At 45.6% G+C, this 71,722-nt stretch overlaps 1 protein-coding gene across 1 annotated transcript; it reads right to left on the reverse strand.

The window, feature by feature from the left end:
- Nucleotides 1–9,996: 9,996 nt before the first annotated feature.
- On the reverse strand, nt 9,997–44,498 carry GRIK5 (glutamate ionotropic receptor kainate type subunit 5). Its single transcript, XM_070950084.1, has 19 exons — nt 44,414–44,498; nt 41,527–41,691; nt 39,314–39,411; nt 37,611–37,776; nt 35,648–35,826; nt 34,617–34,670; nt 30,898–31,059; nt 29,290–29,442; nt 27,933–28,037; nt 27,241–27,348; nt 24,004–24,207; nt 20,237–20,350; nt 18,916–19,025; nt 18,416–18,589; nt 16,284–16,449; nt 13,851–14,076; nt 13,155–13,283; nt 12,128–12,249; nt 9,997–10,353 (listed from the first exon to the last, which is right to left on the reverse strand). The coding sequence occupies exons 1-19, from the start codon at nt 44,496–44,498 to the stop codon at nt 9,997–9,999; spliced, it is 2,877 nt and encodes a 958-aa protein (XP_070806185.1).
- Nucleotides 44,499–71,722: the final 27,224 nt, after the last annotated feature.

Genomic DNA, 71,722 nt, shown 5'->3' on the forward strand with positions numbered 1-71,722 from the left:
AGAGAGAGAGAGAGAGGCAGGCAGACAGACATGGCGGTGAGGGTGGCAGGGGAGAAAATCAGCTGAAAGGAGAGAAAGGAAACCTGGAGGCAGGCGAGAGTAAGCTAGCGATAGACTTGGAAAGATGCCTAATTCTGGGCTGGGAAAAAGGAATTTAGGATTGCTAAATGACCAGAAAAACATACAGCTTAAGCAAATACCAAAGGATGCTTCTTCTCTGCAGTGAAGGAAAGAGAGAGAGAGAGAGAGAGAGAGAGAGAGAGAGAGAGAGAGAGAGAGAGAGAGAGAGAGAGAGAGAGAGAGAGAGAGAGAGAGAGAGGGAGGGAGAAAGAGAGAGAAAATCTCCTTGGATTTTACCCTTATAATTTCCTTGGCAGTAACATGAAAGCGACGTCATTGCTTTCTCCCCCAATGAAATGCCTTGTCAACCTTTTGACGTTTCCATCCCGCCCCTTGCCCTCCTCCCCCCCACTATCTTGGGGGATTCCTTGTGGTCTCCCACCCGTGGTTTATCGAGATCCTGATTCAGATTAGCTTTGTTTTGAGCCCAGTCAAGGTCAGCTCCTTTGACGTTCGCGCCAGTGTGGAAAGCACAGCTGCCATGGCTGGTTGACACACCAGCTTTTCTCTTCTTTGCCAGGAATGGTGGCAAGGGGAACAACCACACCAGCTGCCCCAGGGGGGGGGAGGGTTTTCAAGATTACACCAAAGTGCCTTGTCAGCTGGGATAGGTGGAATCCGGAACCCACCTGTAAGAAGGGCAGGAACCAGGGTCCTTGGTACTTTCTGAGACATTTTATTACCCAACTGGGTAACATCATCAGCACTAGAAGGGAGAGGAGGATAGGGGGACCGTGGGTCCTTGGTACTTTCTGAGCTTGGTGGTTTTCTTGCAGACGTTTTATTATCCAACTAGACAACATCATCAGCACTAGAAAGGAGAGGAACAGGAGGAGGAAGAGGAGGATTGTGGGGTCCTTGATACTCTCTGAACTTGGCTGTTTTCTTTCTTTTACAAACTAAGTAACATCAGCGCTAGTGACTCTGATGATGTTACCTAATTGGGTCATGAAACGTCTGCAAGAAAACAACCATGCTTGGAGATTACCGAGGACCTCACAATCCTCCTCCTCCTCCTTCTAGTGCTGATGATATTGCCTAGTTGGGTCATGAAACGTCTGCAAGAAAACAACCAAGCTCAGAGAGCACCAAGGACCCCAGAGTCCTCCTCCTCCTCCCCTCTTCTTCTTCCTCCTCCTCCTCCCTCTTCCTCCTCCTCTTCCTTCTTCCCACTCCCTTCTAGCACTGATGAAGTTCCCTAGTTGGGTCATGAAACGTCTGCAAGAAAACAACCAAGCTCAGAGAGCACCAAGGACCCCACAGTCCTCCTCCTCCTCCCCTCTTCTTCTTCCTCCTCCTCCTCCCTCTTCCTCCTCCTCTTCCTTCTTCCCACTCCCTTCTAGCACTGATGAAGTTCCCTAGTTGGGTCATGAAACGTCTGCAAGAAAACAACCAAGCTCAGAGAGCACCAAGGACTTCCCCATTCTTGCCCTGAGCTACAAATATTCTCCTTTGTTGAAGGGCAGGAACACAAGTGGTCAGAGTGATTAGATGATTTTTAAACTCAGATTTCTATTTCCTCTGTGTCCCTTCCATCAGCCTCTCTCCCTCACTCCCTCCCCCACTCCCGGCATGCCTCTTCCACTGCCTTGCCCAGGCAGGCTGGCAGAGAGCTCTCCAGTTACCAAACCGTTGTCTGCGAGATCTGCCTGGCATCTCCCATGTCTCAAGCACATGGGTGAAGAGGGGGGAGAGATGGGTGCAGACAGACAGCTGACCTCCAGAGGGAGACAGTGACTTTCAACCCCCCCCACCAACACTCCCTTTCAGCTGCATATCTCTGCGCTGACATATGCCCTGTTTGCAACTGTCAATCATGCATCAAAAGTGGTGGAAGGGGCCAGAGGGCGGGAGCAGCTGTAATGCTTCTCTTGCAGAGATTCCACAGGGATGCAGGAAGGAACTCCCAGCTGTCTCTTCACCACCACTGTCCCCATAAAGGTAAAAGAATGCTCTTTCCGTTCTTGCTTAGATTCTCCCTCTCTTTCCTTTTCAGCTCTGCAGTGAGAAACCTCCTGTGATCTGGCTAATCCAAATGGTTATCTGTGCCAATTAACAGGGGAGGGGGGGAGAGAGAGAGAGAGAGGGAGGGAGGGAGGGAGGGAGGAGGGAGAGAGGAAGGAAGGAAGGAACAGGGAGAGGAAGAGAGAGGAAGAGAGAGGAAGAAAAGGAAGAAGGAAAAAAGAGGAGAGAAAGAGAGAAAGAGGGAGGGAGGGAGGGAAGAGAAACAGGGAAAGAAAGAGAGGAAGAGAAAGAGAGAGGAAGAAAAGGAAAAAGAAGAAGGAAAAAAGAGAAGGGAGAGAGAGAGAGAAAGAGAAAGAGTGAAAGAGGGAGGGAGGGAGGAGAAACAGGGAAAAAAGAGAAAGGAGGAAAAGGAAAAGGAAGAAGGAAAAAAGAGGAGAGAGAGAGAGAAAGAGGGAAGGAGGGAGGAGAAACAGGGAAAGAAAGAGAGGAAGAGAAAGAGAGAGGAAGAAAAGGAAGAAGAAGAAGGAAAAAAGAGAAGGGAGAGAGAGAGAGAAAGAGAAAGAGTGAAAGAAGGAGGGAGGGAGAAAGGAGAAACAGGGAAAGAAAGAGAAAGGAAGAAAAGGAAAAGGAAGAAGGAAAAAAGAGGAGAGAGAGAGAGAGAGTGAAAGAGGGAGGGAGGAAGGAAGGAAGGAGAAAGGGAAAGACAGGGAGAGAAAGGGGAAGAAAAGGAAAGAGAAAGAAAAAGAAAAAGGAAGAAAGAAAGAAGAAATAAATAGGAGGAAAAGAAGAGAAAGAGAAAAGAAAGAAAAGAGAGAAGAGTAGAGAAAAAGAGAGGAAGAGAGAAAAGGAAGGGAGAGGAGGAGAGGAGACGAAAATAGGCAAGGCCTCTTCTCCCCTCTCCCTCTGCCTGTCCCCCCCCCCAATATTCCCAGTGGACCTTGACCATGTTCTTCCATCTCCAACTGTCAGGATGCAAACACATGTACGATGTACGCGGCCCCCACCCCCACCCTCAAAAGAACCTTCTTGGGGGACTGATCTTCCAGGAAAACATCTATGTAGTCTCTACATGTCCCACAGAAACTTGATGGCATATGATCTTTCCATGTTACGCCCTCGGTTGATGATGGCCCATTTCCCAAAACATGCCAAGGCAACGGATGGGTTCCCACGACATGCTAGAGAGCACAAACTCCCCGTTGTCATCTAATCAAGCACCTTCTAAGCAAACGGCCCAGCAGAGCAGAAACTCTCCCTGTCCAGCTACTGCCTCTCCCGCCCTCATTAAATATAGAGTAGCATATTTAGGACAAAGCTCTGAAAAAAAAATATATATTTTTTTACCTGCATTTTCGGTTAGATTCGGCACCACAACCTTCAGAGATAACTTAAGCTTACCAGAAACAGCTTGAAAGACGGAGGAAATAGCATTTTATGGGAAGTGGGTCACTACCACCTTAAGCGACAAGTATGATTTATTGGTTCAGACATGGCATGTTCTGTAAGCATAACTGTTAACCCAGATTTAGGATGCTGAACCTAGCTGTTTATTTGCAGGAAACTTGCAGGATTTGTTCGTTTTTTTAAAAACTTGTTTTAAACTCTCTTTTTTAATCGGTGCTTTCATTCGGGTGTTCATAGGTCTTTATGATGTTGTTGTAAGCTGGCCCGAGTAGAGTAGAGTAGAGTAGAGTAGAGTAGAGTAGAGTAGAGTAGAGTAGAGTAGAGTAGAGTAGAGTAGAATAGAATAGAATAGAATAGAATAGAATAGAATAGAATAGAATAGAATAACAGAGTTGCAAGTCGCCTTGGAGGTCTTCTAGTCCAGCGATCACCAACTGGTGGTCCATGGACCACTGGTGGTCCATGAGAAAATTTTGGTGGTCCACAGAAAAATTATTTGCATTTTTTATATTGCACTAAATCAGGGGTCCTCAAACTTTGGCCCATGGGCCAGATACATGCAATGAACGTTTGTGTTACTGCAGAGAGTCTCTCCCTTCGAGGTCTTTTTGTGAGGGTCAGAGTTGGGGGCAGAAATTCCGACTTGGGGTCTGTTTCAGTCTCCTGGTGTGGGGCTTTGGGCGAAGGCTGGAGGGAAGGGCCGCTGGTGGCAAAGAGCCGGAGGGCCTCGTTCCAGTGGGACTGCATCATGGCCTGGAACTGGCTGACCATCTCAACCCGCTGAGCCTCCAGGTGCCGGTACCTGGCCTTGCACTCCCGCAAGTCTTCCCTCTGCCTGGAAAGCCTATGCTCCTAGTCCTCAGTGAGGTGCTTCTGCTGAGCCTCCTTCTCGGTCAGATCCAATTTGAACTGAGCTGTTTTGCCAACTCTTTCTCGTGGTGGCTGCTTAGCTCCAACAACTGCTTCCCTTTGGGGCCCTAAGGAGCTCGGGCGGGGAGGCGAGGAGTGGCTGGGAGGGGAGGGTGAGTGACATGAGTGACATTGAGTTGGCCACGCCCACCCAGTCACATGACCATCTAGCCATGCCCACCCAGCCAGTCATTAGGCAGATCATATTAGTGGTCCGTGGGATTTAAAATTATGGGATTTAATGGTCCCTGAGGTCCGAAAGGTTGGGGATCCCTGTTCTAGTCCAACCCCCTGCTTAGGCAGGAAACCCTACACCACTTCAGACAAATGGTTATCCAACATCTTCTTAAAAACTTCCAGTGTTGGAGCATTCACAACTTCTAAAAGGCAAGTTGTTCCACTGGTTAATTTTTCTCACTGTCCAGAAATTTCTCCTTAGTTTTAAATTGCTTCTCTCCTTCATTAGTTTCCACCCGTTGCTTCTTGTCCTGCCCTCTGGTGCTTTGGAGAATAGCTTGACTCCCTCTTCCTTGGGGCAGCCCCTGAGATATTGGAAGACTGCTATCATGTCTCCTCTAGTTCTTCTTTTCATTAAACTTTGGGAAGCCAAAGATAAATTTATAAATTTAATTTTGTTTTAATGTATTTTAATATTTGTATTGTGTGTTTTTAATTTTGGCTGTTCACCGCCCCGAGTCCTTCAGGAGAGGGGGTGGTATAAAAATTTAAAAAATAAATAAAATAAATAAATAAATAAAAACTAGACATACCCAGTTCCTGCAACCGTTCTTCATATGTTTTAGCCTCCAGTCCCCTAATCACCTTTGTTGCTCTTCTCTGCACTCTTTCCAGAGTCTCCACATCTGTTTTACATCATGGTGACCAAAACTGAATGCAGTATTGCAAGGGTGGCCTTACCAAGGCCTTATAAAGTAAGATGGGTGGTGTAGCACTCTAATAAATAAGTAAAGGTGGAATATAAATATAGAAAGTAAAATGTGTCAGCAAATTCTACTTACTTGTACCAGCTGGAGCTGTTTCTGCTGCTCTGTTGTGAAAGGCATGGAACCATTTTGCTCCTTTACAGTATTGAATAGATCCATGTTTATCAACACCAATAAAAACACTGAGAGGGATCATTTTTTTCCCCCATGGGAGTAAACAAGACCCACCATTTTCATTTCCCAAAATTCTTTTCAGGCAATGTTGCTCAGAGGCATTGTGGGAAATTAAAACAGCAGCATCTGTTTTAGGGAGGTTAGTAATAATAACCATTATACTTTTTTTTCCCCACCTGCCTCTGCCTGGAGCCTTTAAAATATAGCTGATGGGGAGTAAGTGAAAAGCTTTTGAATTTAGAAGCATCTGTAAAACCTTGAACTGACCTGAATATTGTTTTGTTTCGTTTTTTTCCCCCTCCAGATCTGATCAATTTATTCTGAGGAAATCAAACATTGATTTGGCTTCCTTCTTCTAGCCGTCTTTGCAATCCTCGCTCGGCACTCTTTCAGACTGTGGCCTACTTCTTCTACACAACCTATTTTAAGCTAGATCCTGGGCTTCGCAGAAGACCAGGGTTTCATTCATAGGATGTGGGTTTGTTTTTTGTTTTTGTTTTTTGCCCAAATTAAATAACCGTATTTTAGAAGGAGCAAATGGTGCCCTGATTCATGCACTCTCCAATCCCCTATTAGCCTGATCTAGTGTGTCCTCTGAACCTCAGATTAGTATAATTTGATTTGCAAAGGGCTGCTGGTACAGTGGATAATCTGTCCTCACACTATCGGAGGCTTCTGTGATGCAAATTGGGGCCAAGCTCTTGCCAAATGAGGTCAGTTAGTTAGTTTGTTTTTTTTAAAGATATAATGTTAAAAAAAAAAAAGATACACTTGAACCAGGAAAATGAAAGAGAAGGTATATTCTGTACTGAAACCTGGAAAAACCTAAATTACCGGTTTAGCAATTGAACTAAATATGTAGATATGATTCACAAGAGGTTTTTTTTTTTTTCAGAAGGGAGAAAAAATGCTGTTTTCTCTTTAGGAGAATCCATTCCATTTCAGGAAGACTCTGCCACCTGGTGTCAGGATGTTAGTATTGCAAGGAGGCTTTGGAAATCAAAGCTGTACTTCACACATTATTTGAATCAGAATAGCTGCGGAAGGGACCTTGGAGGTCTTCCAGTCCAGCCCCCTGCTGAACCAGGAGATCCTGTACCATTTCAGACAAGGGACTGTCCTGTCTCTTCTTAAAATCCTCCAGTGATGAAGCACCCACAATGTCTGAAGGCATTAAAGTAGTTTGAGGTGCTATGGATGGGTAGCCATAATAAACTTAAGCATTACAACTATTTGTTTAGTGACCGTTTGAAGTTACAACAGGACTGAAGAAAAGTGACTGATGACCGGTTTTCACACGACCACTGCAGCAACCCCATGGTCGTAAGATCAAAATTCAGATGCTTGGCAATCGACTCATATTTATGATGATGGCAGTGTCCCGGAGTCACGTGATGAGAAAGGGAGCAAAAATCACGTAAGAAATGTCTCATTCAGCAACAGAAATTTTGGGGTCGTAAGCCGAGGACTTCCTGCAGACGCCGATAAATGAAGCCGAATTGAGATTTGAACCGACGAACCTAAAATAAACGCAGAATCCACAAGGTTTTATTTGAAAATGAACATTTTAAAAAGTGGGGTCAAGGGTTACCTTTTTTGCTACCAAAGAAATGGAAGGCAGGAAAAATGATGAAAAATAAGCCATTAGAAAACCCCTACTGAATTCATGTCTTTATATGGGACCAAATAATAAATTTAGCCACAGCGTGCCCTCCAAAGACAGTGGGGGTGGGGAAAAATGTACTCTTATCTTTTACAGAAGTATTCTTTAATTGCAAATAATAGCTGTGCCAAATCAATAGTGTCAATCCATAAAAATGTCCCTGTTGCTAAGTAAAGAACATAAATGAGAACCCGGCGAGCTGACTAAAATCAATGGCTTAAAAAATGAAGGGTTTTTTTTTTTCTCTTGATGGATATCCCAGACAGAACGTCATGTCTGAAAACAGCAATTTTCCCCTCATAATCTTAATTTTGGACAACCCGCTAGGACCATGATGGCAAACCTATGGCACGCGTGTCAGAAGTGGCACGCAGAGCTATCTCTCTGGGCACGCCAGCCATCGCCCGTTGCTCTTCCGGATTCCAACGTGCACATGTGCACCTGCAAGCTGGTCTTTGCGCAGGCAGGAGTGGTGGAAACCGGAAAAACAGCTCCCTGGCGTACTGGGAAGTTGAGCTTCCGGTTTCCGGCATACGCATGGGCACCGACCAGCTGTTCTTCACAGGCACATGTGTGGCAATAACCCGAACACTACCAGGTGACCTGCTTTTCCCGTTTCTTGCGCTCCCGTGTGTGGACACCAGAGGTAGGTTTCAGTAGATTCTGTGACGGACAAAAACTGCATATTGTGAGCTTCGGATGGGATATTTTTCGGAATTAAGGCTTGGAGTTTGTGAATGACTTCTGACTACTCTTTTGTGCCTTGTGAACTCTTGGTTGCCCCAGCAACGGACTACAGATACGCCAACTCCTGTTTCTAGAGGTGATAAGAAACTTGGCAGGCATTCGGAAAGCAGCTGCCAGAACTTTTATCTGCCAAAGGATTCAGGTCAGCTTGTAAAAATAAATTACTGGTAGACGTCTTTTGCTCATGTGTCTGCCTATGTGAGGTGGGGGGACAGAACAGTATGCTTCCCCTGCCATACCCACCAAGCCACGCCACATGCAAAGAACCGGTAGTAAACATTTTTTAAACCCACCACTGATCTGGCCGGCGCGCGCATGCACGCACATTCCGGTTTGGGCACTCGACGCCAAAAAGGTTCGCCATCACTGCCCTAGACCATTTCAGACAAATAGTTCTCCAATCTCTTCTTTAAAACCTCCAGTGATGGAGCATTCACAATTTCTGGAAGCAAGTCGTTCCACTAGTTAATTGTTCTCTCAGGAAATTTCTCCTTAATTCCAGGTTGCTTCTCTCCTTTATCAGTTTCCACCCGTTGCTTCTTGACCTGCCTAGGACATAAAAATATCCCAACACATTGGGATATTTTTTAAAAATAGATCCATCCACCCCCATAAAGCTTTCTCAATTTTAGTTCATTCTTTCCACCCGTCTTTTCATGAATTCCTGTATACTTAAGAGGGGGAAAAAGCGAATTATGCAGTGAACACTCTCCTGCCCCATGTATGTGTGTGTGGGTGTGTATATATACACACCTGTGACTGCACCACAAGCGTAGGGAACTCTCACAAACACCATAAAAAAAAACCCTCCTCTCCCATTCACTCACTTAAAAGAACCAAGTATTTTCACATTTATTTTGTCTTTTGGGGTTGTCACTAAAGTCTCCAGATATTTTGTTTTGTTTTGTTTTGTTTTTTTGTTTTTGTTTTGGCTTCTATAGAAATTTATCCCAAAAGGAAAAAAAAAAAAGAAGAAGAATGAAACAAAAATTAAAAAAAGACAGACAATTGTGAGGACGCAGTTCCACAGACCCACTTATCTTCCCCCCCCCCTTTTGGGGGAAGGAAACATCCCGTGTTGTTAATTTTCCCCCCTTCCAAAGTTGGTTTGTCACCTCTGCTCTTTTCTTTCAACTGCTCCTTCACGTTCTTGGTTCTGGGATCTCCGTGTGTGGAACCCACTGGGTCCCCTGACTTCTCCAAAGACAATCTGAGCGGATTCCAAGCTTAACCTTAGTGTCCGGATGCTTATTTTGTCCACACAACCCAACAAACCGTACCCAGCTGAGCTTGGGAGTGACTTGGAGCTACGTGTGCTTTCTGGTGGGGTGGGTGGGTGGGTGATTTCAGGAGTGGGAACCCTACCTCCCCCTCTCCCCCCCTCCCCATAACTGGAGGGTCATACCCCACAGCGTTCCTGAGCCACAGGTTCTTTTGACCTCCAGTACAGCTGTTGAGCACATCCTCCAGAGGTTGATGGAACAGGGTGGGGTGGGGGCGTCCAGCACAAAGCTGTCTTGAGAGAAGGTGGAGGGGCCGGGATGAGCTGGAGGGAGGCCAGAGTTTCCAGAAAACATGGAGGACGGTCTAGAGGAGAAAATTCTTCTTGAAAAGTAGATAAGTTTCGGGATCTCTTCTCCTTCCCACAACACGGCTTTGCTATTTTCTTGTCGTGGCCCAGACAGGGACTATGGAACCATCCACCCACCCAAGGGTGAAATTTGGGGGGGGGGGGGTCGGAGAGCGAGGGGGAGGAGGAGGAACAGACCAGGCATGAGTACCTCGTTCTCATAGAAGGAGGGTGACACAAAAAAAAGGGGAAACCCCCCTCCCTTGTATTTTGGAACGAGTAGGTGGGTTTCTTTCTCCAGGCCACTTGGAAGGAGAGCTGCAAACCTCCGCAGCCCCCAAGGGCAAGGGTCCCTGTGTGGGGCTGGGTGGATCCTCCCAGTTTTGGGTCCCTCATTCAGGGCATACGCATAGCGTACATCTCTTAACTGGAGGCACCTCCGCCGGCGAGCGAAGGGAAGGTCAACAAGGAGGGGCCCCAAAAGCTAGGGCAGGGAGCGGTCACTCCTGCTCGTTGAGTTCGCGGGGGGCTCCCCTCCGTGGAGTGCCTTCTTCAGGCGGCGGGGGCCCCCGGGGCGGTGGGGGAGCTCCCCGAAGAGTCTGAATGCGCCGGCACTCGTGGCAAATGCGGACGTGGGTACAAGGCCTGGGGGGGTCTTCCAGCAGGCGCTGAGGGCCTGGTTCTGTCACTAAAGTCCCCGAATAGAGTTTGCCGTTGCTGAGGCGCATCTCCCGGACAGATCGCAGCGAAAGGCCCCCGCGGATGGGGTAGTGACGCCGTCGCCGTCGGGAGCGAGTCGGCTTGCGGCAAGAAACCGCGTGACGTAGCTCCCTCAGCATCTCTTGACAAACCGAGATCTGCAGGAGGTTGAAAAGGAGAACAGTCAGAATAGCAGAGTTCAAAGGGACCTTTTTGTCACAGATACGCCTCATCTCCTTTCACACTTCTAATTGTGGCTCGGCAAGATCTTTGTGGTTCAGCTCCTTCTCTGCTTAAGCCTGGTTGCGAAGAAGTAGGAAGTTGTGGGAGCTTCATCACTTTTTTTTTTTTTTAAATTTGATTTATATGCCGCCCTTCTCCGGAGACTCAGGGCGGCTTACAGTGCGTTAAGCAATAGCCTTCATACTTTTGTATATTTATACAAAGTCAGCTTATTGCCCCCACAATCTGGGTCCTCAATTTACCTACCTTAGAAAGGATGGAAGGTTGAGTCAACCTTGAGCCTGGCGAGATTCGAATCTGCAGTAATTGCAGGCATCAGGTCTTAATAACCAGCTTAATAACAGGGTGCCTTAGACCACTGTACTACCAAGGCTCTTTTTCAAGAAGAGATTGGACTGCCATGTGTCAGGAAGGGGGCAGGGCAGGGGTCTCAAACCCACGGCCCGCGGGCCCAATGCGTCATGTGCTGGCCCTGCCCCCGCCTGATTTAGCGAAGGGGGGGGAAAGTCCCGATATGTCACGTGATGATGCCATGAGGACGCGAGTTTGACACCTCTGGTGTAAGGTCTCCTGCTTGGGTGGGGGGGCTGGACTAGATGACCTACAAATTCCCTTTCAACTCTGTTAATTTGTAAGAGATCTGTAAGCTGTCATGGGTGCACCTAGGTACACCCACATTACACCAATTCTCCATGAGCTGCACTGGCTCCCTATTGGTCTCCGGTCACAATTCAAGGTGTTGTTTATTACCTTTAAAGCCCTACATGGCTCAGGACCAGGTTATCTTCGAGGCCGCTTTCTACCGCATAGCTCCCAGCGACCGGTAAGATCCCACAGAGTTGGTCTCCTCCGGGTCCCGTCAGCTAAACAGTGCCGGCTCGCGGGCCCGCGGGGGAAGGGCCTTCTCTGTGGCTGCCCCAGCTCTCTGGAACCAATTACCTCCTGAGGTCCGGACTACCCCCACCCTATTTGCCTTCCGAAAAGCGGTGAAGACCTGGCTTTTCCAGCAGGCCTGGGGCCGTTGATCTCGCTCTTGTGTCTTGGCGAGATCCGGCCATGAATGGGTTTTAATTGTTTTTAATGTTTTAATTTTTAATGTTTTTATATATGGTTTTTAATGCATTGTAAGCCGCCTTGAGTCTTCGGAGAAAGGCGGCATACAAGATAGATAGATAGATAGATAGATAGATAGATAGATAGATAGATAGATAGAAAGATATTGATAGATAGATAGATAGATAGATAGATATAGATAGATAGATAGATAAATAGATAGATAGTTAGATAGATAGATGATAGATAGAAAGAAAGATAGATAGATAGATAGATAGATAGATAGATAGATAGATAGAAAGATAGATGATAGATAGATAGATAGATAGATAGATAGATAGATAGATAGAAAGATAGATAGAAAGATAGATAGAAAGATAGATGATAGATAGATAGAAAGATAGATGATAGATAGATAGATAGATAGAAAGATAGATAGAAAGATAGATAGATAGATAGATATAGATAGAAAGATAGATAGAAAGATAGATGATAGATAGATAGATAGATAGATAGATAGATAGATAGATAGATAGATAGATAGATAATAAGCACGTAAGGCTTCATTCATTTTCCTAGCCTTGGCTTCCCTCCATTCTCTCCCCTCTCGCTGCCACCGTCCCCAGTTTCACTCACCTCTTCGTGCTCCGCCGAGCGCCGCGTGGCCCACACAAATTCCATGACAGCCACAAAGACGGCAATGATGAGTCCACAGATCAACACCACAAATATTCCTCCAATGTTCTCCATACCCAACCCTGGAGTAAAGGAACACGTGTGAAATGATACAAGTTGTTAGGCAAGGAGCCTGGATAGCTCTGCAGACTAAGCACTGTAATTTAACACCAGCTGTCTGCAATTAAAGTAAGTTCGAATCTCGCCAGGCTCAAGGTTGACTCAGCCTTCCATCCTTTCTAAGGTAGGTAAATTGAGGACCCAGTTTGTGGGGGCAATAAGCTGACTTTGTATAAATATACAAAAGGATGAAGGCTATTGCTTAACGCATTGTAAGCCGCCCTGAGTCTCTGGAGAAGGGTGGCATATAAATCAAATTTAAAAAAAAAAAAAAAAGGATAGGAGACCCCTGAGCATAGATGCTTATGCCCCTCCGGGAAGGGAGCACAGGTGGTCCTCAATTTATAACCGTTTGTTTAGTGACTGTTCAAAGCTGCAATGGCAACTTTGGTACGATAAGGCACCTCTTGGCAGTTCGAGCTTTTCCTGCCTGCAATCTACTGTACGGCCACAAGAGGCCGCTTTTGCAAAATTACATCTGGGATTGCAAAACAAACCCTACCATGAAATAGAGGTAGTCCTCGGTTTACAAGCAGTTCATTTAGTGACTGCTCAAAGTTACAACAGCACTGACAAAAAAGTGACTTATGACCGTTTTTTTACACTTACAACCGTTGCAGCATTCCCAGAGTCACATGATTAAAATTCAGACAGTTGGCAACGGGATCATATCACGTGATCCGCTTTTGCGACCTTCTGACGAGCAAAGTCAACGGGGGATCCAAATTCACTTAACACCCCCCCCATATTCCCAACTCAACAAACGCCAATGATTCACTTAACAACTGTGGCAAAAAAAAAAAGTCGTCAAATGGGACAGACTCACTTAACGAATGTTAATGTTTTCTACTATTGGTTAACCTCTGACCTTTGGCCCTGTGATCTTCCTCTTTGGGGCATTTGCTTCCTTCCCACCATTTGCGTTTCAGGATTTCCAATCGGTTGTTTTCCTGCAGCTGCAGAATGGCCAGAGTGATCTCATCCCGGAATGGAGAACCTGCGGGAGGATGAGGAGGGCAAATCACCAATCAGCTTTCTTCTATCATCTCCTCCTGCTCCTCCTCTTCTCCTTCTTGTCCTTGTCCTTGTCCTCCTCTTCCCTCTCTTCCTCATCCTCTTCCCCCTACCCCTACCCTCTTTCTCCTCCTCCTCTTCCCTCTCTTCCTCCTTCTCCCCTTCCTCTTCTTCCTGCTTTCTCCTCCTCCTCCTCTTCCCTCTTTCTCCTCTTCCTCCTCTTCCCCTCTTCCTCCTCATCCCCTTCCTCCTCCTTTTCCTTCTCTTCCTCCTCTCTTCCTCCTCCTCTTCCCTCTTTCTTCTCCTCCTTGTTCTCCTCCTCTTCCCCTCTTCTTCCTCCTCCTCCTCCCCTTCCTCCTCTTCCTCTTCCTCCTCCTCGTCCTCCTCTTCCCTCTTTCTCCTTCTCCCCTTCCTCCTCTTCTTTCTTCTCTTCCTCCTCCTCTTCCTCCTCCTCCTCATCCTCCTCCTCTCTCTCTTTCTCCTCCTCTTTGTCGTCTTCCTCCTCCCGCTCCTCCTCTTCCTCCAAGCCAAGCCAGTTACTGCTGCTCACCCAAGGGCATTCCGATGCCATAGCCCTTGGTATCTAGTAGCCCCCCGATCTGGGTAAGGTTGCAGTTGAGCCTCCGGTGATATTCATTCATCGTGCTCTCCAAAAGAAAGGCATATTTCGAATTCAGCACCCGAGCAATTCCTTCTTCCGTGCTCTTCACGAAGACACTCGGTTGCTTTGAATGCATGTAATTCCACATGCGCTGGTAAGTTTGATAGCGAGAATTCTGATTGGGAAGAGAGAGGGACAAAACATCAGGAGCCTCAACGGGACAGAAGGACCGTTTTCAGGCACAGAGTAGTAGAATCACTCTGTGCCTTTATTGTTTGTTGACTAATTGCTCCATGCAAACTTTTTCCAATTTATAACAGAGACATAGATTTCTTCTCCTGTGTTAGGATATGGTTTGAGCCTAACTATGTTGTCCAGGCAATATAAGTGTACTGTTACTTTATCTGTATATGTATTATATGGCTTTAATGCTGAGTCATGCTGTAATCACATAATTACTGGTTGTGAGAATATTTAAGCCAGGTACTGCAACGTGTTCAGTTGCTGCTATGATATGCTGTTGAGAGGTTGCTGCTATGATGCTGCTGTTGATGATAAGCTATCATTGAGAGGAGGTGCTATCTGTAGTTATCATTGGATGGATCTGCAACCATCGTGGTTTGTGAACCAGAGTGAGTTTGTTATTCTAACCAACTACTGTTTGTTGAGTAAGAAGATTCTGTAACTACTGGACTGATTTACTGGCAAAGACTTGGAATTTGTTTAAAGACTATGAGACTGTTTTTCTACTATAAAGTAAGCTTTTGATAAACCAGTTTGCTTATCTCTTATTCATTGCTCTCAGCAACGTTTCACTGTGCCATCTACTCTGCTGGTTGGTAACACAACAACAATAACCTTAACATCCTGCCTATCTAGTTTATCTTCCCAACAAATAGGGATCCCTCAAAATTGGGAGGGGGGGGGGGAAATTGGTCTCGGTTTGCTTCGGCTTATCATTAAAATCAGGAGCCCTTTTTGCTGTGGCAGAACCAGAGAAGAAAGGCAGCTTTTAAGAAACTTGTTTTTTTTTAAAAAAAAAACAAAAAAAACAAAAAAAAACAAATTATACAAGCCAAGCTTTTTAAACATGGCAAGGCCAAGCCAGCCTCCTTGTTAAAAATAACTATGGCCTTGCAGACTTGCAGCAAGCTAGGCTTTTTGGATCAGGATTAAAAAAAAAAAAAACAATTTTCAGAGATCTGAGCAAAGCAGGTGTAGGTTTTCCTTTTCTGTCATCGAGGCCTGCCACCTTGTCTGATGATTGATTTCCCTTCGTTAAGGTCTCTCGGAGTAGAGACAGCTGCTGTTACTATGGATACAGGTTGCCGGAAGGAAGGAAGGAAGGAAGGAAGGAAGGAAGGAAGGAAGGAAAGAAAGAAAGAAAGAAGGAAGGGAGGGAAGAAGGAAGGAAAAGAAGGCGGGAAGAAGGAAGGGAGGGAGGGAAGGAGGAAGAAGGAAGGAAGGAAGGAAGGAAGGAAGGAAGGAAGGAAGGGAGGGAGGGAGGAAGGAAGGAAGGAAGGAAGGAAGGAAGGAAGGAAAGGAAGGCGGGAAGAAGGGAGGGAGGGAGGGAGGAGGAAGGAAGGAAGGAAGGAAAGGAAGGAAAGGAAGGAGAGGAAGGGAGTGGAAGGTGGGGTGGGGTGGGGTGGAGTTAGGTGGGAGGGAAGGGAAGGGAAGGGAAGGGAAGGGAAGGGAAGGGAAGGGAAGGGAAGAGAAGAGAAGAGAAGAGAAGAGAAGAGAAGAGAAGAGAAGAGAAGAGAAGAGAAGAGAAGAGAAGAGAAGAGAAGAGAAGAGAAGAGAAGAGAAGAGAAGAGAAGAGAAGACTGGTCAACAGACAGACTCAACCATTATTTCAACTGGGAAAGTGTGAGCTTCCTAGACCAAGCAAAAATCCCAAAACCATTAGGAAATTCCTGGAAACTTGTCATTCAGGCAAATCAGCCATTAACAGACACATAGAGATACACCACATTTGCACACCATTCGAAAGAGACCATAAACAACCAAAGAAAGAAACAAACAAACAAAAAAAGTCCAGAACGCACCCACTCTGGCAGCCTACACCCAGATAAGAAGGAATGAATACCAGACAAACAATCAAGCAGAAAGCAATGCCCTCATCAAAACACCACAGAGGTGTACAAGGATGGCCTTCAGAACTGACACAGGCAGGCAGTGGAGAGCTATTACAGTAGTCAACATCAGTTTTTATTTTATTTATTTTATTTTATTGCAATTTTTCACTTCTTCGGGGGGGGGAACTACAAAAACTCTGCCATGCCCAACCACCCGGTAGCCTCCGTCACCTACGATGGGAGGGGTTTAGAGGAGACAGCTCTCAGCAGCCCCAGCTGTGCAAGGAAAAGAGAAAACGACACTCACCTGGAAAAAGGTCATGGTAGAACCGGCATGGATAGTGCCGTATTCAATGTTGGTTTGGTCGGCCAAGTCATCCGCCGATTCTATTGGCACCTCCATGCGCTGCACGGTGAGGAAGGCCGCAAGGTTTGCCGTGTAGGAGGAGATGATGATCAGCGTGAAGGCCCACCTTTATCACAACAACGAAACCCAGTTTGATTTATTTTTTTTTTTAGAGAGAGAGACAAGGAAAAAAAATCTCTACTTTTCATCTCCAACTTTTAATTCATGAACAAGTTTTGGCAGTCCACCTCTTTAGATGTGCCTCCTAAGATTGCGGTCGCAAAACTTTCCAGATTCACTTAACAACCGTGTGACTAACTTAACAATTGCAGTGATTCACTTAACAACGGCGGCAAGGAAGGTCATCAAATGGGGCAAAGCTCAGTTTTATTTATTTATTTATTTATTTATTTGATTTATTAATTATTATTTATTTATTTATTATTAACCATTGACTCGCTTAGCAACGGAAATTTTGAGTTCAATTGTGGCCCATAATCTGCTCTTAACGGATAACTCAAAGTTGGACGTCCCTAAAACTTATAATTATAAATCGGTAAACGTTACTGAGATTTTTAAAGGAAAGACACGACAAGCTACACTCCGATATATACCAATATTCCTTCTTGGAAATCATCATTTAAAAAAGAAAAATTATTGCCTATTGCATCAACATGCCAAAACCAATATGCCCTTAATGTACCATCCCACAGATGAAGTGTTGTTCTCACCAATTAAAAATGCTCCCCACTGATTAATCAGCTAAAGTTTTAGTGCCAATTAAGCTACCAATTAAGGATTGCAAACCTCATTAGTATTCTTTTAAAAAAATGTTGAAATCTGTAGGTGCTGGCATGATGCATTTAAGAGGTGACAGTGTTCCAGATTGGGGAAAAACAACAACAATCACCACCACCATCCTCCCTAGACATGAAAATATTTCAAAGTAGGTAGAAGATAAGGTGATTGTGATTTTTCCAAACCTGTTGCAAATTAAATACAGGCAGTCCTCAACTTACAACGGTTTGCTTAGTGATCATTCAACGTTACAACAGCACTGGAAAACGTGACTTAAGTTTTTCACACTTATGACACTGTATCCATGGTCACGTCATCAAAATTCAGATGCTTGGCAATGGACTTGCATTTATGACGGTTGCAGCGTCCCTGCCAAGGTTACGTGATCCCACCTTTGACGACCTCCCTGACAAGCAGCGTCCTGGGATTATGTGATCTCTTTTGCGAGTGTTGTTGCCCGCCGGCGACCAGCAGAGCTGGCAGCAGAATCGGACAGTGAGGAGGTTGGGGAGGAATATGAGCCAGTCGTGGGGGCAGGGGAAAGCTCGGACGAGGGCTCTGCATCGGAGGCAGAGAGGGAGCTAGACAGCAGTGAGGCAGAGGAATAGCTGGAGCCTGTTCCCAGTGTGCTCATGCGCAGAGCTGCCAGAAGACAAGAACAACTTAGAAAGGGTCTACCTGGGAGTAAAGCCACATCTTGGAGGTGATTGGCCCCTCCCATAGGAAACTAAAGAGGAGGGAATGGGGAGTGGGCTTTTGCAGGAAACAATTCCTTCATTCTGTGACTCTGAGAGACTCAGTGACGAGTTTTGCCTTGTACTACATTTGGAAACTAGTTACCTGGCAGCCTTCCAAGCGAGATAAGGTCTGTGTTGATAAATATTCCTTTGAAAAACTGTTTGTACAGCCCTTGCTGACTGTGAATGAAAGGAATTCACCGTCATGTAAATAAAAGGGGTTTTGCCGGGACCAAGACTCTGCTTCCTGCTTTTTAAGGGAGCCTAGGTGAGAACAGCGACCTTCTGACCAGCTTCACTTAACAACCATGTGACTAACTTAACAACGGCAGTGGTTAGCTTAGCAACCGTGGCTAGAAAGGTCGTAAAATGGAGCCAAACTCCCTCAACAAATGTTTCACTTAGCAACAGTAATGTTGGGCTCAATCGTGGTCGTAAGTTGAAGACTGCCTGTACGCCATGCCGTCTTTTCGGTGGGTGGGGAAAAGGTTGCGCAGCTTTCCTCTGCACAATTTCTCTCTCCAAGTCGGCTTGGTTGTTAATCATACAGTTCCTTACCAGACACCACTGACACAACGGGTAGAAAGAGCTCGGGGCATAATTTCTGATCCCTGTTGCATGAAACCCCCGACTGGGAACCAGAGGCTGTTTCCCAGCGTGTACTGGTTTTCCAGGATGTTATGACGCTCCCGGAGACAAGGATGAGGGTTGTACCATTCGTAAGGGCTTAGCCTGTGGAAGGAAGAAACATTTATCTCATTTATATCATATATCTCAGGGGCTGCCCCAAAGAAGAGGGAGTCAAGCTATTCTCCAAAGCACCCGAGGGCAGGACAAGAAGCAATGGGTGGAAACTAATCAAGGAGAGAAGCAACCTAGAACTAAGGAAAAATTTCCTGACAGTGAGAACAATTAATCAGTGGAAAAACTTGCGCACTGGGGCAGGTGGGTGGGCGCACTTATAGGTCGCAACTACCGGTTCGCTCGAACCGATCCGAACCGGCAGTAACCCACCTCTGCCTTAAGTCTAGGATGAATCTCTCATAGGTAGGACTTACCGAGCAGCGAGAAAGAGGACGCAGCTAACTGCGAGATAGGCAAGAAGCATGAAAAGCCAAACTGCTGGGGAAAAGGGGTCAAGGAAGGAAAAATACCCCGGTTTGCGTCCCTATGAGGAAAAAAAAAAAAGATTAGAATAGGTTCACTGAAGCATTTCTGAATTTCCTAATATCGAGCATCGTTCCAAAGAGTGTGTTGCATTCAATACGTTTTCCCCAAACGTACCAACTTCCAGATGTGTGGATCTCTTCCTCTCTTTCTCTCCCTTTCTCTCTCCCTCTCTCTTCCTTTTTCTCTCCCTCTCTATCTCCCTCTCCCTTTCTCTCTCCCCCTCTCTCTCCTTCTCTCTCTCCCTCTCCCTCTCTCTCTCCCTTTCTCTCCCCCCTCTCTCTCTCCCCTTTTTTCTCTCCCTCTCCCTTTCTCTCTCTCTCTCTCTTTCTCAGGAAGTAATGACGACCGGGCGGTTGGGCAGAGCCTAGCACTGCCATTGCTACCGGTTCTCCGAACCACCCGCCGCCATCATTACCGGTTCGGCTGAACCGATCTGAACCGGTAGCATTTCACCCCTGGTGTGTACCTCCAAAGTCCTGGCACTGTTTTGGGATTTGGGAGGGGGAATTTTGGAAATAATTTGCAATTGCCTTCTTCCTAAGGTTGAGAGAGTGACTGGCCCAAAGTCACCCCATTAATTTGGTGTCCAAGCCAGGACTAGAACTCCCAGTGCCTTGGTTTCTAGTCCGGTGTCCTTAGTCACTGCACCAAACTGGTTCTCTATGGCTGGACTTCGTTTCAGAATTCAGAATTCCGGGCTGATTGGGGAATTCTAGGAGTTGCGGTCCATACATCTGGAAGTTTCCAAGCTGAGGAAAGTCCTGCATTATAAATGCAGCATTATATTTACTAGGCGCAATTTCGTTACAAATGTCAGCATTCTGATGCTGCCATAAAAAGACGAGACTTGACTTTTCACCTACTTATTTTCTCTGTAGATAATATCCCCTAGGAGATGGGATGGGAGGGGGGAACATTCCTGTGGGGTGAGGTCAGAAGCTGGGGAGACTGACTTGGAAGATGGCCAATGAGAAGATGAGAATTGGGGAACGGAAAGGGAAGGGTTTGGGGGTCAGAGGGTTAGTATCGGCTACGACGAAGTCGGGGCCAGATCTGTCGTACTCAATAAATGGAATATTTCAGCAAAGATTAATTGTTTGGGAGTGCAATTTATTTGAGATGACATCGAAACCTGACAACAACGTCTTGTCCCGGTAGAACTAACGATCTCTCCTTTAACCCTCCACTTGAAGACGGAGTTGTGCCTACCAGGTGTACACGGTACAGGATGCTGATTCCCAAAGTCATGAAAGGCTTGGAGAAGTCGATGACCTTCTCCCGTTCAGCTGTGATGGTGAAGGCAGCTACCGCCAGATCGGCTTTCTGGAAAAGCAAAGCACAGGGAACGTCACTGTCACGTCCACCGAGTGACGCCTGCTGCTCTCTACATTTTCATTGGCTGGTTGGAAGCAGGGGTGGACTTCAAAAAATTCTCTGCCCGGTTGCTGGGTGGGCGTGGCCATGGTGGGTGTGGCCTAGTCGGCCTCCTGCACCGTGGAAGGGGAGGTGCATTTTTACCCTCTCCGGGCTCCGGAGGCTTTCCTCGAGCATCCAGGAGGGGGGAAAACGGCCTCCCCAGGCCCCGGAGGCCCTCTGGAGGCCGAAAAAGGGTGTGTTTCCGGCCTTCCCGAACCTCTAGTAGGCCCGTTTTTCACCCTCCCTGAACCTCCGTGCGCGCCCTGCACTTACCTGCATCCAAAACGGGCCACGTGGGGACTCCTGGGAGGGGAGGAGTGGGGGAGGGCCAGCCAGGAGTGGGATTTGGGGGTTCTCCGAACTGCACAGAATCTTAGCTAGAGGTTCTCCCGAACCCCTGCGAACCCCCAGCAGCCCACTCTTGGTTGGAACTCAAGCAAAGACTACAGGTTGTCCTCGACTTATGACAGTTCGTTTAGTGACTGTTCAAAGTTACAACGGCACTGAAAAAAAGTGACTTATCTCCTTGCTTCACACTTACGTCCGTTCATCAAAATTCACATGCTTGGCAATTGACTCATAGTTATGACGCTTGCAGTGCCCCGGGGTTATGTGATCACCTTTTGCGACCTCCAGACAAGCCAAAGTCAATGAGGAAGCCAGGCTCACTTAACAACTGTATCACTAACTTAACAACGGCAGTGATTCACTTAACAACTGTGACAAGAAAGGGCGTAAAATGGATGCTGCAACAGTCGTATGACAAACAGTCATACTTAGCTTTTTAGGGCGTCGTTGTAATCTGAACAGCCACTAAATGAATATTGTAAATCAAGGATTATCTGTAAATCCTTTGATTATTTTAACTCCATTGATCTGAGCTACCAGGTGCGGTGGCCTAGAGGCAGAGCTCTCGCCCCACAATTAGGAGGCTGTGAGTTCGATCCTAGGTAAAGGCAGATATTTCTCTCCCTGGGCACACTGAGGATATATATCTGCTGAAAAAAAATAACTCTGCATTGGCGACAGGAAGGGCATCCGGCCAGTAAACAGTCAGCTCCATTCAGTTGCCCAGACTCCACCCCACAAGGGATTATGGGGGTCGTTAAAAGAGGATGATTGATCTGAGCTACCAGATCTTGCTTGCAGAAACCTCAAAAACCACTACAAAACTGGCAGAGAGAGAGACAACAAGAAAATATCTCCTTGCTGCTTTCTTATCCAAATGTTTGAATCCAGATCTGGCTCGCCTACTACTGAGTAATTGTGAGTCATTTTGTAGACAGCCTTTCCAGGCACTTTGCTAAGTGCACCCTCAAACAAATATTCAATTGTGGTCTAACCCATTCAGATCTTAGAAGCAGAGATGCCATTTTTTTGTTTCTCTCTTTTGGGATAAAAGCAAAAAGCAAACAACAAACCAGCATCAGCTCTTCATCATTGAGAAAATATCGCAGCCAAGCCTGCTAGCAAAATAGCTTTCTATCTGCAGGGAGCTGTTATCAGATCTGACCCACAGTCTCTCTTCTGCCGTCTCTTTATTTACCGTTTTTCTGTGGCTGCACAGAGCTTTCTTTCTTTATATTGATTTTCTATCAAATGCGTTTCTTAGTGCTTAATAAACATCGTGTTGTCTGGGTATTTCATTTGCTTAACAATGCAAATTACATTCTTAGTCTCCACCCCTTTTTTCCAATCATTGGTAAAATGAATAATATTTTTGATATTAAATATGTAATAATATGATTGATAATATTCTGCATCCTCTTTCTGTTTCATTTTCAGTGTCAATCTATCCACTTCTTCACAATCTAGTTAGCATCTTCTTGACTATTTCTTTGTCTCGTGGTACATCTTCATTTTTCCAATATTGCACGAAAACAATCCTCGCTGCTGTTAAGACATGTAATATTATAATAATATAGAGAGCCGAGGTGGCGCAGTGGTTAGAGTGCAGTACTGCAGCTACTTCAGCTGACTGATAGTTCAGCCAATCAGTGGATCAAATCTCACTGGCTCAAGGTTGACTCAGCTTTCCATCCTTCCGAGGTGGGTAAAATGAGGATCCAGATTGTTGGGGGCAATAGGCTATTTAGTATACTGTCTTTGGGGTAAGCCGCCCAGAGTCCTCAGAGAGTGGGCGGCATAGAAATATGACTAATAAATAAAATAAATATTACATACTTTTAATAAATACATACTTTTCTTATCAAGTTTTTCTGATATTATGCCTAATAAAAACAATTCAGGTTTAAAATCTACATGTCTTCCTATCATCTTTTCTAACCACCTATGTATCTTTGCCCAAGAGATAATTTTTTTTTTGCTTTGAAACAAATCCACCACAAAATGATAAAATGTGCCCGTTTTGTGGGCTACATTTCCAACATTTGCTAGACATATTTTTAAAGATTTTAGCTAATCTAGCAGGATAGAGCTGACTTTTTTGAGGGGATAGGAGAAAAAAAGCACCATTAAAAGCCTACCGCTTTCTGAAAAGAATGGCCATGTAGAAAAAAACAGTTCCAATTTTAGCTGCTGACACACCAAGCTGGGATATATTGATCTTCCTGCAACCTGCATCCTACATCTTCAGGCAGGGGTGGGCTGCTGGGGGTTCGCAAGGGTTCGGGAGAACCTCTAGTTAAGATTCCGTGCAGTTCGGAGAACCCCCAAATCCCACTCCTGGCTGGCCCCGCCCACCCCATCCCACCCCTCCCAGGAGTCCCCACGCGGCCCATTTTGAATGCAGGTAAGTGCAGGGCACGTGCGGAGGTTCAGGGAGGAAAAAAACGGGCCTACCGGAAGTTTGGGAAGACCGGAAATGGGCCCATTTCTCGTTTCCAAAGGGCCTCCGGAGCCTGGGGAGGCTGTTTTCGCCCTCCCGGAGGCTCGAAGAAAGCCTCCGGAGCCTGGAGAGGGCAACAACAACTCCCCCGCCAAGTTGCAGGAGTAGAGGTGGGTTTCAGCAGGTTCTGACCAGTTCTGGAAAACCGGTAGCGGAAATTTTGAGTAGTTCAGAGAACCGGTAGTAAAAATTCTGCCTGGCCCAGCCCCCATCTATTCTCTGCCTCCCGAGTCCCAGCTGATCGGGAGGAAATGGGGATTTTGCAGTAACCTTCCACTGGATTGGGGACGGAATGGAGATTTTACAGTATCCTTCCCCTGGACTGGGGTGGGAATGGAGATTTTACAGTATCCTTCCCCTGCCACGCCCACCAAACCATGCCTGCCACGCCACGCCACGCCACGCCACACCCACCAAACCACACCCACAGAACTGGTAGTAAAAGAATTTGAAACCCACCACTGTGCAGGAGGCCAACTAGGCCACGCCCACCATGGCTATGCCCACCCAGCAACCGGGCAGAGAACTCCTTGCTAAAATTTTTGAAGCCCACCCCTGTCTTCTAGTAAGATTCTAAGCCTGGTTCCTAAAACCAACTTCCGCATGCTTTCCACATACAATTTCACTGTTAAGATCTGTCTGGTTAATGGAAATTTTTGTAGGGGAGAAAAAAAAAAACATAACAAGGCTGGGCTTTTCCTAACAGCCTTACCCTGTTAATGAGTTCTCCCACCATGCCGGTCCAAGACCCATTAGGTTCAGGAGCCCCGTAAAGCCCATCATCCACCAGTTTGATCTGGAAACGGAACTTAAGGATGTCGGCAAGCTCGTGAAGCATGTCCACGCAGAAGCCTTCATACTGTGCTGGACCGGACAGTTCCTGGAAGTTTGCCCGACGCATCACGTAGGGGTTCTCCTGTAAGCCAAGATATAATATGAGGTAGGGTGGCTCAGTGGCTAAAATGCTGAGCTTGTTGATCGAAAGGTCGCCAGTTCAGCGGTTCGAATCCCTAGTGCCGCGTAACGGGGCGAGCTCCCATTACTTGTCCCAGCTTCTGCCAACCTAGCAGTTCGAAAGCAGGTAAAAAATGCAAGTAGAAAAATAGGGACCATCTTTGGTGGGAAGGGAAAAGGGTTCCGTGCGCCTTTGGCGTTTAGTCATGGCGGCCACATGACCACAGAGACATCTTTGGACAGCACTGGCTCTTCGGCTTTGAAATGGAGATGAGCATCGCTCCCTAGAGTCAGGAACAACTAGCACATATGTGCGAGGGGAACCTTTACCTTTACCTTAGCATGTGCTGGCTGGGGAATTCTGGGAGTTGAAGTCCAGAAATCTTAAAGTTACCAAGTGTGAAGACCCTTGAGCTAGTAGATAACAGGCAACCGTCCTCAAGATATGACATATTTTTGATAGGAGAACCCCAAACCCAAACATACATAATATTCCTCCTTCTTCCTATTTTCCCCACAACAACAACCCTGTGAGGTAGTTGGTTGAGAGAGTGTGACTGGCCCAAAGACACCCAGTTGGCTTTCATGTCTAAGGCGGGACTAGAATTCCCAGTCTCCCGGTGATTGGCCCATAGTCACCCAGCAGCTTTCATGCCTAAAGTGGGACTAGAACTCACAATCTCCTGGTAATTGGCCTAAAGTCACTGAGCTGGCTTTCATGCCTAAGGCGGGACTAGAACTCAAAGTCTCCTGATGATTGGCCCAAAGTCACCCAGCCGGCTTTCATGTCTAAGGCAGGACTAGAACTCACTGTCTCCTGGTTTATAGGCCAGCACCTTAATCACTAGGCCAAGCTGACTCTCTGAGCTATCGGTCAGATGCTATCTCATGGCCATGAGAGGATGGGATTTCCCATCCCTTCCCTCTTCCTCTATTTCTCTCTTTCCCGTCCCATTCATCAGCCTGCTAGAGAAAGGAGCCATAGTTTTCCCCCAGAAATCTGTCCTGACCACTTACAGAGCACTTCTGAAATTAGCTCAAGAGCGCCTGGCTCCCTGCCTCAATTCTGACGAAGGGTTAGAGGAACCAGCCCCATCCTTCCAGAGGTTCAACAACAGCACATCATAACAACCCAACAATCTGCGCTTTTTGTTTCTCTGTACCCACTCATACGCAGAAGGACGGGCACCTCTTTTGTGCATGAAAATCACAATCGCAATCACGGCTCTTCATTAATTTGCCTAATTCTTTTTTTTTCTTCTTCCTCCTCAACTGAAGCACACTTGTCATCAGTCCATTGTAGGGAAGTACATGCCAAACATTAATTATTGTTTACCCATCAAAACCACCATCCCATTTTCAGCCCTAAGATGAGCCGGAGGAGTTTGACCATTTCGAGCAGCGGTTTCAACTATTTTCTTGGAAGTGAAGAACTAACTCCAAACTGATATGGAGGAAGTCCTCACTATGTAAAGGGAAGTATGCCACTATGTAAAAAGATGTGGAGACTCTAGAAAAAGTGCAGAGAAGAGCAACAAAGATGATTAGGGGACCGGAGGCTAAAATATACGAACAACGGCTTCAAGAATTGGGTATGAAGACGTTTTTATTTCAGCAAGCCGGCCTGGCCTGAATAGGTTTTATGGGTTAGTTTTTTAATTGTATAGCTTGGGGTTTTAAATTGGGAGGCCGATTAATTTAATTTATTTTTAGTTATCTTAACTTTTATATTGTATGTTATTTTAATTTTCGGCTGTTCACTGCCCTGAGTCCCTTCGGGGAGAAGGGCGGGATATAAATTCAATAAATAATAATAATAATAATAATAATAATAATGATGATGATGATGATGATGATGATGATGATGTTGTCAAGTTTAATGAAAAGAAGGACTAGGGGAGACAGGATAGCAGTCTTCTAATATCTCAGGGGCTGCCCCAAAGAAGAGGGAGTCAAACTATTCTCCAAAGCACCAGAGGGCAGGACAAGAAGCAACGGGTGGAAACTAATCAAGGAGAGAAGAACTAAGGCAAAATGTATTAACGGTGAGAACAATTAACCAATGGAATAATTTGCCTTCAGGAGTTGTGGGCGCTCCAAGTTTTTAAGAAGAGATTGGACAACCATTTGTCTGGAATGATATAGAGCCGTGATGGTCCCACTGGAAGTTGGCAAACAGGCCGTTTCTGGCCTCCAGGGGGATGGGGAAGGCCGTTTTCGCCCTCCCCAGACTCCTAGAAAGGCTCTGGAGCTTGGGGACAGCAAAAAATGGGCCTTCTGGCCCCACTGGAAGTTAGAAAATGGGCCATTTCCAACCTCCAGAAGGCCTCTGGGGGGGGTGGGGGTGGGGAAGGCCATTTTGCCCTCCCCAGACTCCTAGAAAGGCTCTGGAGACTGGTGAGAGAGAAAAACGGGCCTACCAGGCCATCGCATGCCAGGAGCTGGGGGAGAGCATGGGGTGGGGGTCGTACGCATATGTGCAGGGTGGGGGCGCATAGAATTATGGATGTGGGCATGCGTGCACACGACCCCCTCCCTCCCCTGCTCCTGGCACATGATGACAAAAAGGTTAGCCATCACTGGTATAGGGTTTTCCTGCCTGAGTGGGGGGTTGCACACTAGAAGACCTCCAAGGGCCCTTCCAACTCTGTTATTCACTTTTCACAATCATCTTCGAAGGGGTCTGTGAATGAATCAAGGAACCACCAAACAGGAAAGAGGAAATTTTTGCTGTAGGTGTCAGGCTCCAAGTAATGCCACCCATTACAAATCCCACACCCAAGTAAAATTCAGGCTTGACAGTAGGACCCTCTCTTTCACACATGGAACACTTAAACAAGCTACCATTCCCTTGTGTTCACAACTCCAAGGGCTCCCAGTCATCCTTTGCATCCTTGGTTGACTTTAACCAAGTCACCTGCACAACCATTTCAAGCCTGGTTTTCAAAAGATGAAGAAATGCCACTAAGAAGAAGACAAGGAGGAGGGCACTTACCAAGATGGTGGTGATCACTAGCGTCTTATTGACCAGGCTCTCTGCGGCATTGATATCCAACGTTGTGGCATTCATTGCAAGGGTCTTGTTAGAGTACCACACCCCAATCTGTTGAGAAAGAAGCCCGGAGTTATAGGTTTCTTGCTAGATTTATCCTGTACACAGGCAGTCCTCGACTTACGACCACAATTGAGTCAAACATTTCAGTCGCTAAGCCAGAGAGCTGTTAAGTGAGTCTCATCCCATCCCACAGTCGTGGCAAGGAAGTGAACCACGGCGGTTGCCAAGTGTCTAACACCGTTATTAAGTGAATCTGGTTCCCCCATTGACTTTGCTTGTCAGAAGGTTGCAGAAGGGGATCACGTGACCCCGGGACACTGCAAACGTCATAAATGTGAGACAGTTGCCAAGCGTCCAAATTTCGATCACGTGACCATGGGCATGTTGCAAAGGTCCTAAGTGTGAAAGTCACTAAGTCACTTCATTTTCTAGTAAAAGTACCTTTCTCTATAAACAATGGAGTTTGGGTCATTCTTTCCTGGACTTTGAAGGAAGCACACCTGACAATATCTCTTTTTTCCCAGTGCCGTCGTAACTTTGAACAGCAACTAAACAAATGGTTGTTAAGTCGAGGACTATCTGTAATCTTTGCACAAACAGGGAATTCTAAACTCAAAATCTAGTCCTCTTACCTCCCGGTGTCCATGTCGTCCTTTTTCCAGAATTCTCAGGGTATAATTGGTTCTTTGACCCTTGCTGTTGAATTCCACGTGTCCCGTCAGCCCGTCATACTCTACCTAGCCAGGGATGGAGAGACAGAGGAATGGGGTGCAAATCGAAGAAGACAGAGAGAAAAACACAGGAGAATGAGAGTGAGGCACAGCCAAAACTGGCTCACAAGTTGTAAATTACAGGGAGAAGGGAGAACTCTGGATCTCTTCATCGCCCAAATAAGGAAGGGGATTATCCCATGTCCTAGGTCAGTGGTCTCCAAAACACAGGCACTTTAAGACTTGTGGACTTCTGTCAGAGTTTGTTGCAGAAATCAAACATCCAGAAAGCACGCACAGGCAGACTGATGCAGCAGGATTCATTAACTTCTTTATATACATAATAACACATGAAGATAAATGTACAATACCAATAGCAGATTCTTCCAACGTAGCAGTTACAAGAAAAAACACAAGCAGAGTAGTTTTAGTTCCAATTCAGCAGACAGACTAATTCAGAGCTCAGAGCTTAATACCGAAGCCACGCCCAGACTTCTTGCTTAAGTTTCTGTTTCTAAACAGCTCTCATTGGCTGACCCAGTTGCTATGTCTATTCATTGGCTGACCTTGTTACCATGTCTTCCCAGTCATGAATATTCTGATAACTTCAACTCCCAGAATTCCTCAGCCAGCCATGGCCTAGGACATTGGATGATCTGGCTGGCTGAGGAATTCTGGGAGTTGAAGTCCACAAAAAGTGTCCATGTTTGGAGACCACTGACCTAGGATACTGGATAGTCCGGCTGGCTGAGGAATGGCTGGCTGAGGAATTCTGGGAGTTGAAGTCCACAAATCTGAAAGTGCCCATGTTTGGAGACCACTGTGCTAAGTTGTGCCACAGAAACGTGGTAGTAAAATAAGCCTTTGAGGATTGTTGTTTTTTTCCTTGAAAAGGGAGGGGAGGACTCTGACAGGCACCCTCCCATTTTGGCTGCGTTTAGACAACACAGTTAACAAAATTGGCAGCCAGATTCACCCCAAGTGCTAAATTTGGATAGTTTTATTTCTGGTGACTGAATTGTGCACATCCACTTCACTGGATAAATTTTCCATCCATTGTTGGCAAGAGCAGAAAAGTCAGTGGCCACATATCCCTTAGGGAACCTGCGGGCAATTGACGTATTTGCTCCAACTGAGAACATCTGACCTTCGTTTGGGCAAATCTAACAAGACAGACATCAACGCTTACACAACCATGTCACATATTTGCATGTTTTTGTTTTGCTTTAAAAAAAAAATGGGGGAGGGAGCTGTCATTCTAGGAGAAGCAGCCTCTCACCATGCGCAGGTAGTTCATCAGGCTGGTTCCATGTTGCCAGATGTTAGCTGATGTGCAAGCCAGGGGCTTAACCCCAATCTCCTGGCTACGGTTCAATTCCCGCACGGCACTCACGACCACGTGTACTGCGTCAAACATGAGAGCTGCTGATAGCTGGAGGGGAACAAAAATAATTCAGCTGCTGTTAATTATGGCATTTGGTGGGAGGGAGGGGTCCAGATAAAGGCACCTCCTTGCTACCCTTTTCTTCCAGAGCTATTCTTCCTTTGGCTACCACGCTAAAACATCTGTGCTTCTGCAGAACGGGAGGCGGGTTGGGTGAGTCAGATAGTGAGCGTGGATGTGCTCCACCAGGATGAAGTCAACCTGATCTTGAACAATCTCTACAAGTCAACAGTGGAGGACTGTTTATCCTGAAGCTCAGCCGAACAGAAATAATTTTAGTTAGAAGCAGTTAGGAAACTCTGCAGTTAAGAATCCATGTCTTCTTGGATGACTTCAGCTGTGTTCTTCAACCCAACATCCTTTGTTCGTCAGCTCAATAATCCATCTGTCCTCAACCCAACATCCTTCGTTCCTCAACCCAACAATCCATCTTTCCTCAACCCAACATCCTTCATTCCTCAAGCTGACAATCCATTCCTTCCTCAACCCAACATCCTTGGTTCCTCAAGCCGAAAACCCATCCTTCCTCAACCCAACATCTTTTGTTCATCAACCCAACAATCCATCTTTCCGCAACCCAACATCCTTCATTCCTCAAGCTGACAATCCATCCTTCCTCAACCCAACATCCTTCGTTCCTCAAGCCGAAAACCCATCCTTCCTCAACCCAACATCTTTCGTTCCTCAACCCAACAATCAGTCTTTCCTCAACCTAACATCCTTCGTTCCTCAAGCCGAAAACCCATCTTTCCTCAACCCAACATCTTTTGTTCCTCAACCCAACGATCTATCTTTCCTCAACCCAACATCCTTCGTTCCTCAAGCCGAAAACCCATCCTTCCTCAACCCAACATCCTTCATTCCTCAACCCAACAATCCATATTTCCTCAAACCCAACATCAAATATCACAACTCTTAAAGTCGCCAAATCTGGAATATTATGACTCTGTGATTGCTAGTCTGTAGCTCCATTTGTAAGCTAAGGACTAGCAAATCTTTCCAAATCCTGTGGTCCTTCCTTATTCAGCTAGATCAGGGGAGTGAAACTCGATTTCATTGAGGGCTGCATCACGGTTGTGTTTGACCTTGGGGGATGGGTGGGTGTGGCCAGGGTGGGTGTGGCCAGCTCAACGTCAGTTGTGTTGGGGCGCCTGCGGTGTCCCAAGTGCTCTGCCAGCGAAAACAGAGCTCGGGAGAGCCGTGTGCAGCCCTCCCGAGCTCCCTTTTCACTGGCAGAAGGTTGCAGAAGGCCATCGCAGCCTCCCGAGCCCCATTTTTGCTGGCAGAAACATCGCAGGCTGATCCTTCACTGTTTCCAGGGCAGCCCTGTGGGCCAAATCTGATTGCGGGCCTTGAGTTTAACACCCCTGAGCTAGATAATCCTCCACACAGATGCACCTGTATAGTCATCTCTCCTTCCTCATGCTGGGTTGTCACACTTACCGCCGGTCCTGGGTAAGGATTGACTTCACAGTTCTCTCGCCATGACATGTTGAGGCTACGGACAAATTCCATGTAGAAAGGATGTGTGGTGTTGAACATGGAGAAGCCCAAGACATTGGAATGTTCGTCCACAATTCCATCCAAGTGCAAGATTGGAAAATCCTGGAAGGATGGTGAACATATTAGTAGACTGAACCTTCCTCTTTAACATACATTCAAAAAGGTCAACCGAGGTCAACCTAGGCAAAGGCTTATAGAAGAGAGACTGCCAAGGAACAGGAAGGAGAAACATGGAAGGGAACCTAGAGATCAACACCAGAAATTTCAAAACATTCTTAAAGATCCATCTCATTCTGGGCACCCTTTTTTTTTTTTTTTTTTGAACTAATACCATCTGGCAGATGGTACAGGACAATAAAGACAAGAACAAATAGACTGAAAAACAACTTCTACCCCAGAGCAGTAATTACCATATTTTTCGGAGTATAAGACACTCCAGACTATGAGACGCACCTACGTTTTTTGGGGAGGAAAACAAGAAAGAAAAATCTGCCTCTGCCTCCCAGCAATTTGCCTCCTTGCAGCAAACAGCCCGTTTCAATTTCAGCTTCAGCACAGCCTGATTAGCACAAGCAGCTGATTGTCGGTTGGATCGGCCTTCCCGAAGACCAGCTGTTTCAGGCTGCAGGGATTGCCATAGCCTATTGCCACCTCCGTGCGCCCCATTTTCTGGGGGCCAGCGGCTGGGCAGGTCTATATTTGGTGTATAAGATGCACCCAAATTTTCACCCTCGTTTAGGGGAGGTGGGGGAAGTGTGTCTTATACTCTGAAAAATACAGTATATTGAATTCTACTGTATAGTGCAAGATTAATGCAATAGCAGGGGGTTTAAATACAATTGCATAGAATGTGAAGGATGTGTCTTTTTGTTTTATTTTTTTTTATGTATAATGTACACTGAAGATGGCATTTACTTTCGTTGTACGAGGTGCAATGACAATAAAGTAAAGTAAAGTAAATGATGTCCCCACAGGTAATCCTCAACTTACAACCCTTCGTTTAGTGACCATTCAAAGTCACAATAACACTGAAAAAAAGTGACTTACGACAAGTCCTCACACTTACGACCGTTGCAGCATCCCCACAGTTATGTGATCCAAATTTGGGTGCTTGGCAACCAGTATGTACCGTATTTCCCCCAAAATAAGACCCAACCAGAAAATAAGTCCTAATGCATCTTTTGGAGCAAAAATTAATATAAGACCTTGTCTTATTTTTGGGGAAACATAGTATTTACAACAATTGCAGCATCCGAGGGTCATATGATTGCCACTTGTGACCTTCCCAGCTGGCTTCTGACAAGCAAAAATCAAAGGGGGAAGCCAGATTCACTTAACGACCGCATGATTCACTTAACAACCATGGCAAAAAGATTGTAAAATTTGGGTTTGACTCTTAACAAGCGACTTGTTTAAACCATGGAAATTCTGGTCCCAATGTGGTTGCAAGGCAAGTATCCCCTGTAGATTTATTTCACGATTCCTGATTCGTTGGGATCACTCCAGGAAGGAAGGAACAGAAAAGCGAAATGATTGGGAAACAATAAAGTAAATAAACCATCTGGAGGCTCTCCAGAATGAGAGGGAGATAAATGGCATAAATAAAGATAAACCCCTGGTTCCTTCCCCTGAACACATCCATCAGCAGCTCAGAATTCTGGCAAAAATGTAATAAAAAAACAAACAGAACGCTTTGATTTTACATGACATCAATGGCATCCAGTCTCGATATAAAATTTAATCCATCTATAATTTATCACCTGGCAAGTGGAAGTGTCTCAGGCAGACACATCCTGACCACACACGCATTCGGGGAATATATACACTTTTTAAAATAAAATGATGATCCATGTCAGTTTATATTGTGCAAATCACAGTCAGGTGTGAAGTCAAAGATGATGCTTTTGAGAATTTTGTTCCAACAAATCCACCATCATTTTTTACGTTGGAACAAAGGGGGGGGGGGAATTAAAAAGGGAGATAAGCATTTGAAAAAAACATTTAAAAAAGCTTGAAAGACTGAATTGCTTTTTTCTTTGTAACGGGACCTAAGGAAAAATTACAGACTTTTAACTGGGTTCTCCAGACTTAAGGAGATATAAAACCAAAGGTCTATTATTTGAGTGTGGGAGTCATTAAAATAGTTATATTTAATTTAACTGCAATTAGATTTAAATATAAGCCTAAGTTAAAACAGGCATTGTTTCTGTCATCATCCCACACATTTCTTCAATCTGCCCACCCCCCTTTCTGGAGGGTGGATGATCCCACATCAGAGTAATCACGGTTCACCTGCCATGGTGGATCATTTTTGCTCCCTGTTAATTAATCCACGCGGGATTGAAGTCATAAAGCATTTTTTTAAAAATTTATTAAAAGCTGGCATTTTGGTTGCATCATTTTTAGCTTTGGCCCACTCTGCATCTCAAAGAGAAGCAAAGAATCAAAATGAGCTATAAAGACATTGCAAAGAAGGGATAGCATGATTTGTAATCTGTTACATTCATCCACTCATCAAAAAGCGTCAACTGTCTTTCAGAACATAACATTAATCCAGTGTTTCTTAACCTTGCCAACTTGGAAGACCTGTGGACTTCAAGCCCCAGAATTCCCCAGCCAGCTGTCTGAGGAATTCTGGGAGTTGAAGTCCACACGTCTTCCAAGTTGCCAAGGTTAAGAAACACTAAATTAGACACAGAAATAAAGAGAGAGATAAATTAATACAACCCTATAAAGTCATAAATGCAATTGCATTCTATTAATAGACTAGTGCTATCTGTCAATGCAGATTTAAAAAGCCAATCCTTATCCCTGAAACGTAACCACGTTTATAAGGTAAATGTAAAAGAATACAAAGTCGTATTATTTTTGTTTTCAGGGATTTTTTAAAAAACCTGTCTTTGGAAAAGGCATGCAAATCTGGAACAGCCAGGAAAGAAAAATAAGTAAGAACAAACTTTGATTTTGATTTTTGTTTTGTTTTTTTAAAAATGGACTTTACATTCCTCTGCTTTGCTGATTAGATTAGATTAGATTAGATTAGATTAGATTAGATTAGATTAGATTAGATTAGATTAGATCAGGTTTTATTTAAATTAAATTAATAACTTAAATAAGTTATTTAAGCAGCACAGTGTCCCTTCTACACTGCATCAAGCACCTGCGCATTTGTCCACACATCACAATTTGTGTTGGTTGTCTCTGTCTACTTATAACCGCCTTAGCTGCAAGCCGCCCAGAGCTTATATATTCTCCTCTGACATGCTGCCCTGAAGCTATGAGTCCTGGAAACCCTTTGAAAGTTGTCGTTTTGCAATGCTAAGTAGAACTGCACAACGCTTCAAATGCAATTCCCAAAGGTGCTTAGGAACACACTGGGCACGAACAGCGCATCCGTCTTCAACTCCTTAAAGCAACTATGTCTTTTCCTGGGAAGATTCTAGAAAAAGAGGCAGCTGCTTTAAGGAGTTGCTGAGAGGTAAAACCTACGCACTCTTAAATTTTAATATGGGCAATGCACCGTCTTAATATGGAGGGAGCAGTGAAAAATAAGCATCAAACAAGGATATTTTTTTTTAAGAGACTCTTAAAAAAGAGGATTGTATACCCATAAACGGAGACTCTGTTGTGTACAAGCTCAGTTTGGTCAGGATACTAACCATAGTCGTCAGGATGTACTTGTAGAAGGCAGATGTCATCCCCAACTCTGAAGCCTGGAGAAAAAAAAACAGACAGTTCAGGAGAATCAATAACGGGAGCATCTCAATTGCTTGACAACACGCTATGCTTGCTGAGAACACCAGAAAACTGGCTGAGTTTTTCAGAAATTTGAAATGGATGATTGGTGGGTTCTAAAACCGGGCAGGTCACAAGATGCCTGACTTACAATCATTTCCAGCTGTTTTCAAAATAAGCAGGTGAGTAAGATTTTTAGGTAATTTCAGGTGATCCCAAATAGGTACAAAAATATTTATGCTTTGGTCCTATTAAGGTTTATACCAGGCCTGGCCAACCTTCAACTCGTGCGGCCCAACCAAATATAATAAAAATATTTAAAAACAAAGTTTGTTATTTAGATACATTAACTATATTATATATATTTATATGCAGCCTCAGACAATTCCTCTTCATTCAATGTGATCCAAGGTAAACCTGTAGACTTCAGCTCCCAGAATTCTGGAGAACTGGTAGCGGAATTTTTGAGCAGTTCGGAGAACCGGCAAATGCCATCTCTGGCTGGCCCCAGAGTGGGGTGGGAATGGAGATTTAGCAATATCCTTCCCCCAGGAGTGAGGACGGAATGGGGATTTTGCAGCATCCTTCCCCTGGAGTGGGATGGGAATGGAGATTTAGCAATATCCTTCTCACAGGAATGAGGAGGAAATGGGGATTTTGCAGCATCCTTCTCCTGGAGTGGGGTGGGAATGGAGATTTTGCAATATCCTTCCTCTGGAGTGAGGTGGGAATGGAGATTTTGCAATATCCTTCCCCCAGGAGTGAGGAGGGAATGGAGATTTTGCAGTATCCTTCTCCTGCCATGCCCACCAAGCCACGCCCACAGAACCGGTAGTAAAAAAAATTGGATTTCACTACTGCCAAAGACCCATCGAACGGAACATCCTGGTGTAAATTGAGTTGCTTACTCTGCCCTACACGTTTGTGTTTCTACCTCAGTCCAGCCCCCTCTCACCTTCTTCAGGATGAGGTAAGAGATGGAAGCATTGGCATCGATAATAATGGTGGAGATCTTGTCGTCTCGGATCTCCTTGAGCAGCGGCGTGGGATCGTTGGTGTCATCCAACATCCGGATCGAGAGGGTTTCCTTGGAGATGAGGAACTGGCGGACTAACTCCTCCAGTCTCAACAGGCCTGATGGGTAAGAGAAAGGAATGGGAGGTTACGCCAACCTTGTCTCCAAGCCAGAGACTCCAGTCCTGTGGTTTGGCTTTAAGGCTTCCCACTTGGCCCCCCCAAGACACATTCAATCAGAACATAAACGCTTCTGCACACAAAACAAAATGTGATTTCATATCTCTGAGTCTGTTCGCGGAATCAAAGCTCTTTTGACCTCTGCTTTTCGGAAGACACGAAAACAAGACGAGGGCCTGATCTTCCCAAGAGGGTTTGGTGGAGGGTTTTGAGGCAAGGAACGTTGTTCTTCGAACCCATTCGCCCCAGGCGAGAGACGACGAGACATAATACTAAATTGAATTTTTGCATTTAACATGTCTGCTTTCCCCCACCACCTCCCCAAATCCAAGATTACAGTCACAGGGAGGTGTTGATAATTATCAGCAGCCCAGCAGGCTGAACGGAGGGATGCAATTTTCACGACTGCAGTCCTGCATAAAATTGCTCCGATTTGATCTGAAGGACTGGTATTATTAACACTATACTCTCACTCTCCTGCCTGCTATAATTTTAATAGGCGTAATCTCTGCTCACCCCGACCTCGGCAGCCGTTGGGATTTGCATGTTCTTAACTTGCAAAGGTTTGTTAATTTAGCGACTTTGATTTTGAATGCAGATTTAACTACCTGTAGCTCAGCCTTTTCAAGCAGGTACTCTTCAGATTGCAATTTCCATCAACCATAAAGGCCAAGCTGCTTGGGGGGTGGGGGAGGTGCTAGTAACCATGGCTGACTACCTCTGAAAGCAGCTTTCCCTATTTTATGCTCAGCTTAAACTCAGAGGAAAGAAAGAAGATCTTATCCAGTTAGTTTCCGGGGAACGTAGAAGCACCCCCACACTTAAAATCACTCAGAGAGAAAAATTCCAAATCTCCATGCTTGTTTCAAATTTACTGTCTGCTTTCTTCCTCGGCCCTCTTTTGCAATTTTTCCTCTACTGCCAAGCACTGATGACATCAAGTCAACAGCAGAATCAGGGTTTGTGCTAACTTTGGGAAATAGACTGCACTTGCCCTTGATCAGATGTTTTGTTTTTGGAGCTCAAGGGCTAGCATCAGTGGTGGGTTCCTCCCAGTTCGGTCCGGTTCGGCCGAGCCGGTAGCGGTGACGATATGACGTCACCGAACCGGTTCTCCCCCCCCTCCCACCCCCCACCCACCCACGTTATTCTTACCTTTTATTTGGTCCCACCCCCAATCTATTGCTGCCTCCTGAGTCCCAGCTGATGACTAGAGGGAAAAAAACTGTTTAAACTCTTGCCGCGGGGCTTCAAAGGGCCGTCCTACAGCTGATCAGTGTTAAAAGCAAACGAATGAGTCGGGTCGTAAGTGCGAGGACTGGTCGTAAGTGCGAGGACCTTCCAGAAATGACTCTGACCAGCTAGCCACGCCCAGCTAGTCACATGACCTCCAAGCCACACCCACAAAATAAGCCACGCCCACAGAACCGGTAGTAAAAAAATTTAGAACCCACCCCTGGCTAACAGAGCTTATTTTGTCCACATCATGTTGAAGTAGGAGCTTTCTCTACCCACTGTGCAATACAGCTACCCAACGGAGTTCTTGGCAAGATTCTGTCAAAAGGACAGAATGTTCATTCAGGTAGATGTAAATCCTGGCTCCCTTTCTCAATAAACTAAAGGTACATGGATAACATCACACACACACACACACACACATACACCCTACGCCAGGCACCCCAAAAACTTTCTTCCTTGCCAAAGAGCACAACGGTCTTCCTTACATTCGGCCTTGGCGCAGATGAGGCTCGCCGAGGGGTAGTTGAAGGACTTCAGAATACAAGACACAGCCAGGCTGACATCCTCGTTGCTGGGGTAGAGGCTGACCGAAGCAAAGCGCAGGTATTGCAATTTCGGCGTTTCCTCGGGACCCACCTTAACATGGGGGATCTAGGGGAGAGAGAAGGACATTGTTGGCGTTTCTTGACCATGGTTTGGTTCTGCAACCCAACAAGACAGACACAGACTTCAGAGGTTAATTAGAACTGCAGAAAAAACAATGACTACCAACCTGCTTTCCATTGAGGACCTGTATACTGCACGAGTCAAAAAGAGGGCTATGAAAATATTTACAGACCCCTCGCATCCTGGACATAAACTGTTTCAACTCCTACCCTCAAAACGACGCTATAGAGCACTGCACACCAGAACAACTAGACACAAGGACAGTTTTTCCCCGAACGCCATCACTGCTAAACAAATAATTCCCTCAACACTGTCAAACTAGTTACTAAGTCTGCATTACTATTAATCTTCTCATCGTTCCTATCACCCATCTCCTCCCACTTATGACTGTATGACTGGTATCCTTAAGATTTATATTGACTGTTTCCTAATATGATTTGATTGCTTATTTGTTCCCTATGACTATCATTAAGTGTTGTACCTTATGATTCTTGACGAATGTATCTTTTCTTTTATGTACTCCGAGAGCGTATGCACCAAGACAAATTCCTTGTGTGTCCAATCACACTTGGCCAATAAAATGGAGCTCTGGTGGCTCAGCAGACTAAAGCACTGTTATTAACATCCACTTACATCTGCTGCCTGCAATTACTGCAAGTTCAAATCTCACCAAGTTCAAGGTTGACTCAGCCTTCCATCCTTTCTAAGGTAGGTAAAATGAGGACCCAGATTGTGGGGGCAATAAGCTGACTTTATATAAATATACAAAAGTATGAAGGCTATTGCTTAACGCATTGTAAGCCGCCCGGAGTCTCCGGAGAATGGCAGCATATAAATCAAATTTTTTAAAAAAATCTATTCTATTCTATTTTAAAGCACTTTAAAGTGGTACTATTGCTATTTTCCTTCTTTCCTTCCCTCTCTCCCTCCCTCCCTCCCTCCATGGTGATGCAGTGGCTAGAATGCAGCATTGCAGGCTAATTCTGCCCACTGTCAGCAGTTCGATCCTGACAGCTCAAGGTTGACTCAACCTTGCCTTCTTCTGAGGTCAGTAAAATGAGGACGCATATGGTTGGAGGGGCAAGAGGCTGACTCTGTAAACCGCTTAGAGAGGGCTGTGAAGCCCTGTAAAGCAGTATATAAGTCTAAGTGCTATTGCTATTGCTAAATCTTTCTCTTTCTCTTTTATTGGATTTGTATACCGCCCTACTCCCGAAGGACTCAGAGCGGTGAACAGCCACAGAATAAAACACATAAATACAAAATTTAAAAACAGAATAAAACCGAATTAAACAATTTGGCCGAGACAAATTAAAAACACCCAATAATTTTAAAAACAAATTAAAATTTACATTTTAAAGGGGAAAAATTTAGGCCAGGCCGGCTTGATGGAATAAAAAGTCTTGAGAGCGCGACGGAAGGTGCGCAGATCCAGGATCCTCCGTATCTCCGTATCTCCATCTTCTAAATGCTAGAAGATGCCAAAAATATAAGGGACGGTGATGAGTTAGAGTCCACTTACCTCTTTTTCTCCACAAATGTGGCTGACGATGGAAGCAGAGGCTGGGCTGGAGGCTGGTCCCAGAACTGAGACTACCCCTTTGGGCAGAATCTGACACACTGCATGAAAAAGAGAAGGGGGGGAAGAAGGTTAGGGGGGGAAAAAACCAAAAACCCCTTCATTTTGCACAATCCAACCTTGCTGCGCTGGGCAAAATTATACCCTTTGCAAGCTTCTATTGTACGACTTCTCTTTTTTACTTTCTGCCAATCATTTGGCAGAATAGTATAAAAGTATAAAAGTATAAAAAGACTGGAGTTCGGAAGTCTAGAAGTTAGTGGGGGGGGGGGAAATCCTTATTCTAGTCTCACTACCTGTCAGGCTCCAAAAAAAAAAAAAAAAAAGCAAGAAAGAAAGACAAGAGTTACTTCTAAGCAGTTTCCATTATTGTTCCTCTCCTGCAGACAGAAACCTTGCCCAACTAAAGGAAACTGCTTGAAGCATTCAAAATATGCTTTGAGAATTTCTGGGGATGAGTCGTCTTGACTCTCTTCCTCTCAACCAAACCATCTAAACCAGAGGGTGTACAAACTTGGCAGCTGTATAAGACCTGTGGACTTCAACTCCCAGAATTCCCCAGAACTCTGGGAGTTGAAGTCCACAGATCTTAAAAGTTGCCAAGCTTCGACACCAGTGGTGGGTTTCAAATTTTTTTACTACCGGTTCTGTGGGTGTGGCTTGGTGGCTTGGTGGGTGTTACAGGGGAAGGATACTGTAAAATCTCCATTCCCACCCCACTCCAGGGGAAGGATACTGTAAAATCTCCATTCCCACCCCACTCCAGGGGAAGGATACTGTAAAATCTCCATTCCCTCCCCACTCCAGGGGAAGGTTACTGCAAAATCCCCATTTCCTCCCAATCAGCTAGGACTTGGAAGGCAGAGAATAGATGCGGGCGGGGCCAGTCAGAATTTTTACTACCGGTTCTCCAAACTACTCAAAATTTCCGCTACCGGTTCTCCAGAACTGGTCAGAACCTGCTTAAACCCACCTCTGTTCGACACCTCTGGTCTAAAGTTTGCTGTCTCTTGGTCTTCTGGAACAGCGGTTGCCAAACTTTTTAGCATCAGGGACCGGTGTCGTGGAAGACAATTTTTCCACGGACTCGGGATGTGGGGGAGGAGAACGCAACCTAGATCCCACACATGTGCAGTTTACAGTAGGGTTCACTCACCCCACCACTCACCTCCACCCACTGCTCGCCTCCAGCTGTGCTGCCGGGTTCCTAACAGGCCATAGACCGGTCCACAGCCCAAGGTTGGGCTTTAGCCCTTCCTTCTGGGGAATCCAGACCACATTCCACCACACTGCCTCTGATCTTCATCAAAAGGCCTAGACTGGCCTTCCAAGGATTCAAACGTTGATGCTGGCTTTCGGAGGCTCTTTTAGGAAAGAGCCCTGAGGGCCACACCTGCCCAGATTCGTAAGCTCTGTGGCAAGGGGGGAACCTTCTTGTTTTTGACATGGCTCCACCCTCTCGTGACAAAATGTTTCTTGTAGGCCCAGTCATGCAATGGAGAACCCAGAGGTTCATCACTCATAGACCCTAGAGATAAGGATGCTGTTCTTACAAGCAGGACTTTCCAACTGAAGGTTCAACACAACACACAGTTGCAATCCTGATGTGGGTTTTGTACAGTTAAGCCCACTTCGATGGATGGACAGAGCCAGCTCAACGTATTATTAATACTTTAGAATAGAATGACAGAGTTGGAAGGGACCTTGGAGGTCTTCTAGTCCAACCCACCACTTAGGCAGGAAACCCTACACCACTTCAGACAAAGGGCTGTCCAATCTTCTTAAAAACCTCCAGTCTTGGAGCATTCACAACTTCTGGAGGCAAGTTGTTCCACTGATTAATTGTTCTCACTGTCAGGAAATTTCTCCTTAGTTCTAGGTTGCTTCTCTCCTTTAGTTACCACCCATTGCTTCTTGTCCTGCCCTCAGATGCTTTGGAGAATAGCTTGGCTCCCTCTTCTTTGGGGCAGCCCCTGAGATATTGGAAGACTGCTATCATGTCACCCCTAGTCCTTCTTTTCATTCTTTTTTATTATAATGGATATGGCTCCTTACAGTGGTCCCTCCTTAACTTCAAGAAGCTCCACCTTCTCGGCTTCCTGGTCTCATGAGTTGAGAAGACTATCCACGCCCAGCTTGAGGGGCACCCAACGTACTGGTGTCGGTGGTCTCGTACTGGCTGTCCCGCTGCAGTTCGAAGATCTCCACCTCCACCCGGGCCTTGGCGGGCACTTCAATGATGCTGTTGATGTGTTCACGGGCCAAAGCTAAGGCAAGTCGCTCCCCACGGCCACACACAGTCTGGTCATCCAAAATGGAAGCTGGTCGTCGGACAGGAACCAATGATGGGTACAAAAAAAGGGGGGGGGAGGGAGGGAGGGAGGAAGGAAGGAAGGATGGGTGGATCAGAGATAGAAGAAGGAAGGATGAGAAAAGGAAGGAAGGGAGGAGGGAGGGAGGAAGGAAGGAAGGAAGGATAAGAGAGTCAGAAGAAGGAAGGATGAGAAAAGGAAGGAGAGAGGGAGGGAGGAAGGAAAAAAAGGAAGGAAGAAAGGATCAGAGAGATAGAAGAAGGAAGGATGAGAAAAGGAAGGAAGGAAGGATGGAGGGAGGGAGGGAGGAAGGATGGATCAGAGAGATAGAAGAAGGAAGGATGAGAAAAGGAAGGAGGGAGAGAGAGAGGAAGGATGGATGGATCAGAGAGATAGAAGAAGGAAGGATGAAAAAGGGAAGGAAGGAAGGAGGGAGGGAGGGAGGATCAGAGAGATAGAAGAAGGAAGGATGAGAAAGGGAAGGAAGGAAGGAGGGAGGGAGGGAGGATCAGAGAGATAGAAGAAGGAAGGATGAGAAAGGGAAGGAAGGAAGGAAGGCGGGAGGGAGGATCAGAGAGATAGAAAGAAGAATGAGAAAAGGAAGGAGGGAGGGAGGGAGGGAGGGAGGGAGGAAGGAAGGAAGGATCAGAGAGAAGAAGGAAGGATGAGAAACGGAAGGAAGGAGGGAGGGAGGGAGGGAGGGAGGGAGGAAGGAAGGAAGGAAGGAAGGATCAGAGAGAAGAAGGAAGGATGAGAAACGGAAGGAAGGAGGGAGGGAGGGAGGGAGGGAGGAAGGAAGGATGGATCAGAGAGATAGAAAAAGGAAGGATGAGAAAAGGAAGGAAGGAGGGAGGGAGGAAGGAAGGAAGGAAGGAAGGAAGGAAGGAAGGAAGGAAGGAAGGAAGGAAGGAAGGAAGGAAGGAAGATCATTTTGATTACTGCCAAAGAAACTTTCTTCTGACATGAAACTCTTTGGAGTATAGAAATCGACTTTCTCACCCACCTCCAAAAGACGACTGTCAACCCTTCCAAATATGTGGAGGTGACATCTCCCAGAATTCCTGGCCAGTACAATGAACAAGCTGGAGTGTTGGGAATTATTATCGGGAGCAGTGTTTCTCAAACAGGGCAACTTTAAGATGACTGGACTTCAACTCCCAGAATTCCCAAGCCAGCCATGCTAAGGTTGAAAGACACTGATCTGTAGGACGTCAGATCAAGTGGGATCAAAATACGTGTGCTCTGGCTTTCCTCATCTTTCTTGTTTAATTGTCTTTTTTCTTTAACCTTGCAAATTCCCAGATCCTTGTTTTTTTTTTTTGTGTTACAACCCACAATCTAACCTCAGCCTTGGACAAACTCGGAAGCCTCTAGCTTGGAGAGCAAAGCAGCTCGAAGCTGTGACATTCCAAATTTGTGCAAAGGTGTACAAAACTCAGAGGTTCTGCCATTTTTCCTGGAGCCAAATGGGTGCAGAGATGATAATAACACTGTCATGCCCAACATCAGACTCCCTGAGATCCTGGCTCTCTGCCCCAAGCTTCAACGAGCCTCAATGATCTTGAAATACTCTCAGAATAACAGAGTTAGAAGGGACCTTGGATGTCTTCTAGTCCGGCGGTCCTCAACTTTCCCAGCTTGACGGCCCAGACCAGTGGGAAAGGGTGTGTGAGTGGCAGGCGCATACTCGCACGCACGGCTCCATTTGTTGTGAGCGTGCACACCCTCCGCTCACGTGAATGGAGCTTTGCGCGCAAGCAGAGGGTACTTGCGCTCACACGCAACGCTCCACTTGTGCCGGCGGCAGCCGCTCGTGCGCGAAGTTCCACTTACACAAGTGGAGTGGAAGGAGCTTGTGCTCACGCACGAAGCTCATCACACGAGCGGAAGGAGTTTGCACGTGAAATTCCATTCACACGGGTGGAGCTTCGAGCAAAATGCAAGTGCCCTCCACTCACCCAAGTGGAGTTTGACGGTGCGCGTGCTTGCCTATCACTCCCCTGGCCCAGTTTCCAACAGGGGTTGGGGACCCCTGTTCTAGTCCGACCCCCTGTTTGTTCTGACCTAGGCTTCCCCAGCAGCACGAAGCCGAGTCCTCGTCCCGATAAACCCCTTTTATTTAATTGACAGTGAATTCCTCTCCAGCAAAGTCTTTCCCCTCCTACAGTCTTTCAAGATAGTTCACCATTACAATCTTTATCAGGCTTGGAGAGTGGCCAGGCTGATATCTTTCAGATGCCGCAATACTTGGCAAAAATGCAGGAATGAACTAATTGTCTCCTGCAAACTCCACTCCCCTTTCGCTCCTCTTTTATTCCCTCTGAGAGGAGCCATTCATCGGCCACCTGTGGCTTTACTCCTGAGTCGACCCTTGTTCTTTAGCTGTTCCCTTCGTCTGGCAACTCTGCGCATGCGCACATTGGGAACAGGCTCCAGCTGTTCCTCTGCCTCACTGATGTCCGACTCCGAAGGCAGCTGACAACTGTCAGACGGCCCTGGCCTCCTCTCTGCCTCTGACGCAGAGCCCTCATCAGAGCCTTCCCCAGACTCCAGGACCGGCCCACGTTCCTCCCCAACCTCCTCATTGTCCAAATCTGCTGCCAGATCCATTGGCCACTGGCGGGCCACGATGCTGCTCGAGCAGGAGACCCTACACCCTTTCAGACAAATGAAATGGAGCCCCCACAATTTCCGGAGGCAAGTCGTCCCACAGGAAAAGTCTTCTACTCACCCATGCGCAGAGAGGACAACAGCTCCAGGCTCTGGTGGGTGAAGCCGAGTATCAGCAGCAGCAGCAGCGCGGGCAAAGCCGGCATCTTCTACCCCTCCTCATGGAGAAAGTTCGGCCGTGGCCCCTGCGCTGCCACCTGCAAGCAGGATAGAAAGATGCCCCCCCCCTTACATGAGTACCTGGCACACGTCTCAGTAGATGAGCACCTGACAACTGAAGGTGAATGACCTCATAGAAGGAAGGTCCTGGAGCTTGCAATTTGGTTCTTCTTGACATATTTGAAACCCAGGTAAAAAGCAGGCAATTTGCTGATTGGGAGAGCACGCAGCAAGATCAAGAAGGAGCTTGGGTTTATGGGTGTTTTTAAAGGGTTTCCAAGAGGCAGCTCAACCCCCCGATCTTCAAATTTAGCTGAATCAAAGGAGATTGAGAATTGCCAACAATGCGCTCTGCTCTCTCTCTCAGGGACCTTGCAAATTGGCTTTAGACCACAGGTTCATGCTTCACTGTTTCCCCTGCATACATAAAGCATCCTTAATTTCCCCCTACCGTTTATTGGTTCGTTACCTTTTGAATTAACCCAGGCAGAAATATAGGGTTATCCCCACCATCAGTGGTGTTTGCTGGTTTGTTTATATCCTGCCTTTATTATTTTTATACGTAACTCAAGGCGGTGAACTTACTTGCACCCCTTCCTCCTCCTATTTTCCCCACAACAACAACAACCCTGTGAGGTCAGTTGGACTGACAGAAAGGGGACATCCCAAAATCCCCAGGCTGGCTAAGGTGGGACTAGAACTCACAGTCTTCTGCTTCCTAACCTGATGCCTTAAACCCTGGACCAAACGGATCTCAGAACTCAGCAAGGGAGACTAGCAACAGGATCATAAAGGTGGTTGGAGGCCTGAGGGCTAGAAGGGGTCTTCTTGAGGCATACGTTCAGCCATGCTGGCATTTCAGCATATCAATTTCCTGCTCCAATGGAATGCTCTCCACTCTCCCTTGAAGTCCATACATCTTAAAATTCATTAGCATGCCAGCTGGGGAATTCTGGGAGTTGAAGTCTACAAATCTTAAAGTTGCCAAGTTTGGAGACCCCCTTCCCCCCTCCTATAACATTACTACATTATTGCCTTGCTGATAGAGAAAAGCAAGACACACCAAAACGGTGACTTTCCCATCCATCATTTTGCAGGCTGCTTCCTGCATTCTCCTCTCTATTGGCTCCTTGGAAAAATGCCTTTTCTTGGAAATAAGACAGGGAAGGGGCCATCCCAGCCCTCCACTCTTTGCAGAGTTGGCTATAGGAAAAGTATCAGTGGTATTTCCCCTCCCACTGGCATTTTTTTCCCAATTTTTTTCAATTAACCCTCGTTGAAGGTGATAGAGAACATAATATATATATACTGCTCAAAAAAATAAAGGGAACACAAGCAGAAGACATCCGAGATCTGAATGAATTAAATAGCCTTATTAAATACTTTGTTCTTTACATATAGTAGTTTATACTATATGCTCAAACAACTAAAGGGAACACAAAACTACTGTATATAACGATTATGTAAGTGGAAGAACAAAAGAAAGCCTTTTATGTTTAGATTTTAAGAAGGGATGCTTTACTTTAAGACGTAGTGCTAAACTCGAGGTAACCTATAGTAAATATTTCGCTTGCTCCTTCCTATATAGGGTCTTTGGCCAAGTGCTGCCCCCCCACTCCACTCACCCATTTCTGCCCGCATCACAGAGCATCCCCCGCCTGCCATTACGCCCTTGGTTACCCAGTTGTACCCTCCCTGCCCTTCACTTCAACACATCTTTCCTTTAGCTGTGAATCCTCATTGGGCCTCCAGCAAAAAATAAGTAGATAAATCAAAGTGGTCCCATGGCCAAAGGCCAACCTTCCGCACAGCGCCTCCTAGTGGCCGCTCACTCCAGCATTTCCCCCTTCTAAGCCTTAGGCATCCTTCCAACTGCTGATGCTGCAAAGGACACACACACACACACACACACACACACACACGCACACGCACACGCACACGCACGGTCGCACATGACACCCGTCCTGCTTTGCACTGAGTCAGCAACACTCCCTTGTCTTAGTACTGTGTGTTCACCTTGAGCATTAATTTTTGTTTTCCATCCATCATCGGCAAACAGGAGGGAGGGGGCGAGATATCGGTTTCTGCCTCTTTGGTCCCCTGGTCCAGGTGGGGCGGGGAAGAAGGACCAAAGCTTTAAAAAATAAAAATCAGGTCCTGCACTCTGAAATCTTACCTGGGAGGAGATCAAGCCCTTCAGAGAAGAAGTTAGCCCAGCCACAAAAGAATAAAAAACCTCAACTAAACCAGCTTAAACGCATCGCGTGTCCCTGAATACAGGTAGACCTTGATTTACAACCAAAATTGGACATGGTGATCCGTTTAACAACTGAAACTGTGGGCTCAATTATGGTCGTAAGTTGAGGACTACCTGATTGGGACGAGAATACAGGTAGTCCTCAATTTACAACAGTTTCATTTAGCGACAGTGGTGGGTTCCTCCCGGTTCGGCCCGGTTCTCCTGAGCCGGTAGCCGTGACAATATGATGATATCCTAAATAATTGTCACATGACCATCAAGCCACACCCACAGAACCAGTAGTAAAAAAATTTAGAACCCACCCGTTTAGAGACCATGCGAAGTTACGTCACTGAAAAAAAGTAACTTTGGACTGTTATTCACACTTACGACGGTTGCAGCATTCCCACCGTCACGTGATTAAAATTCAGCTGCTTGGCAACTGACTTGTATTTATGACAGCTGCGGTGTCCCAACATCACGTAATGGCCTTTTGCGGCCTTCTGACGAGCAAAGCCACTGGGGAAGCCAGATTCACTTAGCAACCGTGTTACTAATTTAACCGCTGAGCCGATTCGCTTAACAACGGTGGCAAGCGAGGTCGTGAAATGGGGGCAGAACTCAATTCTAGCAGCCGTCTCGCTCAGTGAAAGAAATGTTGGGGCTCAATTGTGGTTGACATTGAGGACTTCCTACCTCAACTCTAGTGGAGGCTGAATTTTGATCGCACCACCAACATGGGGATGCTGCAATGGTCGTTAAGTGTGGGAAACGGTCATAAGTCACTTTTTTTCAGGGCCACTGTAATTTTGAATGGTTACTAAACTTGCTACCAACCTGCCTTCCATGGAGGACCTGTATACTGCACGAGTCAAAAAGAGGGCTGTGAAAATATTTACAGACCCCTCAAATCCTGGGCATAAACTTTCAACTCCTACCCTCAAAACGACGCTATAGAGCAGTGTTTCCCAAAGTGTGGTACGCGTACCCCCAGGTGTACGGGAAGAGTTTGGTGGGGGTACGCGTTGCACCGGAGTTTGGTGGGGATCACGTGGGAATATCCACTGCACCGTGCTTAGCTGCGCCCACAGAACAAGGAAAGAAATAGGCGCGTATCGCAGTTTTTACATGGGAACTGGGGCCATTGTACATCGTATCGCAACTCATTATGGCGGGAACTTCTGTGCATCCTTCGCGCAGCTCGGGTTCGGCCATTTTTAAACTGCGGGAACATTAACAGTTGACGTTGAGCCGCGGAGCTATTTAAACGCCGGAGAATTGCAGTGTTATCTAAGTGTTTCCCAAAGTGTGGTACGCGTACCCCCAGGGGTACCATATGTTTTTTATGAGGGGTACTCAGCGTTATGAAAATTATAGAAGGGGTACACATATGTCAAAAGTTTGGGAAACACTGCTATAGAGCACTGCACACCAGAACAACTAGACACGAGAACATTTTTTTCCCAAACGCCATCACTCTGCTAAACAAATAATTCCCTCAACACTGTCAAACTACTTACTAGTCTGCACTACTATTAATCTTCTCATCGTTCCCATCACCCATCTCCTCCCACTTATGACTGTATAACCGTAACCTTGTTGCTGGTATCCTTACAATTTATATTGATATTTTTTCCTGATTGCTTATTTGTACCCTATGACTATCATTAAGTGTTGTACCTTGTGATTCTTGATGAACGTATCTTTTCTTTTATGTACACTGAGAGCATAGGCACCAAGACAAATTCCTTGTCAATTGTACTTGGCCAATAAAGTATTCTATTCTATTCTATTCTATTCTATTCTATTCTATTCTATTCTATTCTATTCTATTCTATTCTATTCTATTCCATTCCATTATTCTATTCTATTCTATTCTATTCTATTCTATTCTATTCTATTCTATTCTATTCTATTCCATTCCATTATTCTATTCTATTCTATTCTATTCTATTCTATTCTATTCTATTCTATTCTATTCTATTCTATTCTATTCTTATTCTTATTCTATTCTATTCTATTCTATTCTATTCTATATGAATGTTTGTAAGTCGAGGACTGGCTGTACTGGAGGCCACCAACAGGGAGAGGAGACCTCAGTCCACAGGTGGGATTCACATAATTTACCTACCGGTTCGCCCAGCATCAACAATGTGCGTGTGCGCCTCTGCGCATGCTCTTTGTTCGCGCGCGGAGCTTGCACGCAGCTTAGAAAACGTGGCTAAATAGGACGGCATGCCGTCGGGGCAGCGGGGCGAGGGCAGACCCTCCTGCAGGTTGCTACTACCGGTTCACCTGAACCGGTCTGAACCGGCTGAATACTGCCTCAGTCTGAAGGCCTTGCTTCTGGGTTTCCTGAGGGCTTCAAGCCATTTGTTAATGTGAGCGGGGGGGGGGTCTGTTTTTTTCTCCTCTGAGGTGCCATGACTGGATCCAGCAAGCCACAGAAACTGACACGGTGTCTTTTCCACCACTGTTACACCAGGCCGGGGGCGGGGGGGGGGAGGAAGCAGCACACAGCAAATTTTCTCTCCTCTGTGCAAGGCTGAACATTCAGAGGAACCAGCATGAAACGGATCTGCAAACAATGAGATGAGGAGGCTGACATTTGCACAACCATCCTTGGCTTAACGGTGAGGTGAGGATTTCTGGATTGGGCTTTGTCCAAGGAAGGCAAGCAGGCTGCAGAGGAGAAGGAGAATTGGAATTGGGAAGCCGAGGGGAAGGAGGGAGGCTCCTTTTTCCTAGAGCTGGGGAAGTGGGGCCACGGTTCGGGGTCTTTTTGCTGCCGTATGGATTTTTTGACAGCCCAGATTCTGGTAGCAGAATCTGTCGTTCTTCTTCTGTTGGTGTTGCCAAAATTCTCTTTTCTCCTCTGGCCTTAGGGGAAGAAGCAGGCACTGCCCTTTGGGCGGAGAAAATGGTCCGTGCTGCGGTCACAAAGGACGCCTCCCTGCATTCTGTCACAGAAAAAGAGGACTTGGAGTAGCTGCACATCCAAGCTAACTTGTCCCTCAAAAGATCAGGAGATGTTTTATGTCTTCTTCAATGCTCCCCCCATCCCACCCCGCGCATCAATCCTATGGGCCTAGACTACAGATGGGCAACTATGGCCCCTTTACAACTTGTGGACTTCAACTCCCAGAATTCCTGAAGGAGCATGACTAGCTCAGGAATTCTGGGAGTTGAAGTCCATGGACCATAAAGAGGCCATCATTGCTCACTCCTGGTTGGCTCAGGAATTCTGGGAGTTGAAGTCCACGGGGTCATAAAGAGGCCATCATTGCTCACTCCTGGTTGGCTCAGGAATTCTGGGAGTTGAAGTCCACAGGTCGTGAAGGGACCATAGTTACCTACCCCTGGCCTAGATGATTTATCAATGCTTGACAAAACTGGGAACCAATGATAGGAAAACAAAGGCCACATTTTGGAATCCAATCTACAGATAGTTTAAATTTAAGTTTAAGTTTATTAGACTTCTATACTGCCCTTCTCCCGAAGGACTCAGGGCGGTGTACAGCCATATTAAAACACATAGATTTATAAAATTTAAAACCAATTAAAATCGAATATAAAAATTTGGCCCGCAAATTAAAACACACATACACCCATTTTAAAATTCGTACTAGGCCAGTCCGGCTTGCTGGAACAGAAGGGTCTTAAGGGCGCGGCGAAAAGTACGCAGGTCGGGGCTAAGACGAAGCTCTAGGGGCAGCTCATTCCAGAGGGCTGGTGCCCCCACAGAGAAGGCTCTCCCCCTGGGTGTCGCCAGTCGGCATTGTTTGGCCAACGGCACCCTGAGGAACTCCTCTCTGTGGGAGCGTATTGACCGGTGGGAGGTTGTTGATGGCAGAATACGACCACAATGGGGCCAAAAGTTCCATTGCTAAGCAAGACAACTTGCAAGACAACTGAGTGAGTTGTGCCCCATGATACGACCTTTTTGCCAGAGTTGTTAAGTGAATCGTGCGGTTGTTAAGTGGCTTCCCCCATTGACTTCGCTTGTCGGCAGCTGGCTGGGAAGGTTACAACTGGTGATCGCATGAACCTGGGACCTTAGAACTGGCATAAATACACAACAGTTGTCAAATGCCCAAATTTTGATCGCATTACCATGGAGATGCTGCAATGGTCCCAAGTGTGAAAAACGGTCATAAGTCACTTTTTTCAATGCCGTTGTAACTTCGGTCACTAGACGATTGTTTGCAAGTCCTACCTTTGCTACTGTTCGAGGATTTGCAAGAATAGTCTATATTCTGATTACCCAACGCCAGCTCCAATTAAGGATTGTGCCTCCCAGCAGGTATTAACACTGTTCAATAAATCCGTTCTCGAAAATGTGCCTCCAAAATTAATTAGAGATTCATTTTCACCACAGTCTCTGAACTGAATTCCAGAACCAACTTCCAGGAGTTTTTACACCGAGTCTTTTTTTTTAAAAAAAAAATGATTTCTTTCATTTGCATGCTGAGTGAAGATGAGCTCCTGGCGAAGCCCGTAGCAGAGCTGGCATCAGCAGTCGGCATTGTTGGGCACTTGCCAAGCTGCGTTGCTCAGCAGGAGCCCACTATTAAATCTCCCCCCTACCCCCCCCCGTGGTACCCCCTCAGCCCCACGGCTCTTCTGCTGTTTGATTTTGAGGCCTTTTGAGTGAAGAAAAAAGTGGGGGAGGGGGGGAAAGCCAGTTTGATCTAAGTAGTGAAGTTAGAAACAGGGAGACGGTGAGTTCTAGTCTGGACATAAGCATGAAAGGCGACTAGGTGACTTTGGGCCAATCACGAGAAGACGATGAGTTCTAGACCCGCCTTAGCTGTGAAAGATGGATGGGTGAGTTGGGGTCCAATCACCAGGAGACCATGAGTTCTAGACCCGCCTTAGCCTATAAAGATGTCTGGGTGATTTGGGCCCAAAATCTCTTTCTCAGCTCAACCCTTCTCACAGGGTTTTTGTTGTAGGCAAAAATATGAGGAGGAAGGAGATATTCACTTCCTTGAATTATTTATAAAAATAATAAAGGCGGGACTTTAAAAAAAAAATTTAAGTGCATCCAGTCATCTATCCTAACAGCATTTGCAGATCTATCCTAATAGGATTTTCAGGATGACTTACTATAATATATTTAAAGCTACCTCAGCGAATTAACCTTCCCTACAACACTTGCCTACAACACTTTCCTTCCATCCCCAAAGTGCTGTCTTCAGGTTGATGGCAGCTGAGCTCTGTTATCTGTCCACGAGACAGGTCAACGAAGACAAAATGGCAGCTGTTGTGACTTGACTGCAGCCTTACACCCTGAATTTCATGGCTTTTCACTGCGGAGTTTCAGCCACCCAACTATTGGCCATCCTCTTGATTGATACAAGTGGACGCAGCCCATAGCTGCCCTTGTCCCAAACATCTGAAAGCTAAGCCTTCAGACAAGGCCTGGGATATTGATGGTTGGTGAGGTCTCCCTGACCACGAGTGACCATGTGCAGAGTGCCTTTTCTATCAGTTTGTGGATGCCCCAAAATCTGAGAGAACACATGGTTGCCAGTTGCCCCAGAGAGGCTGTGCGTATTGCCCATGTTAGCATTATCTAGGACCAAAAGCTTTAACAGACAACAGTAACAGGAAGGGATCTTTGAGGTCATCTAGTCCAACCCCCTGCTCATGCACGAGACCTGTACTAGGGATTCGAACCCCTGAACTGCCGACCTTTCTGCTCGACAAGCTCAGTGTCTTAGCCACTGAGCCACCTAGTCAGTAAGGTGACTTTAGACCAGGACGTGTCCAACTATGGCAACTTTTAAGACTTGTGGACTTTCAAGGATGGCTGGGGAATTCTGGGAGTTGAAAGTCCACAAGTCTTAAAAGTTGCCAAGGTTGGACACCACTGCTTTTAGACCAAGGCAATAAGGAGGGAACTGCTGTGAGCAACTTCTCCAGCCTGGCTCTCGACTAATGAGGAAAACAGCATCTTGGTACCACGTGACTACGGTTGCCAGGCAACAAGAAGCTGCTAACAAGGATGCCACGGTTGCTAGGCAAAGCCATCTGCAGTGCTGTGGCTCTTCCCAACTGAGTTGCCCCTTCTCTCCTCCAAGGGAAGGGAGTTCCTTCAAAGAACAGCAACTGGGCCCCACTACAAGGTTGGAGCAAGAGAGAAAGGTCAGCTTGTCCTCTTCTCCTTAGCTTTCCCACCCTGTGTCCACCAAGGAGTGCTGAAAATAGAATAGAATAGAATAGAATAGAATAGAATAGAATAGAATAGAATAGAATAGAATAGAATAGAATAGAATAGAATAGAATTCTTTATTGGCCAACTGTGACTGGACACACAAGGAATTTGTCTTTGGTGCATATGCTCTCAGTGTAAAAGAAAAAATATATATTCATCAAGAATCATAAGATACGACTGTGATAGTCATAGGATACTAAATAAGCAATCAAATCATACTAGAAAACAATAAAAACAATATAAGTTGTAAAGATACAAGCAACATGGATATAGCCATAAGTGGGAAGAGATAGGTACTAGTAAGGATGAGAAGAAGAATATTTATTTATTTATTTATTTATTTATTAGATTTTTATACCGCCCCCTCTCCCGAAGGACTCGGGGCGGTGAACAGCCAAAATTAAAAAACATACAATATAAACATTAAAATACGTTTAAAACAGAATTAAATCCAAAATGGCTCCCCAATTTAAAACGCCTTACCCATGACCCTATAATAAGACGAATTTAAAATTTAAAATTTCCACATTTAAAAAGGGGGAAGATAGTATTTAAATTTATTGGGTTTTAAATCTGAGCCACTTATTTAATTATTTTAAATTTTATATTGTTGTTTTGTCTGTGTTTTTAAATAGGCTGTACACCGCCCTGAGTCCTTCGGGAGAAGGGCGGTATAGAAATAAAATTATTATTATTATTAGTAGTAGTAGTAGTAGAATAGTAAAACAGTCTTAATTTGACAGTGTTGAGGGAATTATTTGTTTAGCAGAGTGATGGCATTCGGGGAAAAACTGTTCTTGTGTCTAGTTGTTCTCGTGTGCAGTGCCCTATAGCAGTGGTCCCCAACCTTTTTATCGCCGCGGACCAATCAGCCTTTGATAATTTTACCGTGGCCCGCTGAGCGCGCGCAGGGGTGGGGGCTTTGGGCCACACGTGCGTACCTGCGCGGGGCTCTCTTCCCTGGAGCCTTTGCGCACGGCCCAGGAGCTTTTGCGCACGGCCCAGGAGCCTTTGCACTGCAGCGTTCATGTCCCCCGGCCGCTGCGCGGCCCGGTGCCAGGTACTCCACGGCCCGACACCGGTCCGCGGACCAGGGGTTGGGGACCACTGCCCTATAGCGTCGTTTTGAGCGTAGTAGTTGAAACAATTTATGTCCAGGATGTGAGGGGTCTGTAAATATTTTCACAGCCCTCTTTTTGACTCGTGCATTATACAGGTCCTCCATGGAAGGCAGGTTGGTAGCCATTGTTTTTTCTGCAGTTCTAATGATCCTCTGAAGTCTGTGTCTGTCTTGTTGGGTTGCAGAGCCAAACCAGACAGTTATAAAGATGCAGATGACAGACTCAATAATTCCTCTGTAGAACTGGATCATCAGCTGATGATGGGGAGTGATGGGGAAAAGAACTTTAGGTGTGATTCTGGACAGCCACTTGTCTGAAATGGGATCTCCTGCTTGAGCAGGGGGTTGGACCAGATGACCTCCAAAGTCCCTTCCAATTCTATTATTCTATGTTCTTTTCTCTCATCAGCCTTCAAATTTGGCCCAAATTCTTTAAGTAGTTCTGGAGCTAAAGCTTATTGGGAGTCAAGAGGATCCAAGGCTCCCCCATTTGCACACCTGAGGGATATCCAACTCTCTTCTGTGTTTGCAATGTGACCCAAACAGGTCATAACTCCTGAGATCATGAATAAGAAGGTCCTTGGTCTGAAAAGAGACGCAATATTCCCTCTTTTCCAACAACTAACTCACACCTCACAATCTATAAAGATAAGAGTCAGTTTGATGTACGGGTTAAGGAGCTGGCCCAGAAACTGGGAGACTGTGAGTTCTAGTCTCTCAACTTATGCATGAAAGCTAGCTGGATGAATTTGAGCTAGTCTCCAGGAGACTATGAGTTCTAGTCCTGACTTAGGCATGAAAGGCGGCTGGAAGACTTAGGGCCAATCACTAGGCGACTGTGAGTTCTAGTCCCGCCTTAGGTATGAAAGCCTATTGGGTGATTTGGGGCCAATGACCAAGAGACCGTGAGTTCTAGTCCTGCCTTAGGCATGAAAGGCAGCTGGAGGACTTAGGGCCAATCACTAGGCGACTGTGAGTTCTAGTCCCGCCTTAGGTATGAAAGCCTATTGGGTGATTTGGGGCCAATGACCAAGAGACCGTGAGTTCTAGTCCTGCCTTAGGCATGAAAGGCAGCTGGGAGAACTTAAGGCCAATCACTAGACGACTGTGAGTTCTAGTCCCGCCTTAGGTATGAAAGCCTGTTGGGTGATTTGGGGCCAATCACCAAGAGACCGTGAGTTCTAGTCCCGCCTTAGGCATGAAAGGCAGCTGCAGAACTTAAGGCCAATCACTAGACGACTGTGAGTCCTAGTCCCACCTTAGGTATGAAAGCCTATTAGGTGACTTTGGGTGACCAGTCACCCTCGTTCACCCCAGGCCACCTTGGATTGTTGTCGTTTGGGAAAAGAGGCAGCAGAAGGAGTGTCAGATATGTTTGCCGCCTTGAGTTACTTATAAAGTAATAAAGGCAGGATGAAATTCAAACAAACAAGCAAATAAATAAACATAAACAAGCAGGGAAGGGGAGAAAGATTTTGTGCAGAGAAAACAATCCTATTCAGCCTCTTCTTTTATCCTACAGTGTTTGGTGAGCTCTCATCCTTGGTCCCTGTGGTTATTCTTTTTTTCTTTTTTTTTAGAATTTTTTAAAGCGATCATACTGTCCTCCCAGGGGCTTTTTAGATTGGACTAGGCTCTGCAAATTTTCTTTTCTTTCTAAAGGTTCGTGAGCCTTCTGCATATAGTGCCTCGGGCCAGCCTCTGCCTACAGCTTGGAAATTTGGGGCTCCCGTTTTCAGGTGCTGCTTAACGGAATATTTAAATGCCAAGTTCTCCCTCATTGACTTGCATGAATGTCATTCATATTCACAGCACATTTGGGGGGAAAAAATTATTTGCATCTAAGCTCAAACAGCAATAGTCCCAGTCGAATGCCTTCCCCACACCCACACCGGTCGCCCTCCTTCTGGCAGGTTAACAACCTTGAATGCTTTCTTAAGTGCATGTAAACAAGGTTACAAAAAATAATAAAATAAAAAGGAAGAATAAAAGGATTTATGGAGCAAATCTAAATACTCCAACCTTCTAATTGGTGAATAATCCAATATATATATATATATATATATATATATATATATATATATATATATATATATATATATATATATATATATATATATATAAGCGAAAAACCACTTACACATCACAAAATCTCTAGAACCGTAATGTCTACAAACTTAAAATTTGACACGTATGTTCCTCTTGGCTTCTAGGTGCTTCACTAAGAAAGGATTTTATGAAATGACCATCAGAGCATTAGTATTTCCTATATTATTATTAACACGCTCTGATGTTAAGGAGTTCTATTCCCCCTCCCCACCTGAAAAGAAATCTGTTCCAAATGCAAAACACAAGCAGAGGAGAGGAGTTTCAGTTTTACTTTCACAGCAGCAAGCAGGGGATAGGATAGGGGAGGCTTCTGTGGGGCAAGACTGAGGGAGAGGGGAACAGGATAGAGGAGGCTTCTGTGGGGCAAGGCTGAGGGAGAGAAGGGGACAGGATAGGGGAGGCCTCTGTGGGGCAAGGCTGAGGGAGAGAAGGGGATAGGATAGGGGAGGCTTCTGTGGGGCAAGACTGAGGGAGAGGGGAACAGGATAGAGGAGGCTTCTGTGGGGCAAGGCTGAGGGAGAGAAGGGGACAGGATAGGGGAGGCCTCTGTGGGGCAAGGCTGAGGGAGAGAAGGGGATAGGATAGGGGAGGCTTCTGTGGGGCAAGACTGAGGGAGAGGGGAACAGGATAGGGGAGGCCTCTGTGGGGCAAGGCTGAGGGAGAGAAGGGGACAGGATAGGGGAGGCCTCTGTGGGGCAAGGCTGAGGGAGGGAAGGGGAGAGGAGAGGCCGATCATAACTTTTTTTAAAAAAAAAATCACTTTACAATGGGTAAACAACTCTTCGGCTTTATCTTGTCTTTATTTTAATTTAAATTGTAGTTTTTAATGGTGTTTTTATGCCGTCTTTAATTATGTACACCACCCAGAGACACGGCATGGCTATATAAATGTGATAAATTAATTCCCAGAATTCCTCAGCCAGCATAGCGGCTGGAGAATTGGGTGAGCTGAAGTTTGTACATCTTAAAATTGCCAAGGTTGAAAAACACTGCTCCAGATTGTAGCTTGATGCAATATGTGACTATCCACCCAGACAGTTCTAGATTTAATCCCAGGAGCTGCAAGCAGGTTTGAAAAGGCTGCCTGCCTCAATCCCAGTGTAGCCATTACTGGCCAGTATGGGCGGCACTGGGATCAGACAGACCTAAAGAAACATATTCAGCTGAGCATTTTCTTGATTCGTGCAATTTTTTTTTTTTAATACATTTTTCAAGAGGGAAAGAGTTTGCTTTTTCGAATGCAGGTAGTCCTGGAAAACCATTCCTTGAGCGACTGTTTGAAATTACAAAGGCCCTGAAAAAAAGCCACTTGCCAGCAGTTGTGACCGTCACAACATTCCTGACAGTCACATGATCAAAGCAAGTATTTACAAAAATGGCAGCATTCCGGGGTCATGTGACCGTTTGCAACCTTAGCAGCCAATCCGTTTCCCCCAAGCAAAGTCAATGAAGGGAAGCTGGATTCACTTAACAACCGCATTATTCACTTAACTGTGGTGATTCGCTGAACAACTGTGCTAAACAAAGGTCATAAAATACGGGGCGGAACCCACCTAACTCTGCCTTGCTTAGCAATGGAAATTTCGGTCCCAATTATGGGTCATAAGTCGAGAACTATCTGTACTTCCTATGAAGATTCTCAACATTTTCTTTCTTCTTTCTTTTCTTTTCTTTTCTTTTCTTTTCTTTTCTTTTCTTTTCTTTCTTTTCTTTTCTTCTTTTCTTTTCTTTTCTTTCTTTTCTTTCTTTCTTTCTTCTTTCTTTCTTTCTCTCTCTCTCTCTCTCTCTCTTTCTTTCTTCCTTCCTTCCTTCCTTTCTTCATTTCCTTCCTTCCTTCATTCATTCATGAGATTTGTGTCCCACCCATGGTCATAAGTCAGGAACTATCTTTACTTCCTGTGAAGGTTCTCAAGATTTTCTTCCTTCCTTCCTTCCTTCCTTCCTTCCTTCATTCATTCATTCATTCATTCATTCATTCATTCATTCATTCATGAGATTTATGTCCCACCCATGGTCATAAGTCAGGAACTATCTTTACTTCCTGTGAAAGTTCTCAAGATTTATTTATTTGTTTATTATTTATTTATTTATTTATGAGATTTTGCTTGCTGCCCATCTCGTCGACAGGCAAGACTACAGGTAGTTCTTGACTTACAACGCCAAATTGAGCCCAAAATTTCTGTGGCTAAGCTAGACAGTTGAGTTTTTGCCTCATTTTAGGACCTTTCTTGCCACAGACGTTAAGCAAATCCCTGCTGTTGTTAAATTAGTTAGGTGAATCCGGCTTCCCCATTATTGACTTTGCTGGTCAGAAGGTTGCCCAGGGGGGGTCTCGGCGTGACCCCAGAAGACTGCCAACCGTCATAAGTGTGAGTCAGTGGCAGAGCTGACCCCGGGGATGCTGCAACAGTCGTGTGAAAAAAAGTCATTTTTATTCAACGCCGTTGTAACTTTGGTTACTAAATGAATGGCTGGAAGCCGAGGACGACCTCAGTGTGAAAAATGAGCTACCTATATCCAGTTCAAAGGACCCCAGGCCAGTGGGGAAATCTGAACCAGTTTTCCAGTTGAAAATGCTTTAAAAAGTAAAAAAAAAAAAAAGTTCTGATGATTGCACATTGTTCAGCTGATCTTCGGAATTTTTTTTTTTAAAATTTTTTACTACCAGTTCGGTGAACCAGTAGCATTTTTTACTAGCAGTTCAGAGAACCAGTAGCATTTTTTACTAGCAGTTCGGAGAACCAGTAGCATTTTTTACTAGCAGTTCGGAGAACCAGTAGCATTTTTTACTAGCAGTTCGGTGAACTAGTAGCATTTTTTACTAGCAGTTTGGAGAACCAGTAGCACTTTTTACTAGCAGTTCAGAGAACCAGTAGCATTTTTAACTAGCAGTTCGGAGAACCAGTAGCATTTTTTACTAGCAGTTCGGAGAACCAGTAGCACTTTTTACTAGCAGTTCAGAGAACCAGTAGCATTTTTTACTACCGGTTCAGGCAAACGGCCCAAACCGGTAGCATTTCACCCCTGCTCCAGGCCTTTATTAACTGGCTAAAAGGAAGAGCAGGTGGGAAGGGGAAATTTGCCATTTTTTTTCCCTACCAGGCCTGCTATGTCTCCAGAAGCTGCCTCGCAAAAATAAAATAAATAAACCAACAGGTGTTCTTCATACCAGCAGGACATTGGCAGGGATGAGTAAAATGTTAAATTTAACTCTTTGCCTATCTACAGGTATTAAAATACGGAAGAATCCCACTGAGGGAAAAGAGAAACAACTCCACTGGGCGTTAAACAGACATTGCGGCAGCTGTACAAATTGCGTACTCTACCTGCCGTCATGTTTTGACACAATGCAGTGACAGACAGGCAGTCCTCAACTTACGACTGGTTGCTTAGTGACCGAAGTTACAACGGATCCCAAAAAAATAGGCTTGCAGATTCAAGGATCCAAACAGCTGCCCCCATTTCCACCACCACCCCACCACCCTGACTGCATTTTGGCAACTTGGCCTGCGTTTACAACCGGTTGCAGCATCCTACAGTCACGAAACCACAATTTACACAATTTTACCATACAAACCAGCATTTGTTTCTGGTTTCTAGCAAAAAAAAAAAAAAAAATCAATGTCCTATATAGTGAACCATGAGTTTGCTTAATGAAAAGGATCGTAAAAATGGAAGTGGTCGTATGGTGATCTGCTTAATAACTGAAACTGTGGGCTCAATTATGGTCGTATGTTGAGGACTACCTGGAGAAAGAAGGTTGGGGCGGGGGATGTACAGGTAGTCCTCAATTTACAGTTCATTTAGTAACCATTCAAAGTTACGACGTCACTGAAAAAAGTAACTTTGGAGTGTTGCAGCATTCCCACAGTCACATGATCAACGCTTGGCAACTGACTCGTATTTATGACAGTTGCAACGTCCCGGGATCAAGTGATCCCCTTTTTGCAACCTTCTGATAAGCGAAGTCAAATGGGGATGCCAAATTCACTTAACAACCATGTTGCTAATTTCTGCAGCGATTCACTTAACAACTGGGGCGGGAAAGGTCGTAAAATGGGGCAACATTCATTTAACCACTGTCTCAGTTAGCAACCATGCTGGGCTCGATTGTCGTCGTAATTCGAGAACTACCTGTATTATGCCAGATTTTGCCTGCAAGTTGAAAATGTGAGATGCTCTTCCGACGTTTTGTCACAAGGCGAGCTGCATTTTCATCCGTATCTCCGACTTTCTGATGAAACTTTTCCGCGGCCCTCCAAAACAGTGCATAAAACACTGGATAATTCATTGTCCTCACACAACCTTGCAAATCCATTGCTAACCCCCCTCCCCCACCCTTTTAAGTATTCTAGGTTCGTGAAACAGAAGGAGTCCACAAGGCTATATATGGAACAAAATTTAGCCATCTCCACTTTTCAGCTCCAATTTACACATTCCGCAAACAGTGAAGATTTAAACGGCACCCTTGAAAGCGGCAGGAAAAGGCCTGAGCAGCTAAACATTTCTTTAGTTCTTGCATTTATTCATTTGTGCCCTGCGTTTGTTATTTTTACAAATCACTCAAAGCGGTGAACATATATTCTTTTTCCTGCTCTGTATTGATTCCACAGAGACCTAGTGTGTCGTTCTGTTTTCTAATTGTCTCTTGTCCAAGAAACATTTGATAGGCTGAAAGTTACGCTACCATGTTTCCCCGTAAATAAAACCAGGTCTTATATTAATTTTTACTCCAAAAGACGCATTAGGGCTTATTTTCCAGTCAGTTTTTGTGCCTAAGATGGGACTAGAACTCCCTGTCTCTTAATGATTGATCCAAGTCACCAAGCTGGTTTTCGTTCCCAAAATGGAACTAAAACTCCCAATCTCCTGGAGACTGGCCAAAGTCAGTTTTTCTACCCAAAGCAGGACTAGAACTCCCAGTCTACTAGTGATTGGTCCAAAGTCACCAAGCTGGTTTTCACTCCCAAGGCAGAACTAGAAATCCCAGTCTCCTGGAGACTGGCCAAAGTCACCCAGACAGCTTTTGTGCCTAACATGGGACTGGAACTCCCAGTCTCCTAGTGATTGGGCCAAAGTCACCAAGCTAGTATTCATTCCCAAGGCGGAACTAGAACTCCCAATCTCCTGGAGACTGGCCAAAGTCAGTTCTTGTACCCAAAGCAGGACTAGAATTCCCAGTCTATTAGTGATTGGTCCAAAGTCGCCAAGCTGGTTTTCATTCCCAAGGTGGAACTATAACTCCCAGTCTCCTGGAGACTGGCCAAAGTCACTCAGCCAATTTTTGTGCCTAACATGGGACTGGAACTCCCAGTCTCGTGGTGATTGGTCCAAAGTCATCAAGCCAGTTTTCATGCATAAGGCAGGACTAGAGCTCCCAGTCTCCTAGTTTCTAGGCCAGCAGCTTAACCACTTAACATTCACCCACCTTTTAAAAAATGAATTCTGCCCACACCCCCCTCCTTTTTTTATTTTAAAGCCAGTGTGTCAGATCAAAGGATCCCATTCAATGTCCTGAGGGGTCTTTCTTTCTTCCCACATTGCACAGAGGCATAATCAAATGTGCAAACCTCCCTTCCTCCTTCCCACCCCCTTGCAAACTTGGGAGAGTGAAACGATGCAAATTCGCACTCTACGCTTTTACTACCGGAAAAGAAATGTAACCCAGCCTACATGTATGACGCACAAATACACCCAAAGCACAGAGATTTAATTCAGGCCTTGCTTGCAAGTAATCAAGAGATTCCCCCCCCCCCATTCAGGATGGCTGTAACACAAGGAACAGCCCCTCCGTGGAGGCAGGCGGTGAAACCGAGCAAAAAATTAAAAATAAAGAAAGCAAGGAGCTGCTGCTATTTAACATGAGTAGGTGGGAATGAATTAACATTCTTTGACATGTTTGTTTTCTATTTATAATACACTCTTTGTGGTGCGCCTCCTTGCCTCCGCCAAGCCTTCCTGGTCTGAATTTATCTGACAGTTCGACCGTTTTATCGGTACTTTCGGCATATCAAATGCTTCCCGAGCAAGAGACAATTAGAAAAACAGAATGGCACACTCAGCCCCTGTGGAATCGATACAAAGCAGGGGAGGGGGACAAAAAAAATATGAGAATGAAAAGATAATAAAGTTTAACAGATTGCCCCCCCACTCCATCCTACCCCCTTTTCCAACTGCCCGGGGAGCCTAGAACAGTCCCACCCCCCATCTGCTTGATGTCTGGCAGTGTCCCCAAGGAGAACTTTTTCCAAAAAAAAAAAAAAAGCCGAAACCAAAATAGCTGATTTCATCCCGAGACCTTCAGAGGCAGGGCAAAAGGTTCCTTAAATCCGTTCCTTCTTGTACAATGAGCTGATGGAACAGTTCCAGCCTCTAAAGCTTTGGTACACGGTGAGGAAGCAACTGAGGACGCCGGGAGGACTTCAAGGGGGGGGGCACTTCACGTAGGCCAAGGATTCTGCCTTGGCCACACACACACATACAGACAGACACACACAAAAAACCCAACAAAATGGACTTTCTTGGATTCACACGGGCAGGGATGGACCAACATGATTTTTTTAAAAAAAATTCTATGATTTTTTTTTTAATTGAAGAAATGTTTGACAAAATAAAAACAAGGCGAGGGTTAGGAGGAAACAAAATAGGGAAGAATTATAGATATGGAAGAAAATAAAAGGGATAGGAAAAGGATGAGAAGGAGGGGAGGGGAGGGGGAGGAGGAGGGGAAGGAAAAGAGGACAAGGAGGGGGAGAAGAAAAGAGAAGGAGTAAAAGAGGAGGAGGAGGAGGAGAAGGAAAAGAGGAGGCAGAGGAGATGGGGAAGGAAAAGAAGAAGAGGAGGAGGAGGAGGAGGAAGAAGAGGAAGAGGAAAAGAGGAGGAAGAAGGAAAAGATGAGGAGGAGGAGGAGGAGGAGGAGAGGAGGAGGAAAAGGAGGAGGAGGAGGGAAGGAAAAGATGAGGAGGAGGAGAAGAAGGGGAAGGAAAGGAGGAGGAGGAAGAAGAGGAGGAGAGGAAGAGAGGAGGAGAAAAAGGAGGAGGAGGAGGAGGAGGAAGGAGAAGGGGAAGGAAAAGAGGAGGAAGAGGAGAAGGAGGAGGAGGAAGAGTAGTTCTCAGCTTACAACCATTCGCTTAGCGTTGGTTATCGTTCAACATGACAACGGAAAACGGGGGGGGGAAAGCGGACTTATGACCAAATGGAGCAAAACTCACTTAACACGTTTCACTTAGCAAAACATAAATTCTGGGGCTCTGTTGTGGTCGTAACTTAAGGACTACCTGTATTGCAGAACCTTCAATCGCCTCTGGATTTCCCAGCTACAGAAGGAAAATACCGATAATTTAACCCCGGTGCCTAGCAGATTCAACTCACCGACCAGCTTGTTTGAGGATGAGCAAACTAACAATGATGTGTACCTCAGTTCTGCCACCCTGTGGAGCAGCCATTGCCCATTCTATTGATTAGGAATTTGGATTATTCCTCCTGTCGTACATTTAGGACAGAACCTGTATTACAGCCCTTCTCCATAGGAATCCCCGATTAGCTGCGGGCAAAGCCTTACTAAGAGTTTAATGGGATCAAAGAACTCCTGCCTACAAAGCCTACGATACCAGCAACAGGAAGGGTTGCTGAGATAATCAGCTTACCGAAACGCTGGTTATGCCAGCTGCCGTAGCCTTTTCCAGATCCAACTCGTAACTTTCTCGAGCAACGCAAGAGGCATGAAACTAACGGAGTAGTAACCAGGTCTGCTATGTGTAATCTGCGTCCACCTGGGGTTCAGCGCAGAGGTGGGTTTCAGCAGGTTCTGACCAGTTCTGGAGAACCGGTAGCGGAAATTTTGAGTGGTTCGGAGAACCGGGTAGTAAAAATTCTGACTGGCCCCGCCCCCATCTATTCTCTGCCTCCCAAGTCCCAGCTGATCGGGAGGAAATGGGGATTTTGCAGTATCCTTCCCCTGGAGTGGGGAGGAAATGGGGATTTTGCAGTATCCTTCCCCTGGATTGGGGAGGGAATGGAGATTTTACAGTATCCTTCCCACCACGCCCACCAAGCCACGCCCACCAAGCCACACCCACAGAACCGGTAGTAAACATGTTTGAAACCTACCACTGGTTCAGCGAGGATGAAACCTTACCTAGGGTCGCTTTGGCAAGGCTGATCTCCCGAGGGAGCTTTTTGCAAGAGGCAACTGGACTTCGTTTTGCCTTGACGACGTTTCGCTTCTCCGTCCAAGAAGCTTCTTCACTTCCTCAGTCAGAACGGAAGATGCTTCTTGGAGGAGAAGCGAAATGCCTTCAAAGGAAAACAAGAAAGTTCAGTTGCCTTTGGAAAAAGTACCTTTGGGACAACCATGACCTGGATGATTGAGAATCTCTTTATCGATCGCCTTCACTCTTATTCTACGGAATATTCCTTCCTCAGAGGAGAGGGCTGCCCCCTTTCTCTTGGCTTCTCAAAAGGGGTTTAAACATGGTTCTAGGGCCTTGCATGGGGAACCCAAAGAAGCACATCATACTAAGATTGATTGGTGCCATGAGAGCCTTCCCCACCCCCCACCCCGCTTTGCCTTTGCAAAGTATTTTTAACAGGGTTTAATTACAGCACTGATGATGTTACCTAGTTGGGTCATAAAACGTCTTCACGAAAACCACCAAGGTCAGAGAGCACACCAAGGACCCCACAGTTCAACCCTGAGCTATGCATATTCTCCTTTACAAAGTTTTCATTATTCCCTGAGCTACAAATATAAGGGGTTTAAACTATTCTTGCTTCCTTAAAAACGTCGATACTTTTTACTATTTTTAAATCTAAAATTTTAACTCTTTCACTTTTTAATTTTTATATACTACTTTGTATTACTTTGAATACAGAGTAAGGTGAACCTGAAGGCAATTCTTTCTGTAATGGCCACCACGTTTTGGAATATCTTGGTCCCCGAGATTTTCCTAGCACCTTCTTTATTAGCCTTCTGTAATAGTTACAGCGATTTTATTTGACTTTGCCCGTAGTATATCAAAATTAAAAAGTATATAAGTACTTTTATATAGTATTTTTATATACCACAGTTCATTTATATACTAAACAAACAACAGCTCATTTAGGGACCGTTCAAAGTTACAGCCGCACTGGAAAAAACTGACTTGTGACCGTTTTTCACACTTACGACCGTTGCAGCATTTCCCCCATGGTCAGGTGATCAAAATTCAGATGCTTGGCAACTGACTCACATTTATGACACTTGCACTGTCCCTTGGTCGTGTGATCACGCAAAGTCAACAGGGAAGCCAGTTCCACTTAACAACGGTGCTTATTAATTTAACAGCTGCAGCAGTGACTCACTTAGCAACTGTGGCAAGAAAGGTTATAAAATGGGGGCAAACTCGCTTAACAAATGTCTCACTTAACAACAGAAATGTTAATTATGGTCGTCCTTCTATTTTGCTTGATGGTTTACTGTACGCCACCCAGAAATGTGAAATTGAAATGAAGAATTCAATATAAATGCTAGCTGAGTAGCCGAGGATCTAGCAAATCCAGTTAGCCAAGACGTCTGCTCTTTTTAATAGCCCAGATTCTCCCGACTCCCCCGAACGAAAAAGATACTCAAGGTGAAGGATCATTTGTAGCTCAACCGTCCTACAGGCATAAACCTATTTCTGAATTGTGCCACGGGGGAAAATTCCAGACAATCTAGTTAACAGGAACAAACCAGTGATAAAGCAGAACAAACATTTACTCAGTGCTGCACAAGACTAATACATTCTGATTGATGGCTGAGGGAGAATAAAAATATCGGGAAAAACATTTGGTACAGCTCGTTATCCCCGAAGTCTTCCTTTTCTTAGTCCCTTGGACCCTTCAGATCACACCTGTCCACCATGAGCTCCATTCTGTCTTTAGATAATCCGGAGAGATGGTCACACATCCAAGTCAACAGGCGAACTTCAAAAAATGGGGCGTAGGAACTGGGTTTTCTCCCATTTCTAATACGACACTCAAGATGGAGACCTGTAGCCTTCTAGAAATTACTCTCCTACAATTCCCAGTATCCTCCTTGGTCTAGTAATTAAGGCACCAGGCTAGAAAGTGGTGAGTTTTAGTTTCGTTTTAGTTGTGAAAGCCAGCTGGGTGACTTAGGGCCAATCACCAGCAGACAGTGAGTTCTAGAACCGCCTTAGCCGTGAAAGCCAGCTGGGTGACTTTGGACCAATGACCAGCAGGCAGAGAGTTCTAGACCCGCCTTAGCCGTGAAAGCCAGCTGGGTGACTTTGGGCCAATCACCAGCAGACAGTGAGTTCTAGACCCGCCTTAGCCGTGAAAGCCAGCTGGGTGACTTTGGACCAATGACCAGCAGACAATGAGTTCTAGACCCGCCTTAGCCATGAAAGCCAGCTGGGTGACTTTGGACCAATGACCAGCAGGCAGTGAGTTCTAGTCCCGCCTTAGCTGTTAAAGCCAGCTGGGTGACTTTGGACCAATGACCAGCAGACAATGAGTTCTAGTCCCGCCTTAGCCATGAAAGCCAGCTGGGTGACTTTGGGCCAATCACCAGCAGGCAGTGAGTTCTAGTCCCGCCTTAGCTGTTAAAGCCAGCTGGGTGACTTTGGGCCAATCACCAGCAGACAGTGAGTTCTAGTCCCGCCTTAGCCGTGAAAGCCAGCTGGGTGACTTTGGGCCAATCACCAGCAGACAGTGAGTTCTAGACCCGCCTCAGCCATGAAAGCCAGCTGGGTGACTTTGGACCAATGACCAGCAGGCAGTGAGTTCTAGTCCCGCCTTAGCTGTTAAAGCCAGCTGGGTGACTTAGGGCCAATCACCAGCAGACAGTGAGTTCTAGAACCGCCTTAGCCGTGAAAGCCAGCTGGGTGACTTTGGACCAATGACCAGCAGACAGTGAGTTCTAGACCCGCCTTAGCCGTGAAAGCCAGCTGGGTGACTTTGGGCCAATCACCAGCAGACAGTGAGTTCTAGACCCGCCTTAGCCGTGAAAGCCAGCTGGGTGACTTTGGACCAATGACCAGCAGACAATGAGTTCTAGACCCGCCTTAGCCATGAAAGCCAGCTGGGTGACTTTGGACCAATGACCAGCAGGCAGTGAGTTCTAGTCCCGCCTTAGCTGTTAAAGCCAGCTGGGTGACTTTGGACCAATGACCAGCAGACAATGAGTTCTAGTCCCGCCTTAGCCATGAAAGCCAGCTGGGTGACTTTGGGCCAATCACCAGCAGGCAGTGAGTTCTAGTCCCGCCTTAGCTGTTAAAGCCAGCTGGGTGACTTTGGGCCAATCACCAGCAGACAGTGAGTTCTAGTCCCGCCTTAGCCGTGAAAGCCAGCTGGGTGACTTTGGGCCAATCACCAGCAGACAGTGAGTTCTAGACCCGCCTCAGCCATGAAAGCCAGCTGGGTGACTTTGGACCAATGACCAGGAGACTGTGAGTTCTAGTCTCGCCTTGGTATGAAAGCTGGCTGGGTGACTTTAGGCCAGTCCTTCTCTCTCAGCCCAACCTACTTCACAGGATTGTTGTTGTGGGGGAAATAGGAGGAGGAAGGTGTGTTGAATATGTTTGCCGCCTTGAGATGTTTGTAAAAATGATAAAGACAGGATACAAAGTAAATAAATAAAATTAAAAATCCCTCTGTACAGCAATTTTGGCTGGAGCTTCTGGGAGTTGCGGTAACATCTGGCAGGTTTTAGACTCCCGGCTTCTGCAATATCTAGTCACACTCAGTGCTTCTTCTACTCCACACCAGATTATATTTCCAGGGTAATGTACCATCCTATGTCACCGTTTTCCTTCTTAACAACACAGACAAATCCACAGACTGGGTTTTTGTTTTTTTTTCATTTTTACAATAGGAGGAATGGTCCTAAAACAAAATAATACTACTGTATACAAACACATCGTGCTGCTTTTCCACAGAATCACAATTGTAGGAAGCAAATACGATATTTTAATTTTCTACCGGTATTATTTATCTACAACCCCATAAGTAACGTGGAAATGGAAGAATGCAATACTTATTTTCTCTCCCCAATACGCAAAATCAGGTGCGGGTTCTAAAATATCCTTGTTTGCTTCAAATGAACAGAAATGGTTTTGTTTCTGAAGTCTTTTCTTCTCTGGACCGAGGAGAAAGTTCTTTGTGCTTTGCTTTTTCCTTGAGGAGACGTCTGCTTTTAAAAAAATAAAGAGTGTGAACACGCAACCCTGTATGCCATGGGGTTCTGGGTATCTGAGAAGACATCTCACCCCAATGGGACTAGCCCAGCCCACTCATGCCAGCGGAAGAGGCCTGCTATGGATCCTGTCTGCTAAGGAATTCTGATAGGCAGATTCAAGGAGAAGAGCCATTTCCGCTGTGTGTTTTGCCCCAGCTACGGACCCCAAAGAACGCAGCACACACAAAGTCCGTTCAAACCTTAGTTTACTAAATAAACCGGTTTTTTACAACAACGGCTGTTAATTAACTGCATTAACAGCCAAGAATACAAAGAATAATACTGAAAGCTTACTGTGGTCGGCAGAATGCCCAGAAGCAATTTGCAGGAAGCTGATAAGATAAGCAAGACAAGACAGGAAGGTATGTGAACGGAGTTGTTCCCTGCAAATTGCTTCAGTCGGCGTTCCTCCTTAAATAGGCTAAGGGAGTGGCTAATTAGCCCCAAGCCTTACTCTCGGGGAGACCTCCTCCTGAGGAGCCATTTCTGCCTTTTGTCAGCTCTGTGCGCCCGTGCATCGAGAAGAGGCTCCTCCTCTTCGTCCTCTTCACCTCACTTCCTCTTCACGCTTCTGGAGGTTCTGAAGGCCCTGGCTGAATCCCTGCCTCTGGCACCACATCTTCTCCAGCCTCCTCATTGTCCGACTCGAGTGTCAGCTGCACAGGCTGCTGGCACAGCACCACACCAGCCTCCTCGCTGTCGGAATCAGCTACTAGCTGCACGGCCGCTGGCGGGCCACAACACTGTGGCCCCAGTCCTGTGGAATATCCCACCACTGGAAGCGAGAACTGCTCCCATCCTTTTTATCTTCCCAAAAAGTTATTGAAATTTGGCTTTGCCACTTGGCCTGAGGCCCACCACTGGAGGTAAGAAGAAGGCCTCAACCCATGCCATCTGTCCCTTAGTCCTGGGTTGTTGTTTTTTTTCATGTACAGTGATATTTTGGTACTCAACTGCTTTAAAACTCATTGAATTTGGTACTCAATGCATTTTGACACAAAAATTATGCCCCGGTACTCATTGTTTGTTTGGTACTCAACGCACAAGCTGGAATGTGTCAGTGTCGGCTGCCTTGTGACTCACTACATTATTCCTTATGGGGAAAATGTGTCTGGTACTGGTCGTTTCTGATACTCATCGTGCCTCCTGGAACCAATTAATGAGGAATACCGAGGTACCACTGTAGTTTTAAATTTTTAACTAGAATTAAAATACTTTATTTGGCCAAGTATGATTAGACACACAAGGAATTTGTCTCTGGTGCAGAAGCTCCCAATGTACATGCAAAGCAACCAGAGTAATAATAGCCATAATATGATTCCAATAAAAGAAGGTAGTAATGAAGATGAGAAGAATAAAAATAATACTACAGCCATACAACAGCGTGGATAAATATATTTAGACATAGAACAATACTGGGAGGATTAGATGCTCAGAAGACTGAGCATCTAAATTGCATTATTTTAATATTTTAATTATTTTTGCCTTTTTATAAGCCGCCTTATAAGGGAGTCACCTTATAAGGGAGATTTGTGGCATAAAAAATTAATAAATAAAGTGCCTTCCTCCAACCTCCAAACAGATGTAAGTACACTTCGGAGTAGAGAGCCCACCACACAAAAAATTTAATGTCCTAATTATTTCACTAAGTGCTTACTTAAACACGCATCGCCACTTCCTTACAGTCACTGCTGCCTGTTTTCATCCATTCTTCCGGCCTTCCACTACGGATTTTCTTTTGAAATCACAGCCCACAGTTGCCTTGGCTCTCCTCAAGTGCCGTGTAGGATATACTCCTTGCACAAAAGGAGAGTTTCTTGCTGCAAACTACACTCCAGCCTCAGTGGCTAAAGACGGCAGCCATCTCTTAGTCCTACTTTTCTTGGCTAATGCCTGAAGCTTGTTTCTAGAAAAAGAGTGAATTTCACACACACACACACACACACACACACACACGTTACAAAGACGCCCAACGGTCCCTTGGTGGACGCAGCCCCCCCGTGCAAAACCAAAATCAAAATGGCAGAAATGCTGCAAAGGTTCTTTAACTAGCTTGGTTCCTCCCTCATTCCCCACTCCCCAAATGGTGTGAAGCTGGCTTGAAAATCAGCCTCTGAGCTAAATGACACTTTTCAGAAGTGTAGATGGATGGCCCTGTAATCTCCCATCAGCCAGATCCTCTTTTGCCTTCTACTTTTCAAGCCATGTCACCGCAAAGACACTAAACAACAACAACACCACAAGCCCAAAGGAATACAGCAACCTCCCCTTTCCCACTCCGGTTTCATTCTCCCGGAAAGCCTCGGGACAACTGACACCAAGGCCATGCTCAATCTGCTGGAACTGTCACACCAATTTGTTTCCTGACTTGGATCCCTCCATGTCTTCTCCATGGAGCTGGGTGTCCTCCCCGGCGGGATAGAGAGAGACTAATCCAAGCTAGCAAGAACACAGCTATAACCTTTCCCCCCTTCATCCAAAAACTGGTGGCCCCCAACAGCTGCTCAGCTGGATGCCCTTGGGGTGTTGGGCTCAAAGGGAAAAGTGCACAACTCGATCTAGAGGTCAAGTCACCAGGAGAGAAATCAGGCAGCTGTGAGTTCTAGTCTCACCTTGGGCATGAAGGCTGACTGAGGGGCTTGGGCCAATCACCGGGAAATGGAGAGTTCTAGTCCCGTCTTAGCCATGAAAGCCAGCTGGGTGACTTTGGACCAATCCCTCTCTCTCAGCCTAACCCACCCCACAGGGTTGTTGTTGTTGTGGAAAAACAGGAGGAGGAAGGTGTGGTGGATATGTTTGCCAGCTTGAGTTATTTGTAAAAATGATAGATAACTAAATAGCCAGATAGATAGATAGATAGATAGATAGATAGATAGAGAGAGAGAGAGATGATAGATAGATAGATAGATAGATAGATAGATAGATAGATAGATAGATAATAGAGATAGATAGATAGAGATAGAAAGATAAAGATAGATAGATAGATAGATAGAGATGATAGAGAGAAAGAGAAAGAGAGATGGTTGATGATAGATAAAGAAAAAGATGATAGATAGATGATAGATAGCTAGAGATAGATAATAGATGATAGATAGATAGGTAGGTAGGTATAGATAGATGATATAGATAGATGATAGATAGATAGATAGATAGATAGATAGATAGATAGATAGATAGATAGATAGATATAGATGATAGATAATAGAGATAGATAAATAGATAGGTATAGATAGATAGCTGATAGATAGAGATAGAGATAGAGATAGATGAGAAAGAGAGAGATGATAGATGATAGATAATAGA

This window comes from Pituophis catenifer, unplaced genomic scaffold (genome assembly GCF_029215685.1).
Source record: "Pituophis catenifer annectens isolate HBS135680 unplaced genomic scaffold, rPitCat1.0.hap2 SCAF_9, whole genome shotgun sequence".
Classification (NCBI taxonomy): domain Eukaryota; kingdom Metazoa; phylum Chordata; class Lepidosauria; order Squamata; family Colubridae; genus Pituophis; species Pituophis catenifer.

Bases quoted from the DNA above. Each gene is read 5' to 3' on its own strand.
- GRIK5 (XM_070950084.1), bottom strand. From the start codon at position 44,498: ATGCCGGCTTTGCCCGCGCTGCTGCTGCTGCTGATACTCGGCTTCACC. The intron at 27,349-27,932 runs GTAAGAGGACTA...CTTTCTCAACAG, and splicing joins GACGACATGGACACCGGGAG to ATTGGGGTGTGGTACTCTAA. The intron at 13,284-13,850 runs GTGAGCAGCAGT...ATCCTCCCGCAG, and splicing joins TGGCATCGGAATGCCCTTGG to GTTCTCCATTCCGGGATGAG.